This window comes from Bubalus kerabau, chromosome 17 (genome assembly GCF_029407905.1).
Source record: "Bubalus kerabau isolate K-KA32 ecotype Philippines breed swamp buffalo chromosome 17, PCC_UOA_SB_1v2, whole genome shotgun sequence".
NCBI classification, from domain to species: domain Eukaryota; kingdom Metazoa; phylum Chordata; class Mammalia; order Artiodactyla; family Bovidae; genus Bubalus; species Bubalus kerabau.
The window spans coordinates 60,277,947-60,346,806 of NC_073640.1; the positions used below are offsets into that span (position 1 = coordinate 60,277,947).

At 51.1% G+C, this 68,860-nt stretch overlaps 5 protein-coding genes and 1 non-coding gene across 6 annotated transcripts in view; 1 reads left to right on the forward strand and 5 right to left on the reverse strand.

Annotated features, from left to right (window-relative positions):
- The first annotated feature begins 807 nt into the window (after positions 1-807).
- On the forward strand, positions 808-7,463 carry LOC129630695 (transmembrane protein 202-like). The gene is made up of 5 exons (XM_055551194.1): positions 808-870; positions 927-1,005; positions 6,540-6,686; positions 7,009-7,137; positions 7,294-7,463. The coding sequence occupies exons 1-5, from the start codon at positions 808-810 to the stop codon at positions 7,461-7,463; spliced, it is 588 nt and encodes a 195-aa protein (XP_055407169.1).
- An 840-nt stretch (positions 7,464-8,303) lies between these two features.
- LOC129631768 (kallikrein-1-like) lies at positions 8,304-13,293 on the reverse strand. The gene is made up of 5 exons (XM_055553016.1): positions 13,248-13,293; positions 11,300-11,459; positions 9,309-9,595; positions 9,050-9,186; positions 8,304-8,471 (listed from the first exon to the last, which is right to left on the reverse strand). Exons 1-5 carry the CDS (start codon positions 13,291-13,293, stop codon positions 8,316-8,318), a joined length of 786 nt encoding a protein of 261 aa, XP_055408991.1. The 3' UTR covers positions 8,304-8,315.
- Positions 13,294-14,774: 1,481 nt separating this feature from the next.
- On the reverse strand, positions 14,775-19,794 carry KLK15 (kallikrein related peptidase 15). The gene is made up of 5 exons (XM_055553017.1): positions 19,747-19,794; positions 16,553-16,701; positions 15,964-16,247; positions 15,702-15,838; positions 14,775-15,071 (listed from the first exon to the last, which is right to left on the reverse strand). Exons 1-5 carry the CDS (start codon positions 19,792-19,794, stop codon positions 14,919-14,921), a joined length of 771 nt encoding a protein of 256 aa, XP_055408992.1. The 3' UTR covers positions 14,775-14,918.
- Positions 19,795-29,608: 9,814 nt separating this feature from the next.
- On the reverse strand, positions 29,609-32,600 carry KLK4 (kallikrein related peptidase 4). Its single transcript, XM_055551195.1, has 5 exons — positions 32,560-32,600; positions 32,141-32,291; positions 31,857-32,071; positions 31,147-31,400; positions 29,609-31,060 (listed from the first exon to the last, which is right to left on the reverse strand). The coding sequence occupies exons 1-5, from the start codon at positions 32,598-32,600 to the stop codon at positions 30,849-30,851; spliced, it is 873 nt and encodes a 290-aa protein (XP_055407170.1). The 3' UTR covers positions 29,609-30,848.
- A 7,932-nt stretch (positions 32,601-40,532) lies between these two features.
- Positions 40,533-40,604, reverse strand: TRNAQ-UUG (transfer RNA glutamine (anticodon UUG)). The gene has a single exon. It is a non-coding gene; the product is annotated as a tRNA-Gln (tRNA).
- A 19,354-nt stretch (positions 40,605-59,958) lies between these two features.
- The window catches only part of LOC129631754 (kallikrein-5-like), a 9,907-nt gene continuing 1,005 nt past the window's right edge, over positions 59,959-68,860 (reverse strand). The window contains exons 3-6 of the mRNA XM_055552988.1: positions 66,543-66,804; positions 64,858-65,114; positions 64,548-64,681; positions 59,959-60,456 (exon numbers count right to left, since the gene is read on the reverse strand). Coding sequence (XP_055408963.1) covers positions 60,301-60,456; positions 64,548-64,681; positions 64,858-65,114; positions 66,543-66,804 — 809 coding nt within the window. The 3' untranslated portion in view covers positions 59,959-60,300. The remainder of the gene's footprint in view (positions 60,457-64,547; positions 64,682-64,857; positions 65,115-66,542; positions 66,805-68,860) is intronic.

Sequence of the window (68,860 nt, forward strand, 5' to 3'; positions counted from 1 at the left end):
GTAGGGTGTAAGATGTTAAAGTTGTGAGAACTGTGAGCATGGGTATCACGTAGGTGAGAATGAGCAAGGGACAGTGAGGATGGTTCTGAGGCAGTGAGGACCCTCCTGGAAAAAGGGAGGACCCGCCATGGGGAGGAGGAGGACCAACCCGGGGCAGGGAGGACCAACCCCGGGGAGGCAGGAAGGCGGGGGGTGTCCCCGAAACAAAGAGGAAAGAGGAGCCCCAGGAGTAGTGAGTATAGGGCAGGCCTTACAAGCATTCTGGTCATACTCGTGCAGGCAGGCCATATCCGAGCAGCGGACGATGAAGACAGTGTCGATGGGGATGGTCCGGAAGCCAGGGTCCCCCAAGGGTGCCAGGGGCACCTGGAAGTGGATCCAGGGCTGGCCCAGAGAGATGAGACCGATGATGACTATGCTGGCCAGGCTCAGCAGTAGGTTCAGCTGGCGGCTGATCCTCTTGGCCTCGTGCAGCAGCCACCAGCCCATGGGCAGCTGAGAGTGGCTGAGCCTACACTTTCCCAGATACCTGCAGTGGGCAGCGCACCACCAGGGTCAGCATCGGGTCCAGCCGGCCAGCCCAGCCGACCACCCCTGCTTCTAGGTCCATGTGTCAGAATCCCAGGCAATCTGACGTGCAGACTCTCTTCTCCGTGTCCATTCTCCATGCCCTGTATCCCCCAGGTCCCCCCTCTAGGACCTGCTCACCCCGGAACAGCCTTGAGGCTCCCTGGCCTCCAGATCCTAGCTTCCAGGAGCTGCCACTGCCCCTTCCAATTACTGGGTGGAATCACGGGTCCGGGCTCTATGCCGTTCCCCACCCAGGGCCAGCCCTCATCCCTGCCCACCCCTAAGTCCGACCTCTACCTTGTATACTGACCATGCCTCCCTGGTCCCTGACTTTTGCCTGATACCCCACCTCCTAGAACTCTGGACCCCAAAGCCGCCCTACTCCCTGCACCCCTGCCTCTCACCTGCCAGCATTGTTCTCGAAGGAAGCCGATGGTAAGTTCTGAGCGTTGTTTTCCAGGATGGACTGGCTGATTTGGGAGCTGCTCAAAGAGTCTCTGATGGTCTCCTGGGAGGTCCAGACACTTGACTCGACGCTTTTGATACTGGCCTCGGGACTGTGAGTAATTGAAAGGGGGACGTCGACCCTGGCCCGGACTGGTGACGTGGAGCTTTGAAGACTTAACTTGGGACCCTGGACACTTAGTTGGCTGTCGTAGGTCACTGATTTTATGTTGGTCAGGGGGGTGCGAGTAGTTAGCAGGGGGTTTTGGTTGCTGAAGAGGCGACTTTGGAAAACTGGGGGAGCATCTCGGGTGTGGAACTGGCGGCTGTAGGTGACGGATAGTGGGTCTTGGATGCTGGCCCGGTGAGAGCCGATGACGGGTGTCGTGTCCTCGCTACTGAGTCGGTGACTGATGATAGATAGAGGGTCTTGGATACTGACCCGACGGTTGTGGATGATGGGCAGCGGCTCTTGGATACTGACCCGGCGAGTTGGGGTGCTGGGCTGAGGGTCTTGGATACTGACCCGGCGAGTCAGGGTGCTGGGCTGAGGGTCTTGGATACTGACCCGGCGAGTTGGGGTGCTGGGCTGAGGGTCTTGGATACTGACCCGGCGAGTCGGGGTGCTGGGCTGAGGGTCTTGGATACTGACCCAGCGAGACGGGGTGCTGGGCTGAGAGTCTTGGATACTGACCCGGCGACTGTGGATGATAGGCAGGGGCTCTTGGATACTGACCCGGCGAGTCTGGGGGAAGGACTGAGAGTCTTGGTTACTGACCCGGGACCTGAAGGTGCTGGATGAAAGGTTTTGGGTCTCACCTTGGGAGTTGCTGGGAGCGGCCTGGAGGGAATCCGGCTGAGTGCTCTGTTGACCAGAATGGGACCTCTGGGCCATGTGAAGATATGGGACAAGGCCGGTGCCCGGATGCACTCAACACCCTGCCAACCTCCTCATCCCCCTTTGCCAACCATCACTGTGTCCTGGAAGCCCATTGGTCTCTCCTGGGCCTCCTGCTCCGTCCCTCAGGGTCTGAATCTCTCTGTCCCCTCTGCTGTCAGTCGTGGTCTCTCTCACTGTCCACAGGCAGGCCTCGGAGCTTTAGTCTGGCCTGGCGCTGAGGCTGGGGGAAGGTTCCATGACAGTTGGAGGGGTTCCAGGAGGTTGGGACGTTGGCCATGGACTCATGTTCTACTCTAGCTGCTCGTGAGAGACATGGGGGCTTGGGCTGGGTCAGGGTGGGCTCAGGATTGGGTCAGGAATGGGGTCACGGCTGGGTCAGAGAGCTGTCAGGACAGGGCAGGGTTAGGGGAAGAGGATCAGGAATGGTCAGGGTGAAGGCAGAGCAGGATTGGAGAGGGGCCCAGGGTGGGGTCAGGGCTAGACACAGTGGTGGCAGCGTTGGGTCACGGGCCACATCTGAGGTCAATTCTTGCAGTTTCTGGAGGGCCTGAGATCTAAATCTCTAATTCCTTCCCCCTGCCTGTTCCCACCCTTCCCCCTACCCCAGGGCCTTCTACAAATCAATGTCATCCCTTTATTCTCAATTTCTACGTGTCTTCTTGCTCTCTTTACTTCTCCTCTGCCTCTGTGTCTCCTAACCTTTCCCTGAATCTTGCCAAAGACTGGGTCTCTTCCCATAGCCCTTGGTGACTGTTGGGTGCACCACCCGTGTCCACTCTTTTATTTTTGCCTTTGCTGGGTCTTCATTGCTGCACGAGGGCTTTCTCTAGTTACAGAAAGTGGGAGCTACTCTCTAGTTGCAGCATGCAGGCTTCTCATTGCAGTGGCGTCTCTTGTTGTGGAGCTCGGGCTCTCGAGGCACGGGCTTCAGTAACTGCAGCACAGGGACTCCACAGTTGCGGCTCCTGCTCTAGAGCACAGGCCTAGTGGTTGCGGCGCACGGGCTTAGCTGCTCCGAGGCATGTGGGATCTTCCCGGATCATGGATCGAATGGGTGTCCCCTGCATCGCAAGGCAGATTCTTCACCACTGGACCAGCAGGGAAGCCCTGGTGGGGACTCTTTTGACATCATGGGTCTTGGCCTCGTGAGCACCCTTGGGAGCCCGTGTCACTGTTGATTTGGGTTGGGATCTGAGACAGGGATGAAAATAAGGGGATGGTGTTGGGAGCAGAGATTGAGCTGAGATTTGGGGAATGAGGGAACAGAAGATGAGGCTGGAGACAAAACAAGTAGATTTGGGTTTAGGATGGGTTGTAGGTGGGAGGTGACCTGCGCCGTCAGGGTCAGAGATGGGAATGGAGTTGTGTTCGGGGTTTAGGACAGGGAGCATCCTGGAGATGGCATGGGGTTGTGGATGGTGCTGGGGTGGGACAGGAAACAGAGATGGGGGTGTAGCTGGGATTGGGGTTTGGGTGGGGTTGGGAAGATGGCTGTGGGTGGAAGGGAACTGCATACAGGGTAACAGGCAAGGTGAGGGTGGTGGGCGGGGGGATGTGGTTGTGTTCGAAGGTGGAAACCAGGATGTATCAGTGGTGCAGGCTGAGCCAGGCCCCGGGAACTCCGTTCTTCCCCAGTGGAACCAATCTCTTCATGGGAGGAGGACCGCAAGTTCGTCCTGCGAGCCTGGTGTCTTGTCTTCATCATCCTGGCAACTGCGATGCTGCTCAGTGTGCTGGACGGGCGTATGGCCTACCTGCACGGCGCCTACACCGGCTACGTGGGCTTCTGGACCAACTGCAAGAAGCACACGTGTGCCAACCTGCGCCAAGTCACGGGTCAGTGGGGGACGGGGAGGGCTTTGGGGCGCTCTATGGGGTGGTGGTCTTTAGAGATGATCAGTGGAAAGAACCTCTGGAGGAACCTCTTTGGGTGTTCTTGGTTGCCAGGGAAATCTTTAGGATTCTTGAGGGGCTCTCTGGAAATTCTCTGAAGGTCTTGGGAGGGAGCTTCCTGGAGTTGTGTGCAGCTTATGAGGCAACGGGAGTGGCACTGTGCTTGGGAAGAAGAGTGCTACACTTGGCCAAACCCCAATCTGCTTCATGATTAGATGACTAAAGACACCATCATTCTCTCTCCCACTCTTTTTATTTTTATTTTTTAAAAAGAAAACAAGATGGCTTCTAGCTCCTTCAGGAATTTTTTTTTAAATAACAATTTGTTTTTGGCTGTGCTGGGTCTTCACTGCTGTATGGGCTTTTCTCTAGTTGCGGTACACGGGCTTCTTACTGTGGTGGCCTCTCTCGCTGTGGAGCACAGGCTCTAGGGCGTGTGGGCTTCCGTAGTTGCAGCTCCTGGGCTCTAGAGCACAGGCTCAGTAGTTGTGGTACACCGGCTCAGTTGCCCCGAGGCATGTGGAAGTCTTCCCGGACCAGGGATCGAACCTGTGTCTCTTGCATTTGGCAGGCAGATTCTTTACTGCTGAGCCACCAGGGAAGCCCAGAAATATTTTGCTTCCTTATAGGTCTCTGCTTTTCCAGTGCTTTTGAGCATTACCTAGAGTCAGCCCAGACCCTGAAGCCAGAACACCTGAGTTTGAACCCTGGCTCAGCTACTTGGTAGCTGAGTGATCTTGGGCATATTTCTTTACCCTTGTGTGGCTTGGCTTCTTCATGTCTATAATGCCAGTGATATTGGTACCTATTTGTGGGCTGTTTGAGGAATACATGAGTTAAAACACACAAAAGAATTAGAATAGCACCTGGCACATATTACAGTAAGTGTTTCATCCAGGTTTCTTATTATCTTAAGGATTTCCACCCCTGCCCCAAGTCAATGCACCTACATTTCAGATCGCAAATAAGTTCTCATAAAACTTTCAGAACATTATGTAGTATTAATCTTACTTACTTGGGATGTTTCTTTCTCTTATACCTCTCAAACTCAAGCTCGTTTCAAGTTACAGAAAAGTCCATAGGCATAAATTGTTCAGGTTCAGGTTCTGCTGGATCCAGGTGCTCAAAAGGTGTCTGTCTCTTGCCATCTCTCCTTGAAGGCTTCCTGTGTGTTGGACCCTCAGGCAAGCTGTGCTGTACAGCGGCAGTGGGGCTGTCAGCAGTTTCTGGGGTCCCATTTTGTTTTTCCTGTACACAACCATGGAGAAAAGAGAGTAAGTTGTCTTCTGAGGGTCTCAGGATTGGCTCCGATGGGACCAGATTTATTACCCTGAGATTTCTCACTTCTCCCTGAACCATTTTATTGTGGTTAGGACAATGTCATTCTGTGGTTGGCTGGATTCCATGAGGCTGGATGTAAGTCTGAGGCAGTTCCCAGCTCATAATCTTCTTGATTAGAGAAGAAAGAGCTGGTACCTGACAGTTTCAGTTAGAAAAAGTCCCAGGGAAGAGTTTGATGGGTTGGCCTTGGTCCATGTGCCCATGTTTGAGCCAGTCACCACTGCCTAAGTCACTGGGGCACTGTGATTGACTCAGCCTGAGTTACATGACTACTTCTGTGATCCCAGACTGCAGAGTATGTTGTGAAGAACACTCAACCAGGATTATGTGATTGATCCTGAGAGCACAATTTCTATTTTGTATATACATGCGGTTTGCCAGTAACAAAGCAGATGGAGTTTTAGCTCATTTGGATGAAACAGTCTTGCACTGTTCAAAAGTAGGTAAAGTAGGAAAGGGCTAAAAGGAAGATATGTAATTCTCAGAAGGGGCTGAAACTCTTGTCATGCTGAAATGAAAACTGGATGTCCGTTTCAAACTGAGTGTGATTATGTCTTTTAGGTACTTTGATTTTAGAGTATATGGAAGTTTTCTTGTGTGTATATCTGTGTGTGCGCTCTGGGGGACATCTGGGGGGTTATTTGGAGAATGTCTGTGAGGGGCTCTAGGGGTGACCTTGGTATATCTGGGGAGGCCTAGGGGTGTGAATAGGGTCATTAGGGAACCCTGGGGTATGAGTGGGAGAGAAGTAGGGTGACTTTACAGATGGTGAACGTGACTGAGTTGTCCTGGGTAACTTCGAGGGTGCTATTGGGAGTGGAGGGTTGGTATTGAGGGTATAAATGTGATCTGCTGTGGGAAATCTTTTGGGAGTATGAGCAGAGTAACTTTGGGGGTGTCTGTGGGGATAATTCTAGAAATGCTAGAGATGATTCCGTGGGCTGAACTTGAGGATGTGGGTGGGGGTGACTCAGGGATCATCTGTGGGGTGATCTTAGAGGTAAGTGTGGAGTTGATTATGAGAATGACTGGGGTTGACTTTGGGGGAAGGGGGTGATTTGGGACAACTTTGAGGGTGCAAGTGGGAATGACTTGTTTTAAAACTGAGGTATAGTTTACTTACAACATTATATGTTTCAGGTGTACAACATAGCAATTCACACTTTTTAAAGAAAGTGGGGATGATTTGGGGTTGACTTTATGGGTACATGGGGTTGACTTTGTGAGGGTGGGAATCATGGAGTTTCTAGGAGGTGACTTTGGCGATGGCATTGGGGGCGATACTGAGGATGTCTGTGGCTAAACTTCAGGGGTGTCTGTTGGGGATGACTTTGGAGGGTAACCTTGGAGAGTAGAGGTGAGTCTGGGGCATTACCTACTTTCCCCCCAGTTCTCATCCACATGAGCATGGGCTTCATGATCCTGGCCGTGATCCTGGCTCTAGTCCTCCTCCTGGCCATGGGCTTCTCCTTCCGGCCAGCACTCCGCCGTCTTAACAAGACTGACCTCGTCTTCAGTACCCTCAGCTCCTTCACTGGTAAGTGTCGCCCTGGGAAAAGGCTTCCGGGAGGCGTGTCCCAGAATGGCTGTCCTGCTGGGTCTCTTTGAATGTCTCTTGAGCTCTGCGTCCCCCCGCCCCCGCCCCTTGCTGTAGGCTTCTCAGTTCTAACTACTATATCCCTCACTCTCTTCCTGTTTCCCCGCTCCTGGTATCTTTCTGTAGTGTATGTGTGTGTCCCCGCGCGCGGGCACACTAGTCATGCAGGGTGGGAGAGGATGTCTCTGGCTCGCTTCTCTTTCTGGAAGTCTCTGAGTCCCTGTCCAGCCTCATGTCCATCTCTGGCCCCATCTCAGTGCAGGGCTCCTGATTCTCCTCAGCCTGACGCTCTTTATAGCCAACTGCGAGATGCTCCAACCGAGGCCACAGGTATCCTACCTGGTGACCACCTACCTGAGCTGGGGTGCCAGCGCCTTGATGCTGTGGGCCGGTGAGGGCGGGGTCTCGGCAGGGCAGGGGGTGGGGCCCCGGGCGAGCGTACCAGGCAGGGCCTCGGACCAGATTGGGGTGGACCCCACGGGAGGTCAGCCTACAGGGACAGGCCGGGGCCTAGGGGGCCATCTAGCAGCTCCACTCCCGCCCCCAGGAATCCTGAGCTACTTAAACTACATGGGCATGTGGGGCAAAGGGACGTCCTCCATGGAACGGCGGATGAGCTACCGCCGGTGGGCCTCGCTGCAGAACACCCGGAAGTCCATATCCGAACAGCCGTCGTCGGACGCAGGCTCCAAGCACGTCGAGGACCTGTCCGTTTAAGAGCCTGCCCCCCCCGCCCCCGCCCCCACCCCCCCTCCCCCGCCCCCACCCCCCCCTCCCCTCCACCCCCCACCTCCAGCCTCGTCCAAGCCTCTTGAAGCCGGCTGCACCCGAGCTTCTCAGGACACTGATAGTAACCGCCGCCAGGTGCCGGGCCACCCCTTTCACCTTGGCCTTCCCGCCCAGCATGTCTCTCCCTGTCCCCACCCCGGAAGTCCGACGCTGCCCACTCGCGTTCGGCGCGGTCCGAGCGGTGTGGCCCCGCCCCCGAGCCTGGCGAGGCCCCGCCCCCGGGTGTCCAGCTCTCACTGGCGGTGGCCCGAAGCCTCACTCCATTATAGGCATTTCTACCCCTCCGAGGGCCAGCACCGCCCCAGAACGTCCAGTCTGGCCCCCCGGGCCGACATGACACTGCCCAGCCTTGAATGTCGCCCCGCTCATCAGTGAAACAGGCCCTACCCCGGGGGGGGGCGTGGCTTGCAATTACATTTCCACCCTCCTTCACGTTCCTGGCTTTCCCAGCCATTAATAAAACGTGGGTTCCTTCTCTCAGAGTCCGAGCCTCCGTTTCCTGCTCTCCCTCCAAGGAAGAGTGGGGCTTAGAGTCCTTGCCTTGCCCTTTGGGGCCTGAGCCTTTCTGTCTACACCTGCCTCTGACCCTTCCTTTCCCCGCTGCTCATAACTGCAAATCTCCCGCCAAGAGTCCGGGAGGGCTGGGGAGGCCCTAGTCCGGGCCGGATGGGTCCCGAGTTCCCAGGTGTCCAGCGTCTGGAAGCCCAAACGACACCAAGACTTGATGTGAATTTGATGCATATTCGATTTTACTAGGGGTAAGGGACAGGGCGGGGGCATTCAGGGGTTGTCAGTCATGGTCTTATTGATCCAATCCACATACAAAATCACTTTGGTGTAGACGGAGGGCTTATTGGGAGTGCCACACGGGATGTGGCCCCATGACGTGATTCCTTGCAACATACCCTCGCAAATCAGCGGGCCCCCTGAGTCACCCTACAGCACAAAGGGGGAGGGGAGAGTGTGAGAGAGGTTAGCAAAGACTTGAGTGTTTTGCCTGGTGAGCTCTAGCACTTAGACGCGAGTGCACAGATCCAGACAGTAACTCCCCATGTCTGGAGAAAGAGATAGTTGTCTCCAGAGCCCACTCCCTTAAGAACATCAGCGCGGATTCCAAAAGAGGGGACAGTGGCTGGAGTCCTGCCGATGGGGAGGGAGTCTCAGGGTCCAGTGCCTGCCCAGGATGAGCAGGATTCAGGAGCAAGATGGTCCCGGCAGGCAGGTCAGTGTGGAGGAGGAGAAGGACCCTACAGAACCCTCCCACCCTCAAGCTCATCTCTCCCCGAGGCTTTCTCTGACTGGACCGGAAATATGTGTCAGAGGGAGGAACGCGTGAACTCTGATGTGTGTGGAGGTTGGGGATACAGGAAGGAAAGGGGGCAGCGAGCTACAGCTGCGAAGCGATGCAGGATGCAGACAGATGCCTGCTTAGCTCTGAACCCCAGCGCAGAATCTGAGCCCCCTCCCCCAGCACTTCAGGGCCCCGGGGTGGGGGGGGGTGCAGGTTGGCTCACCACACAGGTGTCCTTGCCGCCCTCCAGGTGTCCAGCACACAGCATCCACTCTGTCACCTCCTGGGGGTGGGCTGTGGCACACTTCTCATTGGGCAGGAGGGTGAGGTCCACACACTGGAGATCGTCTGGATAAGAGACTGCGGGCCAGGGAGAGACGCGGCTGCGGCCAGACCCCACACCTCCCTCAGACTCTGGAGTTCAGGTCCCCAGCCCCTCCTCCCGTCCACCCCTGTGCCCGGGCTCTGCGGTGCCAGCATACACTCATCTGGCTTGACGCTGCCCCAGCCGGAGGCGTAGCAGGTGGTCCCCAGTTGGGGTTCCTTGGTGGGCAGACCCAGGACCTGCACGTTCTGTGTGAGTTGGACGGGCTCCTGCAGACGGAGCAGCATGAGGTCGTGGCTGTAGTCCTCTCCTGGCTGGCGGGTGTGGTTTTCCAGGAGGCTCAGGTTGAATCCCGGGTTTGGGAAGTCCTCACTGACACCGGCGAACTGGGCCGTGTCTTCGTCCTCAAACAGGTTGTGGCGACCCAGCCAGACCTGGTAATTGCTGGGGGAAGGAGAGGATGGAGACCTTGAGAGTGGGGGTGGGGAGGCGGGGGCGGAGGAAGGGCTTCCCTCGTGGCTGAGACGGTAAAAGAACCTGCCTGCAATACGGGAGACCCGGGTTCAATCCCTAGATAGGGAAGATCCCCTGGAGAAGGGAATGGCCACCCATTCTAGTATTCTTGCCTGGATAATTCAACGGACAGAGCAGCCTGGCGGCTACAGTCCATGGGGTCCCAAAGAGTCAGACAGGACTGACAAGCAAGCAATGGGGGAGGAAAGGGAGACGGAGCAGGAGACCATGAGGAGGGGTCCAAAGAGAAACAGGAAAGGAGGGGCGAAGGAGAGAGACAGGAAAGATAGAGTCACAGAGAACAGTGAGCGCAAAAATAAGAGAATGTGACAATGTCATAGACAGAGACAAAGAAACGGAGTGAAAAAGAGCTTGGAACAGTAGAGGGGATGGGAAAGAGGTGGGAGAGACAGAGAGACAGAGCACATCGAAGATAAGGAAGAGACGGAGACGGTGAGAAATAGATCAAAAAAAAAGAGGAAGGGAGGGCAAATACGGAAGGAGCAAGGAGAGAGAAAACGGGGCCACAGGAGGAGGGAGGAAGAGAGAATGAGGAACAGAGGCAGAGGAGGCGAGTGGGTCAGAGTTTGACAGAGAAAAGGGGGGAGGGGGCGAGGCGGGGCGGGGCGGAAGGGGGCGGGGCCTGGGACCAGCTCAGCTGCCGCGGTGGGGCTGGTTCCCTAGCGGGCAGGTGGCCTGGCCCCCGGCCCAAGGTCGGCGTCCCCTTCCTGTCCCAACTCCCTCCCTCCCTCTTCTTCCTCCTTCCCTCCACTGCCCCCGCCTCCCCAGCTCCAGCTGACACCAGCCCTTCTCTGTGTCCCCTTAGAGCCAACCTTCTGTACACGGATGGGGACAGTCTCTTCCGTTTCTCTGGGGAGGAGGCGTGCTCAGTAGTGATGGAAGAGGGACCGAGAGAGAGAGAGAGAGAGACAGACAGACAGACAGACACAGAGACAGAGAGAGACAGAGACAGGGAGAGACAGAGACAGACAGAGACAGAGAGAGAGAGACAGAGACAGGGAGAGACAGAGAGACGGGGGGCAAGGCAGAGAGATGGAGGGTGACACATGGGTGATAAAGATGGTAGGAAAGACCTTGAGATGGACAGAGACAGGGAGAGAGACAGAGATATGGAGACAGAAGAGAGAGAGAGATAGACATAAATCGTCGTTACAGACACAGAGAACCAGTTAGTGAGAGACTGACAGGACAGAGGGAGACGTAGAAAGACAGAGGGACACTTAGGAGGACTGACTCAAGAGACCCAGACAACCGTGGAGCGGGCTTCCCTGGGGTCATCCAGTCCCAGCCCTGCCTCTCTCGCCTTGTGACCCTGGACCACAACCCCCTCCATCCCCCGTCTCTGCCTGAGGCCCCCAACCTCCCCTGAGGTTATCCGAGGGGACAGTGCCTGTGTGTGTGTGTGTGTGTGTGTGTGTGTGTTAGTTGCTCAGTCGTGTGCGACCCTCCCTTCTCCAGGGGATCTTCCCGACCCAGGGATGGAACCCAGGCCTCCGGCATTGTGGGCAGACTCTTTCCCATCTGAGCCACCAGGGGAGCCCACCTGAGGGTCAGTGCTGGCCGCTTAATCCTGTGTGCACGGGGGCCCCCTTCAGACCCCCTGCCCCTACTCACTCGCTCTTGCAGTGAGCGGCTGTGAGCACCCACTGGGGGGCCACCAGGACGCCCCCACACTGGAAGGTGCTGAAGTGGTATATAGCCACCTGCCAGGGCTGGGAATGCTTCTCACACTCCTGGCCTCCAACGATCCGGGACTGAATGGGGAGCACAGCGCCTGCGGAGGGGGTGCGCCGGGTCAGGTGGGGAGGGTGGGCAATGCAGTGGGGCAAAGGGCCCCAGTTGTGGGATTGCAGGGCCGTGGGAGTGCCTGACCAGAGCTGGGGGTGGGCCTGAGGACATGGGCCAGGGGCCGTGCAAAGGGCCTGGAATTCTGGGGGCCATCCCTGGCCCCAGGGGTGGTGGGGTGGTGTTGGAGGCTGATCCTGGGTGTGGAGACTCTGCAGAGCACAGAGCTGACCCCGGGGATTAGGGAGGGAATGACAAGACAGCGTGTACAGCAGGCATCTGGTGTGGGGGTTGGATGGCCTGGCTTCTTGGTTTGGAGGAAGGGAGGCTCTGGGTTCTGGGAGGGGAAACCGAGGATTAAAGGTCCCAGGAGGCTTAGTCTGAGGCTGTGGGAGGAAGGGTTCGGAGGATGAAAGGGCTCCCAGGCTGATGAAATGGTTAGGGCAGGGGCTGACTGTCTAGGGCTCTGGAAAGAATGCAGATTTGCGGATTCAGGTTAGAGGGGCCAAGAAGAGCATTGGGGGGATCTGGGGACTCCTGGATTGGGGCTGGGAGATTTGGGAGAATCTGGGGTTCTGGATCAAAGAGTGAATGAAAGGATTAGGCTGGAAAAGAAGTCCCGTGAGGGTCAGAGTCCTGCAATCCAGGAATGACAATCTAAGAAGAGTTAGAGCTCTGGAAGCGGGTTGGGGTCAGATTGGGAAGGAGCTCGGGAGGAGGGAAGGTGGAATGGTGGTCATTCTGGATTCAGGTGATTCTCGTGGGGATGGGGCTCATGGTCTGGGGACCTGGCATTCTCCTGGGGGCAGGCCCAGAACAGAAACGAAGGGGAAGACCTGCCAGGGGCCAAGCAGCTGTGGGGACACAGAACTCATTTGATGGGGGAGGTTTTAGAATCGGATGTTGAGGTATCTTGGGACAGGACAGCTGGGCTGAGAAGGTGTGTGTTGGGATCTTGAAGAGGTGGCAGGGGGTCCCAGAAAACCAGAGCTGGGTGGGAGGAGTTCAGCTGGAGAAGAGCTGGCTTGTGGGGGAGGACGGAAATCCCACATGGAAAGGGGCACGTGGTTGTGCGTTCCGGATATTTTTCCTGGTGGGGAGAAGGCTGGGGGTGTGGGATGGAGGTTCTGGAACAGAGAGGGGAGGAAGAGACACTTTCAAAACCCCCCACACCAGATGGGAGGCCCACCTGGTCACAGACCAGAAAGTCTGTTTTCGAAGAAGCATCGGTATCTAGTTGGAATTCGGGGATCTTGAGGAGCTTAGGGGGCATCAGATGGCAAGACTGGAGGGGCCAGTTGAGAGCTGACAGCTGGATTGGGAGAATCGCCAAGGTGTGGTAGGACTTGGGGATTCAAAAGCCAGACCATCTGGCCATAGAGAACTAGGGAGAGCAGCGGGGGCTTGGGGTCCCAGCGTCCGATGGGGTTGGGGGTGCTCCTTGGAAGAGACAGACAGACATGGATGGGGATCCACCCTATAAAGTGGACGGGGGCGGGGATCTGAGTGGGGAAGAGGAGGAAACCCTGCTTGTTTCCCAGGAGGGAGGAAGGACCTGATGGGAGCAAGGTGACAGTGAGGAGTAACAGGCTGGATTTTAGGGTGTGGCTGGGAGAGATAAGAAAGAGCCTGGTATCCTGGTCTGGGCTGGACAGGGTTGGAGGGGTGAAGGCTGAGGTGCCAGGTGGGAGGGGAAGGAGTTACGGAGTGGGGATGGGGGGACAGCTGGAGAATCAGGGCCCAACCTCACCCTCCCCCATCTTCCCCACTGTCTCACCGGTCCCTGCCAGGGACAGGGCAAGGCACAGAACCGGGAACCACATGGTGTCCAGGGACAGGCAGGCGGTGAGCTTGGAGCTGGAGAGCCTCCCTGAAGGAGGCTTTTAAAGCTCTCCTCCCCTTCCCCAGGGCTCCACCCCTGCCCTGCTGGCAACCAGATGCTGGCTCAAGCCCTGCCCCTGCTTCCTGGGGGCTGGACAACCTTCTCCCACCCCGAGAGCTGTGGAACAGACGGGACACTGAGCACCTGTTCTTCTGCAGGCCCTCAATCACGCTGGAAGCATTCCTGCGGCCAGAAGCCAGCCGGGGCAGGGCCTGGAGCTTGCTCGCGGGGCCAGAGCCGGTGAGCAGAGGGGGAGAGGGGTGAGTGGGGGCAGGAACAGGATGGTGGAGGAACCACTGAGTTCCACTACCAAGCCCCAGATACCTTAACCCCACATAAGGCTATGTACCCCCAAGACCCAATGCACCCTCAAATACCAGCAGTGGGGTTCTGATTCCTTTCTCCCTGAACCTCTTGGAGCCAAAGATGCCAATTTCTCAGCTTCCAGCAACCTTCTAAAATGTAAGTCTGGGCTTTCAGAAGGCCCTGACTCTTGCATTCCCAGGTTTGGAATCCAGGTCCCTAAATCTACTGTTCCTTTCATAATAACGTCTTAGGTACCCCTCATCAAATCCTGGCATCTCCAGATGCAGAACTATGACATTTCAATGGTTTCCAGAGTGAATTTCCCAACATCTCAAAATCTAATGTCCCCCCCACCCTCAGACAATGGGAGTGTTCCATTATCCACCTCCTCCTGGTTTCCCAAGTCTGGATGCTCAAAGTCATGTCCTCCAAAATCCCAGAGATCCTGGAATACCTGCCTTCCAGGGTGAAGAGATCTTCTCCACAAATTCCAACCCACCCTCCCCTCCATAAAATATTTAGGTATCAGAAGGCAGGTTCATGGGCTCCAACATTCGGTGACCTTGGGAAAAAAAATCCCATTTTTGGGGTCAGGAACTAGATTCAAAGCAGCTCACGGGGGCCCAACCTCTGCTGCATGTCAGGAACCTGCCTACAGAAAGGAGAGTCTTTGCCGTTTTGCCATGGCTACCAGGAAGCCCAGAGCTCAATCTTGAAGAAAAGGAAGTCATTCTCGACTATCCTGTGTATACTGCGTCCTTTCACTGGGGTCCGGAAATACAGTCTTTTCTCAGTGCCAGGGACTATTCAAATAAGTCCCTATGAATCACATCATTTAATCCTAAGGACAGCAACATGAGATGGGGAAAGCCAGGCTGACTGAGGTGGGATCTTTGGCTCAAGATCAAAAGATGCTGAATGAACAGAGAGGGCCCTGCTTCATGTTGTTTCTTCTCGCCTAAAGATCAGGGCAGCAGATGAAAAGGACCAGGATCTGGTGGCTCTGGTTTCCCCTCCCAGTCTCTGACCCCTTTTCCCCTTCACCCCCAGAAGTAAGTTGCAGAAACTTCCACAGAGAAGCTTGCATCAGTGTTTTCTGTTATTTTGGTATCAAACAGGTGACCATGAGCACCAGCTCTGGTCTCAGACAGGCAAGTCCATGGCTAACCTCTGGGCTTTGGATCGGGTCTTGGGGGGATGGCCCAGTTCCGTTCCAGGCCAGGATGGGGCTGCTGGGACATAGGTGGTAGGCCCAAACGGTCAGCTCCTCTTCATGGTTTCCTTGATCCACTCCAAGTAGCTGCAGACTTTGGTATAGACACCGGGCTTGGTGGTCGTGTCGCAGGGGACATCACCCCAGGACACAATGCCCTGCAGGACACCCCCACAGACCAAAGGTCCCCCAGAGTCGCCCTGTGGGAAGAAGGGGAAGCTTGCATGGGAACCCATTCCCATCTTCACCACCATTCAGAATCTCAAACAAAACCCAATCCACCTCCACCCCCATGCAAACCCATCCCAGCTCAACTCACGAGGACTCAATTTAATCCAAAATTCGAACCCAACCTCAACCCAACACAGCTCGATACAACCCATGTCCAACTGCACCGCCCCGCCCCCACCCAGCAACCCAACCCGACCCCCGACCTTTGCCATTCAAAATCTAATCTAACCCACGTCCATCCTCACTTGCAACACAACCCAGCCCCAATCTTCCCATCTTTTGGATCCCAAACAAAATTCATCTCCATCCTCCACTTAACCTCGATATATTTCCCATCTGAAAACAAGCCAAACTCATACCCATCCTCAACGGCCAGCCCAAACCACATCATCCACCCCAAACACAACCCAAACCCATCACCTCTCTAAGCCCATCTCCCACCTCACCTCCATCCTAAAGGCCCTTCATTCTCCTTTCCTCAAACCTATCCTCAGCCTCTTCCCTGGCCCACAGCAAGCAAAACCCGGCCCCCTGTTCCAACTCCCAAACCCGTTTCCCCGCCCTTTCCCTTCCTTCCATGGCTCCCTGTCAGCTCTGACCTCACAGGAGTCGGTGCCTCCGCCCTCCATGCCCGCACACACCATGGTGTCCATCAGTCGCCCTGCATAGTCCTTGTTACAAGACGCGGTGGAGATAATGCTGATGTTGGCACAGTGCAACGTATCCGGGAGTCTCACTGCAGAGGACGGTAGAGTTGGAGCGAATCTGTAAAATTTCAGGCCCTTGTCCCCTCCGCCTGAGAGCCCTGGAGAATAAGGTCCTCGAGGGAGGCCAGACAACCAGTTCCACCCTTTTACGCACCTTGTGACTCGGGGCTCCCTGTGGCCCCAGGCTCCTTGTTAGCCACCAGGCCCCAGCCGGACAACACGCAGGCCTCGTCGGCCTGGGGGCAGCGCGCAGGCAGCGGGATCGGGCGCACTTCAGCGGTGACACGCACGGGTCGGGTTAGACGCAGTAACATCAAGTCGTGGCGGTGGTTCCGCGCTTCGTATCGCGGATGTGGGATGATGCGAGAAACAGTCCGCAGTTGCTCCGGGCCATCGCGCTTGCGCAGATTGTGCTCGCCCAAGCGCACTCTCAGGAAGCTGTGCGGGCGGGCGAGTGGTTACCAGCAAGCCCAGTGAGGAGAGGACAGAAATATCAAGGGGCGGTTAACTCGGGGTTCCCAGGCCCTTTGGGAATCTGGAGATCCTGTTACGCTTTCCCTAAGGCCCTGGAGCCAATAGTTCCAGCCCCTGCCTCTCAGAGACCAAGGTGCCAAAGTCATGCACACACCTGGAACTCAATCTCCCGGTTTCAGCTCTTTTTTTTTTTTTCTCCCTCAGAATCCACGATTCTCAGATTCCTAGACCCTCCCACCACGCCACCTCAGGACCCTAAGCTTTCATACCGAGTTTGGCAGTGGGCTGCAGACAGCACCCATTGCGGTGAGATGAGGGAAGCACCGCAGTTGAAGCGTCCATGCTCGAAGAGGGCCACCTGCCATGGCTGGGAGTGGGGCACACACTCCTCACCCCTCCGTACCTTGTCACTGTCGTCCTGGGCCACTTAGAAAGGAGAGAGAGGCGATCCCTAAGGGAAGAGTCCTTTCCCTTGCACCCTACACCTTCCTTGCACCCTGCCCTCACCACACATTCCCCCACCTTCTTAAGATGTCCCTGTTGTTGTCTTTGTTGTTGTTTCGGCCAGTGGCATGCAGAACCTCCCCAACCAGGGACCAATCCGTGGTCCCTGTAGCGGAAGCCCCGGATCTTAACCACTGAACTGCTAAGGAAGTTCACTGCTGTTGATTTTTTTTTTTTTTTGCCCCTGCTATTGATTTTTTAGCACAACTTTCTCTCTAGCTTTTACAACAGCTACTTTAAACAAAAAAAGGGTGTTTTTTTTTTTTGGCCATGTCACGTGGTATGTGGGATCTTAGTTTCCCCACCAGGGCTTGAACCAGGGTCCCCTGCGGTGGAAGCACAGAGTCTTAACCACTGGACAGCCAGGGAAGTCTCCAACTGCTGCTTGTTCCCTCCAGAACCGTGTCCCTGCCCTTAGTCCCCACCCATTTGATACAGGACTCTGGGAGTGAGGACAGGGAAAGGACAAGAGGGCAGGAAGCCGTCTGTGAGAGGAAGTGGAGACAAGGACGATAGGTTCAGGTCCAGACAGATGGTCACTTGGAACCAGCCATTCAAGGTCACCGATTGAGCTGTCACAACCATCAAAAAGATGTGGCCTCTCAATATGTATGACACAAGTCTTGGCTCCAGAGTCTGGACATCTCAGCCAAACGCAGTGTCTTACAAGGACACAGATGTGGCCACACAAGGTCATGGACAAACATAGGGGCAGTCTTCTAAATGTAGGAACTGATATTGCCAACACTTTAAGCTGAAATTCATTTGCACGTACGTGGGTTGCAGCTTTAAGAATCACAGCACAGAACTCCGTGTGTGTATGTGAATAGGGATAGTTAGGACGCCAGCATGTGTATGTACGTGTGTGCATACACACACATTTACAGACACAGATTTGGACATAGAAGCTCAGATCAAGTCTCCTGTGTGGGTCTGCATATACAGGGTCACAGGTTTGCATACTTGCACATGGGGTCTGAACAACAAAGTGAAATCTTTAATAAGGGTACACAGGAAGAGACACCAATACACACTCAGGTCCCCAAAGACTGGTCACCAACATGAGTCTATAGTGTAGTGGTTCAATCTGAGGTGATAGAGTAAAAACTCCTGTATTCAAACGTATTATCTGTAAGACTTTGAGCAAATTGACCTCTCTGTGCCTCTATTTCCTCATCTGTATAATGGGATCGTTCTAAGAATTAAGTGGGAGAGAGCAAGAGAGAGAAAGAGGTAGGGTGTGTATGATGCCTGGCACATTGTAACTGCTTAATAAATATTAGTTATCTTAAATAAAGGACATACAGATTTACTTATGTAGGCACACATGTGGATGTTCAAGTCATCGACACAAATTTAGCCAAAGGAAGCCAGACATATGTGCCGATTCACATAAAGATAGTCAAGGTCAAAACTGTGATTCCTTCCCAAGCCACTTTGTGGAGATTCAGAGTTATAGAACCGACCCAGAGGGCCAGAATTCAGATATGAACCCAGTAGATCAGACCCAGGGAGACATGGAACACAGAGGCGGCATTCAAGGTCAATGACACATTGCTGGAGACACAGGCAGCCAGGACAGGACACATTTATCTATCTCCAGATCAGCCTTCAAGTCACTGCCTTGGTGTTCAAGGTCACTAACTGCATTTCACAGCTGGGGACTGGGTTCACATGTATGGTCAGGATGTAGACACATAAGGTAATCTTTGCACACACACACACTCCCCCCACCCACACTGCACTGTGCACAATACATGAACAGGGAAGGGTCAAGATCATGACCCCCTGCACCGGGCAATGTGGATATGTCCCCTCAAGGTGACAGCTCCCTAGGCACACAGAGACGCACACCGGGGCAGGCTTCACACAGCCATACCAAATGGCCACACGCTACCTGGCTCCGGGGTCAGGAACTGGGCCAAGGGTCCTGGCCAGGCTGGGGGAGGGGGGAGAACGCGGATGTGGTGGACAAGGGGCTTAACACGGGAAGGGTGGGGTTGTCCTACGGAGAAGGTCGGAGAGTGCGGGCTGAACAGCTGGGCACCGAGGCTGCACCTGGGCAGTCGAAGCTGGAGGAGGGTGGAGGCCCCAGTCGGGTGCAGCGGGCAGGTGGGGGGACGGGGTGGGGGCAGAGAGGAGGAAGCATGGAGAGCGCCAGAGGGGAGGCTGGCAGCGGGGTTGGGGGGAGGTCTCAGGGGCCCCCAGGAGTAAGGATCATGTGGGGAGAGGTTAATTACAGTCCACCTTCTGCTTGTCCAGAGTACAGGCATCAGGTTACATTTAATTTCTCCATGGGGGGTGGCTGAACCTGGTCTGGAGTTCTCCTGTCACCTGGGGTCACCTTGACCTAGAGGCTACCCCTCTCTGAGTCACAGCCCCCTCCCCTGTCAAATGAGGGCAGTAGAACCCACCCATGGGGCTTCCCCAGGGGCTCAGCAGTAAAGAATCCATCTGCAATGCAGGAGATGCAGGAAGACGCGGGTTCGATCCCTGGGTCGGGAAGATCCCCCAGAGGAGGGCATGGCAACCCCCTCCAGTATTCTTGCCTGGAGAACCCCATGGACAGAGGAGCCTGGTGGGCTGTGGTCCATGGGGTTGCAGAGTTGGACCCAATTCAGCATGCATGCATGCCTAAGCTTTACCTACATCGTACTATGGAAACGTTGCCATTATTGTTACAGGGAGGTCGTCTTCTAGAGAAGGTGCGCGAGGACCACAAAGGGAAGCAATTTTCTCAAGGTCACACAGCGAGAAAGGGACAGCCTCAGAACCCGAACTCAGGTCTGGGTCCTCCAAGGGCCATGTTCATCATCATGGGGACTCCGGAGCAGCCCTGGGCCCCCGACAGAGCTTGGGGTAGGGTGGGGACCCCGGGGCGGGGGCGTTGGTGGGTGGCTGAGGTGGGGGTGGGGACAGGGAGCCTCAGATGGTCCCCTTGGACCCGACCTGGGCCCACCTCACCTGCAGATGCCAGCAGGAAGGAGAAGGTGAGGAGAAGACACATCGTGATGGAGGGACCAGGGCTCTGCTGAAGTCTGGGGAAGGGAGAGTGTAAGCTGGTGTGAGGCTGGCCCCTCACACCCCCGCCTCGACCCCTCCAGGCACAAACTCATCCCACTTTTTCTTAAGACAAGACACCTCTTCTCAGCATCCTTGTACTCCACCCCAACTTGCTCTTCCTCCCGGGTTCCCCATCTCTCAGGAGTCTGCTGTTCCTCCAGGCACCGAGTCAGACTCCCCGGGGTCCCCATGGCCTGGCAGACGCCAACACCATCCACTTGCCCGAGGGCTCTGGCTCAAGATTCATTCTTTCTGCAAACCCTATACCAGTCCCATACCCCCCACCAGCCTGTCCTCCCACATGGCCCCCACAGAATGCCCCTACGCTTGGAGTTGACCAGTTCCCTTTTCCACTCACAGCCCTTGCAGACCCCCAGTTCCCCCGGGATAAAGTCCCAGTCCCCCTAGTCTCACTTGTGAGGACCTGAGTGTTTTCTCCCCTTCCAGCTTCACTGGCTGGGTCTCTCATGACCTGGTCCTAGAGGCAGTTGATTCTTCCATTTTTTCCCTTCTTGCAATGTCATGCCTCTGCACTTCTGTTCAGGCTGTTCCTCCTCCTAGGTATGCCATTCCCTCCAAGGTCCACTTCTGACCTCTGCCAAGTCAGTGGTGTCTGCCTCCCTTTCCAGACCCAGAACTCCCTAAGGGCAGTTCCAGCCTGACTGGACTCTGGAATCCCAGCACTGCACGGTGCTGGGCAAGCTTGGGGCTTAAAGTCCGTCTTCCCTTCAGCTTCCGAATTCATATTTGCCTGCTGAGGCTCAGCTCTCAGCTGAGCTGGGAGACCATGATATTGAGCAGGTATCTCTTATGGGTCCTAGAGTGTCTGCTCTGATTTCATCCCCAGGAACACTCAGGTCAGCACCTCTCTGCATCCCCAGCACTGCCCAGCCAGGCGCCTGGCACATGGGAGGCCTTGGGGAGATTGTGCTGAGCTGACCTGCTCCGGTGATAACTCATGACCTTGGTTCCTGGCTCTGGTACAAATGCTTTCGAAGATGTCCTTCTGATTCGGTTCCCTCCCCTCCCCCACCTCCCCACTGCAGCTCCCTCTTACATCTACAGGACATTTTCTTGGTTCAGGTCCAGCTTGGTGTCTTGGTAAAGAACACATGGACCTCCCCAGGTGCCCTTGACACGAAAATCCCTCCAGGCAGTCCATATCTGCTCCCGGGAACCCGGGCATCTCCTGTTTCCCCTAGACCAGTGCAGACCTGTGTCCCTCCTCACTCCAAGCCCTCTCCCCCATCTCAAGGATCTCACCCCCTCCAGATCCTCCAGCAGCATCTGGGGCAGCTTGGATGCCAGAAGAAAGGGAGCTGGCACCCCAACGCCTGAATTTATAAGCTCCCAGCTCCACCTGGGTCCTGGGGGAGCGGGGAGGGTGGGGTGGGAAATGGCTGGGAGTCAGTTTACAGGCGGGGACGCCTAGGTGGCTGGTGGGGTGCGGGACAAGGCCTAATGAGCATTTATGAGGCTGAAGTTTTTGTCTGAGTCTATTAAGGAGGAATTTCCCTCCCAGGGGCAGTTTGTCTGGGGGATGGGGGTAGAGGAGGCAGTAGGGCAAGAGCAGAAAATTGGAGGAGACCAAAATACAGAGCCAGGAATCCGGAGCATGTAAACCAGGAATTTGGGGTCTGGAGTGTAGAAACTGGATTCTAGAGCCCAGCTTCCTGTGCCTGGATGAGAGTTCTGGATCTTGGACTCTGGAGCTGGACAGGGATCCCCCAAGTTCTGGACCCCTGATTCTGGATTCTGAACTCTCTGCTCTGGATCGTGGATCTCTGATTGTGGATTTTGAACAGTGGATTCTGGATCTGGATATTCAGTTCTGGATCTTGGATTCTGGACCTAGACACCCAGTTCTGGATCTTGCAGTCTGAACATCCCAATTCTGGATTCTGGATCTTTGATTCTGGATCTCCAATTCTAAATTCTGAGTTTGGGGCCTAGAATCAAGCACTCATGACCTGGAGTCAGGGGTGGATTTGGGAGTCTGACTTCTGGAATCTGCATCCTGGACCCTGGCGTTTGAGTGCCAGGTCTCAGGCTTAGATTCTAGATCTGGTGTCTCTGAATACTCGAGTCCAGATTAAGAGACTGAAGTCTGGTGTTTGGTATATAGGACTTGAGGCCCTGGGGCCTGGAATATAAATGATAAATTTTGGATTTTCAGTTTTGGGGGTCTGGAGTTCTAGAGTGTGGGTCTAGACTCTGAGGTTACATGGATAGACTCTGAAATGTGAAGTCTCGAGTTTCAAATCTGTATTGTGTATTTAAAAGACTGGACTGGGAGACAGGGGCCTGGCTTCCCATGAATCTGAGATTCCTAGAATCCTGACTCTAGAGCATGACTTCAGAGACTGGGACGCTGGAGTCTATTCTGGATCCTATGGTCTTTATTGTGCTTGAAATCTGGATTCTGGTTTTCTGGAGAATGGAGAGCATCACTAAGATAACACAAAGCTTTGGAAATTTAGATTTGTTTTCTAGTGTCTCAGGACCATAGAGGATCCTGGGAAATTGTCTCGAGACTATCATGGCTAGTTTAATGAGGAGGCACAAGGAGAAGGAGGTACTGACCTCAGATCACCCAGCAAAAGATGGGAACTGTTATAGGCATAGTTCTTCCATGTTTCTGGAAATCCATCACGTGTACAGGAAGGGGCTGCATGATTGGGGCTGACTGTTAAGGACGTTAGTGCCAATGCCTAGCCCTTGACTTCCGCACAGATAATATGGGAGAATGATGGTATCTAAGCCCTCCAGATGTCTTTCAGACATTCCAGAACCACATGCTCTTAGTTACTCCAGAATCCTAAGGTCTCAGTCATTCTAGATCCATAGACCTTCAAAATCTCTAGAATGTCAGACCTTCTGATTCTAGATTAGAAAGGTTTGTTGTCATTGTTTCGTTGCTAAGTTGTGTCTGACTCTTTGTGACCCCCATGGACTGCAGCATGCCAGGCTTCCCTGTCCTTCACCATCTCTTGGAGTTTGCTCAAACTCATGTCCATTGAGTCAGTGATGCCATCCAACCATCATCCTCTGTTGATCCTTTCTCCTCCTGCCCTCAAACCCAAGATAGTAAAATAATCTAGAACTGCACATCTCTAGGCATTCTAGAACCCTGTCATATTCAGATGTTCTGGGACCCTGTCTATAGTTTGACTTCCCAGGCTGGAATCTACTCTAGAACTATTTTGTCTCCTTTTCTTGCCACAAATTTGTGCTCAAAGCCATTGGACTCACAGTGGGTCACTGCTTTGGCAGTTGAGCGACTGCTGTTTATGGAGTGTTGGCCTCGCATGATCTCATTTATCGTTCTGACAGCCCCCTGAGGTGGATATTATTACGGCTTCCTCCTTAATATTGGGGCTTCTCTGGTGGCTCAGACAGTAAAGAATTTGCCTGCAATGCAGGAGACCCAGGTTCGATCCCTGGGTTGGAAAGCTCCCCTGGAGGAGGAAATGGCCGCTGCAGTATTTTTGCCTGGAGAATTCCATGGACAGAGTAGCCTGGCGGGCTACAGTCCATGGGGTCGCAAAGAGTTGGACACGACCGAGTGACTCACACACATATACCATACAGTGGAGACTGAGACACAGAGAGGGGCATCACAGCAAAGGTCACCAAGGAGGGTGAGATGAACCCTGCCTTCTGCCACCTAGTTTGTCTGTTCAACTCCACCCCTGGAGCCACCTCCCTCTGCTTTAGCCGGGTGGTGGCGAGGGGTAATCATAGCAAGGGCATCCCAGGTGCCAGGCTAAGCGCTTTGCATCACCACCACACGTGTACCTGTCCCTCCCACTAGCTCTCACAGGCACGTATTCTGAGCGTCTCCCTGACACAGATGGAACTCTGAGCTCACACCAGCGCGCCGCCCAGGTTCCTGCCTGACCTGAGCTCAAGCTCCTGGGGAGGGCGCCCCTCCTCACCCCGCCCCCGACGCCGTGGTGTCCACGCCCCACCCCTAGCCCCGCCCACTCGGCCGAGTCAGACGTGGGGAATCAATGTCCCCCTGGGCATCTCCCCAGACATTCTTCACCTCCACTGAGGCCCTCGTCCCGCCCTAGTCTTTTAACTGCGCACACTCCCTGGAGTCTTTCTTTCATCAGCTCCATGGTTCACTCCAAGGAGTTCTCCATCTGACCCTAATACTGCAGCCTCTGGCAGCCACGCTCCTGGGAGGCACCCCCAACCCACCCCGGGGAGGCCCCAGGTCTGTCTCACTCAGTGTGTCAGAACTCATTTCTCTCTTTCCCCAAACTCTCCTCCTCCCTTCTCCCACGTTTCCCGTCTCAGGGAGAGCCCCCAGTGTCCACCCAGTCATGTGGCCAGACGACTCCATCCCTCCCCTCACTCCCTACGGCCCAGTGGCATCCACCCCTGTCCTTCCCCTCCGTCCTCTTGGTCTGGCTCAGGTGCCCCGCTCTACTCCTGGACCTCGCCCCCACCTCCACCCTGGCCTCCCATCCTCTACTCTGTCCCCTCCTGTCCCTCAGCTGTTGGCCTCAGAGGGTCTCTCCAGACACTCAGAGCCGACCCCGCCCCCTCCTTGCTCATGGCACTTCCAGGGGCGACTCCCCATCACCCCTGAACAAACGTCTCTTGAACCCCCTCTACCAGGGAGACAGGCACTGCATCCTGTCCCCCTCCCCAAGGGGCACTGGACTCTTGATGCCCCAGGGAACTCCCCATGTGGTGTTGGGTCTCCTCTAATTTCATCTCTCCACAACCCCCTCCCCTTCATTATGGAACCAGTCAAAAGTAGTGTTTAAGGGTCCTGGCCCTGGAGTCAGACAGCCTGGGCTCAGGCCCCTGCCCCACGGCTTACTATTTTGGAAATTCTGGTAAGTGCTTTCAGTCTCTCATCCTTAAAACCAGGTAATTTTATTTAATAATAATCAGATAAAATCACAGAGTTTTACAAGGAGTATCTAAGACAGATACATGTAAGGAGCTAAGAGTAAACAATCCCACACAGGAGCAGATATATGGGGGGGAGGGTAGCACCCCAGAAGTTCAAGGTCACCCAGGCTGCAGAAGTTGGAGAGTGGGACAAGAGAATGGTCCAGAAGTCCTTGGCTCTTTGAGTGTGAAGCATCACCTCTCTCTAGTTATCATTGCTCATCTGTGATGGGGCCTTAGGGTGGGGGAGGGACTGGAGAATGGATGGGATTGGACAAGTTGATATGCATAGAGCAGGTGTGTAAATCAGAATTAGGCTGGTGTGTGAAAGACAGGTTAACAGAGGACGTGATTCAGACGTTGACTCTGACTCCAGGCAGCCTAGAGTCAAATCCTACCTCCAACACATAATGCTGTGTGTCTTTAGGCAAGTCACTTGGCTTCTCTGTGCCTCAGTTGTCCATCTGTAAGATGAGACTAATAATTGCTTCTGCCTGTTCGGAGTGTTTTGAGGTGTTAGTGTGTGAAATCTGTGCCTGGCACTTAACGAGTAATCCAGGCTATCATCAGTCCTGTTTTCCGAGAATCTTGGGGAGGGGTGGTTTTGGGGTCTTTCTCAGAGCAGATTAGGACCTGAAGAAGCAAGGGCTCTCCCGTCTCTCAATTTTGGCCTCTTTTTCTGAACCCCCCCTTTTCCCAGATTACAAATGGGGAAACTGAGGCCCAGGGAGTTAAAACATGTGTGCGGCCCCAGCTTGCAAGTGTGACTCTGAGGAGGGGGGGACGCCCCACGTACGGCTAGGTTTTTCCCTGAGACTTTTTATATTTCTTGAGCTGCGCGGGGCGGAACCGGAAAGAACCTCTTTTTCTCCTGTCCTGGGAGGGTTCCACAGCTAGGCGGTGCCAACACGCGGCTCTGAGGGACGGCGCGGGCTGGGGGCGGGCTGGAGGGCGGGGACTCCTGGGTCAGACGGAGCGGGGTGTGGGGGACCAACTCCGAATTCTGGAGTTCGGGTTATGGTATTTTGTCAATTCCTATGGCACCCCACTCCAGTACTCTTGCCTGGAAAATCCCATGGATGGAGGAGCCTGGTAGGCTTCAGTCCATGGGGTCGCTAAGAGTCGGACACGACTGAGCGACTTCCCTCTCACTTTTCACTTTCATGCATTGGAGAAGGAAATGGCAACCCACTCCAGTGTTCTTGCCTGGAGAATCCCAGGGACGGGGGAGCCTGGTGGGCTGCCGTCTATGGGGTCGCACAGAGTCGGACACGGCTGAAGTGACTTAGCAGCAGCAGCAGCTTAATGACATTGTGGCCAGACAATAACCTCGGTATTTTAACATTTTGAAATGTGGTGAGACTTGCTTCATAGCTCAGTATCAGTACAATTTTTGTAAATGCTGTGCAAATGTGTGTGTGTGTGTATATATATTCTACCCCCCCCCAACCCCATTCATGGCTAGGTTTTTAAACCCACTTTTATTCATTGATTGTAAGTAATATAAATATTCCAAAAATAGAAACAGACACTTAATGGCGTCCTACATTTCAAGTTTTCGAATACAACAAATTAATCAAGTCATGAACCTGTAAGCAGCAAGGTAGTCAGAACTCCACAGCCCAGTCACAGTGGAAGGCAGGTCTCCCCTGCCCTCCAGAGGCATCTTGAAGGGGGTTGAGCGGCACGACATGGACAGGTAGAATCTGAGATAACTACAAGCAAAGAAGCTCCCAGAACCCAAAGAGGAGGGTCTGCTCCAGGGGTAGGCCCCACAGCATCAAAGGAGCAGAGCAGGGGGCCAGACCTCTGCCTCCCCTTCCCGGCTTGAATGCAAGTATTTACCGGTGTTAAAAAAAAAGACAAAACTGAAACCCCATTCTACAAAAAGGTGACTGAGAGACAACAGTGACAAATAACCAACTGAAGCGCTGAAGGGGAAAACAAGGCTTAAGTTCTGTAGACACTTGACCTGGGTGGGACGTGGGGTGCAAGACGATCTTGGAGGGGGCGAGGGGGTTGCCTTACTGGATGAGGCCTTGAGGTATATTTTTAAAATCACGGTGTACACAGTTCAAGGTATAGATTTCGTGTTCAATGAGTTTTGATAAATGCATCCGCCCAGGTAACTCTCAATCCCATCAAATTATAAAACACTGCAGTCTACTGTATAGCACAGGAAACTCTACTCAGTACTCTGTAATGATGTATATGGGAAAATAATCTAAAAATAGTGGATATGTATATCCATACAGAGGGTGACAGGATGAGATGGCAGGATGGCATCAGCGATTCAATGGACATGAACTTGGGCAAACTCCAGGAGATAGTGAAGGACAGGGAAGCCTCAGGTGCTGCAGTCCATGGGGTCACAGAGAGTCAGACATGACTTAGCAACTCAACAACAACAACAAGCCTTTCTATTCTAGAATCTGAAGGTCTGATAATCTAGAGATTTTGAAGGTCTATGGTTCTAGAATGACTGAGACCCTAGGATTCTGGACTAACTAAGAGTCTGTGGTTCTGGACTTTCTTAACCACTGGACCACACGGAAGTCCCTACTCAGCATCCTGATTTTGAGGTGCACTTATACTGTTGTATGTATCAAGACCTCAGCTTTTTATTACTGAGTAGCATTTTGCATTGAGTGAATAGTTCACAGTTTGTTTGCTCATTCACTCCTTCATGGACATTTGGGTTGCTTCTACTTTGGCTGCTATGAATAAAGCTCCTATGAACATTCATGGGAGGTGGTTTTTTTTCCATTGGTCTTACATGAATACCTAAGAGTGGACTTGCTGGTTATGGGGTAGACAACGTATGTTTATGTTCTAAGAAACTGCCAAACTGTCTTCCAAGGCAGTTGTACCATTTTATACTCCCCCGCCCCCAGAAATATGTGAGAATTACCGCTGCTCTACATACAACCAATACACCATGCTGTCCTTCTTTTTAGTCTTAGCCATTCTGGTAGATATGTGCAATTTGAAAAGGTTGTATATTCTTCAGATACTGGGTGCAATGTTCTATATATGATGACTAAATAAAGTTTGTTAATCACATTGTTCAAATCATATATGTCCTTATCCACTTTTATCTTGTTTGTTCTATTATTTTTTAAGAGGCTCCTTAAAGTCCTCTTTACGTTTTTTAAAATCTTTTTTTTTTACTTTTGGTCGCAGCGAGTGGCTTGTGGGATCTTAGTTCCTCGACCAAGGATTGAATTTGTACCTGAGCCATCAGCAGTGAAAACAGAGTCCTAGCCACTGGACCACCAGGGATTTCCCCAAGTCCTCTATCATGAGTGGGGATTTGTCTCTCTTAGTTATCTCATCACTTACTTTATATATTTGAGGATACTGAAGAGATACAGAGAAATTTTAATATCTCCTTAAGAACAGGTTCACAATATGTTTATGAAGATATTCCTGGATAAAAATTCTTATCAGTATATTCTATTTAGTTGTTGTTGGTTAGTCAATAAGTCGTGTCTGACTTTTTGCCACCCCATGGACTGTAACTGGACTGCCACTGGGCTCCTCTGTTCATGGGATTCTCCAGGCAAGGATACTAAGTGAGTTGCCATTTCCTTCCCCAGGAGATCTTCCTGACCCAGGGACTGAACCTGCATCTCCTACATTGTCAGACAGATTCTTTACCATTGAGCCACCAGGGAAGCCCCACTGTATTTAGTATAATAACAATTTTTTATGTTCTTGGGGCTTCAGTCTTCTCTCTCTCTCTGTCCTAACTCACCCCTCTCTCCATCCTCAGACTCCCCGACCCCTGCCCCCCAGATTCTTGCCACCAGTCTCCAGCTACAGCAGGTGGGTCCTGAGGCAACCACAAGTGAAAAATTCTTAAAATGCACCGAAGAAGTCAAAACCAAAATAAGTCAAGCAGTTTGGGAATTCACTGTTTTACTTTCTCAAGGGGAAAATGGAATTTGGCCGTGGAACTTTTAGCTACTGACGGAGCTGGTGGACCATGATGTTTATAGGCCAATTCAGAAGTCATAAAACGGGTTGTCACCTTTGTTCTCCAATCGACCAAACAAGCAAAAATCACAGCAAATCTCAAAGTTTCCTTTTTAGTTACTCTGAAATATAAAGGGCTGTGTTCTGAAAGAGATTAAAAGCTCTGGCAGTATTATTTTATTTCACAGCAATGAAAAACATCACCATGCTCTTTGTCATTTATCATTAATAATGTCAGAATGTCATGAAGATATTTTGGCATTTCAACTTTGCTTTTTTTCTATTTTTTTTCAAGTAATTATGCAGAACCAGAGTTAGCATTTTTACAAAAGTATATTACTGATTTCAGGAGAAGGCAATGGCACCCCACTCCGGTACTCTTGCCTGGAAAATCCCATGGATGGAGGAGCCTGGAAGGCTGCAATCCATGGGGTCGCTAAGAGTCGGACACGACTGAGCGACTTCACTTTCACTTTTCACTTTCATGCATTGGAGAAGGAAATGGCAACCCACTCCAGTGTTCTTGCCTGGAGAATCCCAGGGACGGCGGAGCCTGGTGGGCTGCTGTCTATGGGATCACAGAGTCGGACACAACTGAAGTGACTTAGCAGCAGCAGTAGCAAAGTTGATTAAACAAAATAAGGAAATCCCATTAATTTGCCGTTTGCTGATTCAACTTTTCAGAAACTAGACAACATCCACAGAATCAGTTTCTCTTAACCTTCTCTCAGGTATGTCTTCTTCCAAGGGGATCCTGTGACTCTCCTGGTCACGGTCCCATTTCCCAGATGAAAAAACTGAGGCACAAAGAAGGCAAACTATCTGCTGGAATCCCTTGGATGGGAAAGGAAGCAAGGAGGACAGTATGAACAGAGCTGGTGCTCTCTTAGACTTTATTTCAGGGCTTAGGTGAAGGGACAAAAACGGTGAAAAATCAGCTTTGTCTACCAATGGTAAGGTGGTGTCAACATCGTGCTGCTAGGGAGCATCATGTACAGGAAAAGATTCTTGATGGGACAGGACTCCTGGGGTTGAGGGAGGGAGCTGGGGGTGGGGGTCTAGACTCCCGGGTCTGAGGGTGGAAGGCACTGGGAACCCAGATTCCTGAATTCCTTCAGCAGCTTATATTTTGGGGTTCAATTTCATGAATCCCAGTCGCAGGAGTTAACTGGCCTGGATGGTTTTCTGTATCCAGTCCGTGAACTTGCAGAGATTGGTGTAGACGCTTGGCATGTAGGGTTGGCCACACTGGGCTTGTCCAAAGGATACCAGGCCCTGCAGGGACCCGTTGCAGACCAGGGGGCCCCCAGAGTCACCCTGTTGTGGAGAGACAGAGAATAAAGAATCCAAAACCCGGAGAGGTGGGGACGCGGCTGGCGGCCCAGTGGTTCAGAATCCCCTTTCCAAGGCAGGCAACACAAATTCGACCCCTAGTCGGGGAACTAAGCTCCCACATGCGGTGGGGCAACTAACTAGAGTGGGGCAACGGACTACCGTGCCACAGCTAGAGAGACGCCTGAGCGCCACAAGTAGAGAAGCCAGCGTGTTGCAACGAAGATCCTGCGTGATGCAACTAAGACCTGGGTCAGGCCAATAGACAGACAAATGAATATTAAAAACAAACAAAACACAGAGAAGTGGACATAGATGTGAGATCAGAAAGGAGCCAAATGAAGAGAGGCAAAGACAGGAGAGTGAGAGGACAAAAGATAGCAACATATTCCTTAAAGGTTCTACTACAGAGCCCCGATCACACCCAATTCGGCTCCCTACGTCCTAACAGCTGGCCGATTCTCTTGCATTTGCTGCTGTTCCATCTCTGTGTCTCTCCTTCTTTTTCTCCCACTATAGCTTACTTCTCCGTCTCAATGACTCTCTGAGTCTCTGTGCAACTCTTCACCTCCTTGTATGTTGATTTTTTATCCTATTTCACTTTAAATTTCATCTCTGTGTGTCAATGTATCTGTTTCTCTCTGGGTGTGCATGTGTGTATGTCTGTTTCTGCCTTACTGCATCTGTCTTTATTTCTATTTCTCACTTTCCTTGCTTCTCTTTATTTCTGTGTCTATTTCTCTTTCAGTCTCTCTCCCATATCTCTGTTTCTTCTCACTATGGGGTTCCTGTCCCCTCCCTTTTCCATCTCTCCCTGGATCTTCTCCCCTCTTCCCTTCCCCCATCTCTCACATGGCAGGAGTCCTTCTGGTCCTGGCCTCCGCCAGCGCAGAACATGCTGGGGTGGTACACGTGGGCATAGAGTTCACTGCAGATCTTCTCCGACACAACTGAGATATTCACACATTGGAGCACTTTGGGCAGTCTGCCTGGGACGCAGAGCATCAGATCAGCCTCTACTGGCTGGGTGGAGAACCCCTCAGAGAGACCAGACACATCCATCTCCCTAGCTCACCATTCACCAGCCGACCCCAGCCAGAAACCAGACAGGAATCCCCCTCTGCGGCCGGGCACTGGGAGGCGATGCTGATGTCCTGGATGGTATCAGATGGGGGTACCGATTCTTCCAACTTGATGAGCATGAGGTCGTTGGCGAATGATGGTTTGTTGTACTCTGGGTGCTGGATGGAGAGGTGGGCTTCTATCATCTGACTGCCTGGTTCTTGGTCGGCCTCAAGACTGTGCAGGCCCAGCCCAATGGTATAGGACCTAAGGGCCACGGGGTCGAGGGTGCGGGGGTAGCGTGGGGACAGGTTAGTTCTGTGGCAGCCACGCCATTATCTCCATTCCTGTCTTCAACCACAACCCCATCTCCGGTCCATTGCCCCACCCCATCTTCCTTGCTAAGTTCTGCACTACCCAGTCATGATTTCAAATCCTAATGCACAAGCAATAATCCAGAGGCAAGAACTTGACTTAATTTACTGGATACTCAGCAGTGGAACTGAGATTTCAACCCAGGATTCTGAGTCTTTCCAAAGCAAGAGCTCCCGCTTCCGTCACAGAGCCTTCCTTGAGAGCGGCTTTCACTTTTAGTACCCGGAGGCTGAACCTATGAAGCCCCTCTCCTCAGCTAACAGTGCATCCAGACCCTCCCTAGAACCCAAGCCCCGCCCCTGTCCCTCCTCCCCGCGCCGCCCCCCCTGCCCCGCGCCCTGCACTCACTTCTGGAAGCAATGCGCAGCGGACAGCACCCACTGCGGATGCACCAGGACTCCCCCGCAGAAAAATTCATTTTCCAAGAACAGGGCCGCCTGCCAGGGCTGCGAGTGCGGGCGGCAGTCCTCGCCGTTGATGATGCGGCTGCTGCCGCCCCAGGCGAGGGATCCTGAAGGCGGAGGCAGGACTGGGGGACCCGGCTCTGAGCCGAAACTGGACTTCTGGGGGCGGGGCTCGGTGTGGGGGCGTGGTCAGGACTGAGCCAGAGGCCCAGAATGTAGGACACTAACTCCTGAGGCCTTGGCTCTAGGGGCGTGGCCACTGATGACGGGCGTGGTCGGGGCTTCTGCCGCGGTGAGGGGGCGTAGCTCAGGGTGGAAGCCGGACTTGCGGGAGAGGGGTTGGGGGCGGGGCTCTCGGTGCACGGGGGCGCGGTCAGAGCTGGGAGACAAACAGGAGGCGGGACCCTGCCTCTTGGGGCGGGGTCACAGTGCCCTGCGGTGAATGGCGGTCAGATGGGACTAGACCTCTCGGTGGGCGGGTGTGGTCAGAACCGCAGGGATGGAGTCAGGGATCCTGCGGGCAGTAAGAGTCCTGGGGCGGGGTCAAGGATTAGTGAGGAAACGGGGGAGGGGTCACAGTCCGGGGCTTTAATTCCACGCATCAGGTTCCTTGGCGGGGGGGTTCGGGTTCACAGAGGTAGGGTCACTTGTCGGGGAAGAGTTTCAGCTTCGAGTTCGTCACAGCCATCTCCCAGATCCACACTCCATCGCTCTCTCTCTCACACACACAAGCACCACAGCAGGCCTGTGCAATGCTGGGGCGTCAATCTCCCAACACGAGCAGACCCCTCCACACAAAGTGGCAGAGGCAAGGGCGACAGAGGAAGACGCTCAGGGAGGCAGTGCCAGTATCTGTAGCCCTGGTGTCTTGCCCAACTCGGCTCAGTCCCGTCCCCCCAGGGCAGCAGACAGCCAGCTCACACAGAAACCCCATCACACTGTCATAATGTGGGTCCCTGGGGCCTCTCAGGATTGGAGACCCAAGAAGCAGGCGCAGATTGCCAGCAGTGGGTGACTCTCCTAGAAGCGTAATCTCCCTTTCAGGGGTACCCCAAGCAAGGTCTGGTGGCTCAGACGGTAAAGAATCTGCCTGCAGTGCAGGAGATCCAGGGTTCCATCCCTGGTTCGGGAAGATCCCCTGGAGAAGCGCATGGCTACCCACTCCAGTATTCTTGCCTGGAGAATCCCATGGACAGAGAAGCCTGGGGGGCAACAACAGTCCATGGGGTTGCAAAGAATGAGACACGACTGAAGCGACTGACACTTTCACACTTTCCGGCTCCACAGATCCTTGCAGCTTCATCACTCAGGTCCTCTCAGCATTGTCACTCCACAGGGTATCCAGAGGCATAGACTGTCAGAGCCGTTCCCCCAATCATGCACCGACTCTCATGGGTATGACTACACGGAGGTGTGCAAAGCCACACACACGCCAGTACACAGGTGGCACCCATGCAAACACCCTGTGATACAGGGAATCACATGTGTGCATCCAGAGAGCAACCGTCACACCGTACTGTCACCCACGCAGCTTCAGTCGGGTCCTGGAGGACCCTGAGTCGTGCCCACCCAGTAACAAGCCTCAGATACAATCTCACACACACACACACCTCACTCAGATACCTGTGACACCGAGGAGGAGATGCCCCAGGAACCAGCCCCAGGGGTTTCCTGCTGTGGTCATCCTTCAGCACCTGTATGAGGGTCAGTCTCTAGGGAACCAAGTCTTTCCATCAGTCTCTCTCTCCACTCCTGCCCCCCCCCCACCCCCAGGATATTATTGGATATACCACCCCCTCTCCAACACACACACACATCGCAGTGTCTGAGCTCATGGCCCAGAGACCCACAGCCTGGAGAGACTGAGAGGCTGAGAGAGAAGTGGAAAAGAGAGAGAGTAGTGGGTGGAGAGGAAGAGATGGAGAACGTGCCTCTCCATCTGTAGACTGGAAGATGTAGGAGGATGGAGACAGGGCCCTCAAGGATGCAGAGAAGAGGGAACATCAGAGGCTGGCTGAGAGTCAGAGTCCGGGAGAGAGAGATTCAGGGAAATAGACCAGGGGAGACACAGGGAGGACTGGAGAGACCCTCCTAACTAGAGACCTATTTGGAAGAAACAGACCTGAAGACCCAAGGTCCAGAGGCTGAGAACCACAGGGACACGGAGCTGTAGGGAGAGTAGATCATGAAGACTGCTCTTAGGGGAGTAGTGGGTGGGACGCTCACCTGGTTGCCTCTGGGCTCTGGGATCCTACACTGGGCTGGGCTTCTGCCTGCTGCCTCCAGCAGGGGCCCCCTGGGGAGCTTATAAGCATCCCCAGCTGGGCTGGCCTGCCCCCTAGGGACACACTCCTGGGGCGAGGTGCTGCCAGCTTCCAGCTCAGAGCTCTCAGGCTGCCTGGTGCCAGGCTGAGCTCAGTGAGCCAGACGGGCCAGGAGACCCCAGTCTCACTGCCCCCTTCTTGCTTGGTGGCTTGTCAGCTTTCTCCTCTCTCTCTCTGGTTCTCCCTCCCTCTCTCTCTCACACACGTACACACACTCTCTGTTTTTTTTTTTCTCTTATTCTCCCTCTCATTAAATCTCTCTCATCCTCCCTTCCTTCCTCTCCCGGCTGTGTTGCCCCAGCAGAACCTCCCCGATTCAAATTCCCTGCAGCACATTCTGCCTTTGGAACCTTGCACACGTGACTGCACCCCTGTGAGCCTCCGGTTTCCCATCCATAAAGTCAGGGTGATCATTGTTCCTCTGTCTCAAAATTCTTCCAAAAGACTCTGCGGGGGAAAAATGCCTGGACACCAAGCCAGATGTGCCATGGGAACCCAGAGAGTGGGGGATAGGATGAAGCCTTTGCTAGTCAAAGAGCAATTGCGCCCCTCCGAGGCTCCAAGCTGCGGGAAGGGACAAGCACATTCTGATGCTTCAGGGGCACATGTCCCAGTGGGGGAGACCGACCAACAGAAAAAAACGCAGGGACAAGGGATATCTGGTAGTCATGTGTGTGCAGAGAACATGGCTGATATTAGAGAGGGACTGGGACCAGGTGGGCTAACTGCAAATGAGGAGGTGTCGGGGCGTCTCAGAGGAGGGGACTTTTAGGCTGAGAGGCAGTGAACTTGGCAGGAAAAAGAGAGAGAAGTTGGGGGAATTCCCTCGTTGTCCAGTGGTTAAGACTTGGCATTCACGCTGCAATGGCCTGGGTTCAATCCCTGAGAGATTTGCATGCAAGGGGAAAGAGTTTGGGTTTATTTTCAAATGCAATGGATTTAAAATTATTATTTTTTTGCTGTGGACCATTTTAAAAGTCTTAACTGAATGTATTACAATACTGCTTCAGTTTTATGTTTTGGTTTTTATTTTTATTTATTTTCTTGGCTGCAAAGCATGTGGGGTCTTGGCTCCCTGACCAGGGATTGAACTTGCACCCTTGGTATTAAAAAGGTGACATCTTAACCCCTGGACCACCAGGGAAGTCCCTCAGTGCGGTGGATTTTTAAGCATGAGATAGGAGTGGTGTGATCTGATTTCTTTTTAAAAAGCATTCTGGGTGGAGAATGATGGGAGTAGGGGTGAGATGGAAGTGGAGAAACCAGCGAGGACGTGGGAGGTGGCAACAGCCCCCCAGATGAGAGAGGCTGTGGCCCCTGGGTGAAGAGAAAGGGGAGGGGCAAGGAGTCAAGTACCCGATGGGTGGACGGTGTGGGGGGAGGAGAAAGGAGGCGTGGAGGGTGTCTCCGCCTTGGTCTGCTGGTGGTCACATCTGTGGCGCCATCTGTGTGGAGGTGCGAGGGGGTGTGGGGGAGAAGGGCTGAGCTGAGGGCGCCCATCGGGAGCCAAGCGGTTGGACGTGTGAGCCCCAGGAGGCAGACAGAGGTCGGGGTGGGTGAGGAACCGTGAGGAGTCACCTGAGGAGACGTGTGTTTAGAGCCATGGGGTTGGATGAAATCATCCAAGAAGCAGGTGTGGACCGCTCTGATGAGGGGTTGCAGGGACAGTTGAGATGATGCTGAGGGATGACTGGGCCTCCCTCCGTCTCTCTCGGGCCCCGGTTCCCTCTGCTTTTTCTGTCTCTGGCCCCTCCCTAGCGTCTGGTTCTCCAACCCTGTCTCCATCTACCTGCCTGCGGTGTTTGGTCACCTGGGGGCACAGAAACCCCAGACCCCTCTGATCCAGGGACCTGCAGCTTTGACCATGAACATGGAGGAGGTCAGCAGGAGGGGTGTGTGTGTGGGGCGGGTGGGTGGTGCAGGGTGGGCTCAGACCTCACAGCTGCCCAGACGTGACTTAGGTCTGGGCAGTGGGAGGAGTGGGGTTGGAGCCAGAGGGAGGGACAGGGCTGGGGCGGCTGGAATGAGGGAGAAGGGGGTGGATGCGGCATCCCTCTGCCCTGCTCTGCAGCCTCACTTCTGTCCTGTCCTGCTTGAGGTTAGGCAGAAGTGACCCAGTTATTTGAAGATGAATCCAAGAGTGAGTGTGTCTGTGTTTGGGGGGGTTAGGTCATGTCATGGAGATGCCTCCAGCCTGGCAAGTGGGAAGGGTTTGGAACAGGGACTCCATGGGTGAAAACCCAGGCTGGGGTTGGGGGTGGAGAGAGGCAGAGACCACGAGATGCAGAGATAGGCAAGGAGACTGGGACCAGAGGCAGAGAAATAAAGGTATAGGGAGAGACAGAGAGCAAGATGGGCTTCCCTGGTGGCTCAGCAGGTAAAGAATCCTCCTGTAATGCAGGAGACCTGGGTTCGATCCCTGGGTGGGGAAGATGCCCTGGGGAAGGGAACAGCTACCCAGTCTGGTATTCTTGCCTGGAGAATCCCATGGACAGAGGAGCCTGGTGGGCTACAGTCCGTAAGGTCACAAACAGTCGGATATGACTGAAGTGACTTAGCTGCAGCAGCAAGGTCACAGAGTCTGGGAAAGGTGGAGATGGACAAATGGGCTGAGATGGACAGACACAGAGCAGGAGAGAGCTGGAAACACAGCGAAAGGTAGATGCTGAAAGACACACATCTCAGGATAATGATGATTAAAAACAAAAAGATCTAACAGTTATATATCACTTTTTACTATGTGCCTTCATAACAGTTTTACACATACCAACTAGTTTTAATCATCACGATAATCCCACGAGGTACCCATTATTATGCTTAATTTTATGAAGGTGGAAAGGGAGGCACAGAGAGGTCAATCGGCTAACCCAAAGTCACACAGCAAAGTGGCAGTGAATCCAGGCATCTGAATCCAGAGCCCGCATCTTGAGCTCTCTGCCATGCAGCCTTCTTCATGCACATTAAGAAACAGAAAAGAAGCTGAGGAATGGGTGTGCTGTCTCGGGACACAGGTCATGGGGGTTTAGAATACACCTGGGTCCACGGCCCCTCACCTGAGCCATCTGCCCTCATCCCCACCTGCAGGTGAGGGGCAGCCTCGGCCAGAGAAGACATAGAGCATCACTGGGGAGGGGATGAGATGCGGCCGTGCCAGCCCCAAGTACCCTTCTCACTGCATAACTGGAAGAGCGAGCCCCTTCCCCTCCCATAGATGGAGCTAAGAAGAGAATCTTAAATCTCCTGGACACAGTGGAGGCTGGCCACCTGCTTACAGATGTCATCTGCTCTAAGGCCCAAAGCAGCCCTCACCACATTTTCAGGGGCGTCTGTCCCAGCCCTTAGGGTAACACTCCCCCATTCTTTTGGGGACCAGGGACCAGTTTAACAGACGACAATTTTTCCACAGACCAGGCGTGGGGGGCAGGGAGGGTGGTTTCAGGATAACTCAAGTGCGTTACATTTATTGTGCATTTTATTTCTATTATTATCACATCAGCTCCACCTGAGATCATCAAGCATTAGATTCTGGAGGTTGGGGACCCTTGCCTTAGGGAACTCACCCCCAAGTTCTACCCGGTAAACTCAGGAAACGCCTTCAGGCTGGCTCTGAACCAACTTGAGGGTGGTGGGCGGAGGGGTTGCCCCTGTTTCAGTCAATAACTAAAACCACGTTGGCATAGATTGTATTCCCTGAAGAGAAGTGGTTTTTCTCCGCTTACCACGGGTGATGGGGGATTCGGTAGGAAAACTGCCTGCTGAAAGCATCTCCCCTTCCTGCTTCTCTCCCGGGGGAGAGAGAGGCCAACACCTCGGGTGGGCGTCCACCCCGAAGCAGGGACAACGGAGACAGGGATTTGGGGAGGGGTGAGAGAGTTGGAGCATGGAGAACTACAGAGGCCACAGCCTGCCCACTTGTGAACTGGGGAGATGGCTGTGGGTTATGGGGACCACTACTGGGGTGTCTCCTGAACACAGAGACAGGGGCTGGGGCTGGAGGGGGTCTCAGTGAATGTCAAAGGAGCAGAAGTTAAGACAGTAGCCCTCATGGGGCTTCCCTAGTGGTCCAGCAGCTAAGACTCCATGCTCCCAATGCTGGGGACCTGGGTTCAGCCTCTGGGCAGGGAACTAGATACCCCATGCTGGAACGAAGAGCTCAAATGCCACAACCATAGATCCTGAGTGTGGCGACTAGGACCCGGCACAGCCAAAAAAAAAGGCAGTAAGTAGCCTCCATGGACCAGCAGCTTGGACATTTCTCTTTTTCCCGCTATTTTCAAGCCAAGTTATGTCATCCCCCTGTAGAAGAAAATGGGACCCTGCAAGTGACAGACATTTCTGGCCAGACTGGTGGGATATGGGGTTGGGGGAGGACCAGTGGGCTTGAAGCAGGTTAAAATCCATTTCTATCTTCACTGCCCAAACAGCAGCAACCATCGGCGTCTATTGGGCACTTAAAACGTGGCCAGTGTGTGGTTAAAGAACTGGCTTTCACCGTTTAGATAATTTCAGCGAGTTTCAGTGGAAATGCCAAAACTTGGTTCAATTATTGGGAAAGTTTTAAGTTCCTTTGGAACCAGCCGGGTACCTGAATCCACCTTTTCAACTCTTTAAGTTTTACAGGCTCTAAAATAAAGACCTAGAATTCCAAATGAAAATTTAGCATTCTAGTGGAGATGCTGCTGTAAGGTGTGAAATAGTCACTGGATTTTTAGTTTTCTAAAATTTACTTTATTTATTTTTGTCTGTGCTTGAGAGATTGTTCTAGCAGCAGTGAGTGGGGACTACCCTCTAGTAGCTGTGCCCGGGCCTCTCATTGGGGGTGGTTTCTCTTGTTGCGTAGCAACAGTAGCTACTAGAAAATTTTAAAGGACTTAGGGAGTTGCTGCTATATTTTGATTGGACAGTGCCAGTGTGGAGGGAATAGGAATCAAAAATTAGCAACACAAAAAAGCTTAAGTACTATGTAAACTGGTGTGATTGGAGACATGAGATGGATGTGAGAGTTGGATCATAAAGAAGGTTGAGTGCTTTCAATTTGTGGTGCTGGAGAAGACTCTTGAGGGTCCCTTGGACTGCGAGGAGATCAAACCAGTCAATCTGAAAGGAAATCAACCCTTGAATGTTCATTGGAAGGACTGATGCTGAAGCTGAAGCTTCAATACTTTGGCTATCTGATTCAAAGAGCCGACACACTGGAAAAGACCCTGATGCTGGGAAAGATTGAAGGCAGGAGGAGAAGGGGGTGACAGAGGGTAAGATGGTTGGATGGCATCACCGACTCAATAGACTTGAGTTTCAGCAAACTCTGGGGGATAGTGAAGGACAGGGAATCCTGGCAAGCTACAGTCCATGGGTTTGCGGAGGCGGAAATGACTGAGTGACTGAACGACAACGTGACGGGAGACCAGTGAGTTTCTTTTTTTTCCGGGCTGTTCTTGGCACCTATGAGTTTCACTGATCTAAAAAAAAAAAAAAAAAAAAGCTCTGGAAATGGCAGATCTTTTGTCTGGGCTGATCCACAAATAGCCTTCAACTGTAGGAGAGACCTCTCTAAGGCATATACCTGATCCAAAGACTTTTGATCACACTCAGAATAGAAATTAGAAAACTTACCAGGACCCAAAGGCCCAACCACACTCTGTGCACCTTTGTTCTAGGTTTTCCACAAACGTTAATTCAATGTCCTCAGTATCCTATGAAATAGTGCTATCACCCCCACTTTACAGATGAAAAAAAATTATGCACAGAGAAGGAAAGAGTCATATGCAGTTGATCAAGCTGAGAAGATGCCCAACGACTGTGCAACACTGCCCCCTTGTGGATCCGGAGACACACACGGAGAGAGTTCCGAGGTTGGGAGGGGGTCAGGGACAAAGGCGGGACCCCAGGGTCTCTTGCGTCGGTCGCCCTGGGCCCCGGCACCCAGCTCTGGACCCAGACGTCGGAGCAGAGGAGGCAGGTGCAACCCCGACTGGTGCAAGAGCAGGGACCACCACCTGAGCTTTACCTCTGGTGAGCTCGGAGCCTTGCGCTCTGTGAGCTTGGGTCTTGATCCTGACCTTGGGTGTGTCAGGAACTAAAAAGAAGGGCTCAGAAATCTGACCTCTGGAGTCAGATTTGCTCCAGCAAGAGCTTGGGTGAGCAGCTGAGTGTTTCTGGTCTTAGAGGTCAGCCACTGTTTTCTCCAATTATTGCTACTAATACAATGAGTCAAAGAGGACTGTTTATTTATTTACTTTATCTCTGTTTATTTATTTATTTTTTTTGGCCACACCGTGTAGCTTGTGGGAGCTTAGTCCCCGGACCAGGGATCGAACCCAGGCCCTCAGCAGTCAAAGTGCTGAGTCCTAACCACTGGACCTCCAGGGAATTCCCATCTCTGTTTATTCTTGAATCATGGTGACCCTGGGTGTCTTCCAGAACCATGTCCTCTGTGCACCCAGATACCCAGAAAGGATCATGCTAAAATAATGAGGATAATGAAATTAATGAGGATAATAAATCCCTCCCATGCATTGAGTGGGCTTCCCTCATAGCTCAGTCAGTAAAGAATCTGGTTGCAATGCAGGAGACCTGGGTTTGATTCTTGGGTTGGGAAGATCCCCTGGAGAAGGAAATGGCAACCCACTCCAGTATTCTTGCCTGCAAAATCCCATGGACAGAGGAGCATGGCGGGCTACAGTCCATGGGGTCACAAGAGTCGCACGTGACTTAGCGATTAAACCAGCATGCATTGAGTGGTTCTAGTCATGGTTTCACTTGTGTTATTGTTCTTAATCTCAGGAGATAAAATTATGAGCGTGTCTTTTTACAAAAGGAGAGATAGGTTCAGAAATGTGACTTCCCCCATTACAAAAGGAAATCAGGTTTTCTCAGAAAACTCCTCGCTGGCTATATTTGTTAGGGTGGCGGGGGAGGTGGAAACAGTCCTTCTTTGTTTTTACATACTTGGGGGAACATGTTAACACTAATGGTTACCATATGCTGAGTGCATGCTCTGTGAAATTGTTTCAGCAGCTTCACTCAGATTAACTTGCTAATGTGCCCATTAACCTTAAGAAGTCGCTACTATTGTCTGTCTCCACTCTAAGCGGGGAGAAACCCAGGCAAAGAGAGACTAGAGTCACTTTCCGAGGCTATCACAGAAACAAATAGCTGGATTTGAATCCAGGGAGAGTTGCATGAGAATCTGTGTGTGTGTGTGTGTGTGTGTGTGTGTGTGTGTGTGTGTGTGTAATGTCATTCCCACTTCACTTTTCAAAAGTAGAAACAAGTAGATTTATTTAAATAAAAATAGATTTATTTATCTATGTGGCTGGATCAAGTCTTAGCTGCTGCACGTGGGATCTTCACTGTGTCCTGCGGGATTTTTCTTGGGGAGCAGGGACTCTCTAGCTGCGGCTCCAGGGCTTTACAGCACCCAGGCTTAGCTGCCCCGCAGCACGTGGGATCTTGGTTCCCTGACCACGGATCAAACCGGAGTCCCCTGCGTTGCAAGGCGGATTCTTTTTTTTTTTTTAATGTTGGGTTTTTTCATTTTTAAAATCTTTTAATTTATTTATTTATATTTATTTTTGACTGCTCTGGGTCTTCATTGCTTTCTACAGGCTTTCTCTAGTTGCGGCCAGCGGAGGTGACTCTGGAGTTGAGAGGCGCGGGTTTCTCTTTGCGGTGTCTTCTCTTGTTGTGGGAGCACGGGGGTTTGGGTGTGCGGGCTTCAGTAGTCGTGGTGCACGGGCTTAGCTGCTCCATGGCATGTGGGATCTTCGCAGGCCAGGGATCGAGCCCGTGTCCCCTGCGCTGGTAGGTGGATTCCTATCCACTTGTCACCAGGGAAATCTTCCAGGCGGGTTCTTAACCAGTGGATCACCAGGGACGTCTCTCCAACTTCATTTTTGAATAGGTATTGCTTCCACATGGCACAGAAACAAAGTATGTTTATTAAAAACGTACAGAGCGATGAACCTCCATCGTGACCTTGCCCGCCTTTGATCCTGTCCTCGCCCCTTCTTCCAAGCATAACGACTAGAATGTCTTTCTTGGGTCATCTTCAAGGGTTTCACTGCACGTGAACCATTAAACGCAGATATGTCGTCTCATTTTTGCCTTGGTTTTAGCCACCAGGCTGGGCTTCTTGTAAAGTAAGTTGTCTCCTGGTGTTCAAAACATGTGATGAAATGAACAATTTAGAAGCTGAGAAAACAAATTGAATTTGAGAAAGTCTAACTCTTGGGCCTGCATAAATGAACTGGGTCTTTGCTACATCTCCAGGGGAGATGATGAATGTAAATAAAGAATAGCTCCTTATCTCATGTGACTGCTGTCAAAATGGATTATAAACAGAAAAGTTTTTGGAAATGGCAGTACACAGTTTATGAGAATTACAATAGATCTGCATTTGTTTCTACTGTATCTTTCAGTTCAGTTCAGTCGCTCAGTCGTGTCCGACTCTTTGCAACCCTATGAATCGCAGCACACCAGGCCTCCCTGTCCATCACCAACTCCCGGACTTCACTCAAACTCCCATCCATCGAGTCGGTGATGCCATCCAGCCATCTCATCCTCTGTCGTCCCCTTCTCCTTCTGCCCCCAATCCTTCCCAGCATCAGAGTCTTTTCTAATGAATCAACTCTTCACATCAGGTGGCCAAAGTATTGGAGTTTCAGCTTTAGCATCATTCCTTCCAATGAACACCCAGGACTGATCTCCTTCAGAGTGGACTGGTTGGATCTCCTTGCAGTCCAAGGGACTCTCAAGAGTCTTTTCCAACACCACAGTTCAAAAGCATCAATTCTTCAGCGCTCAGCTTTCTTCACAGTCCAACTCTCACATCCATACATGACCACTGGAAAAACCATAGGCTTGACTACAAGGACCTTTGTTGGCAAAGTAATGTCTCTGCTTTTCAATATGCTATCTAGGTTGGTCATAACTTTTCTTCCAAGGAGTAAGCGTCTTTTAATTTCATGGCTGCAATCACCATCTGCAGTGATTTTGGAGCCCCCCAAAAATAAAGTCTGACACTGTTTCCACTGTTTCCCCATCTATTTCCCATGAAGTGATGGGACCAGATGCCATGATCTTCGTTTTCTGAATGTTGAGCTTTAAGCCAACTTTTTCACTCTCCTCTTTCACTTTCATCAAGAGGCTCTTTAGTTCCTCTTCACTTTCTGCCATAAGGGTGGTGTCATCTGCATATCTGAGGTTATTGATATTTCTTCCAGTAATCTTGATTCCAGCTTGTGCTTCTTTTAGCCCAGTGTTTCTCATGATGTACTTTGCATATAAGTTAAATAATCAGGGTGACAATATACAGCCTTGACGTACTCCTTTTCCTATTTGGAACCAGTCTGTTGTTCCATGTCCAGTTCTAACTGTTGCTTCCTGAGCTGCATACAAATTTCTCAAGAGGCAGGTCAGGTGGTCTGGTATTCCCATCTCTTTCAGAATTTTCCACAGTTTATTGTGATCCACACAGTCAAAGGCTTTGGCATTGTCAATAAAGCAGAAATAGATGTTTTTCTGGAACTCTCTTGCTTCTTCCATGATCCAGCGGATGTTGGCAATTTGGTCTCTGGTTCCTCTGCCTTTTCTAAAACCAGCTTGAACATCTGGAAGTTCACGGTTCACGTATTGCTGAAGCCTGGCTTGGAGAATTTTGAGCGTTACTTTACTAGCGTGTGAGATGAGGAGCCAAGAGGAGCTACCCCTGAGGTCAGGGGCAGCGGCCGAGAGTGCCAGGCTGCGACGGTGCAGGAACGGCCGAGAGGAGCTACACCGCGTCCTAGGTCAGGGGCGGCCGGGAGGAGCTAGCCCAAGTTGGAGGTCAGGGGCGGCTGAGAGGAGCTACTCAGAGTCCAAGGTCAGGGGTGGCGGCCGGGAGGAGCTATCCCACGTCCAAGGAGCAGTGGCTGCGCGGGCGCAGGAGGGCCTAGAGGAGCTACTCCACATTGAGGGTCAGGAGGGGCGGCGGTGAGGAGATACCCCACGTCCAAGGTAAGAGAAACCCAAGTGAGACGGTAGGTGTTGCAAGAGGACATCAGAGGGCAGACACACTGAAACCATACTCACAGAAAACTAGTCAATCTAATCACATGGACCACAGCCTTGTCTAACTCAATGAAACTAAGCCATGCCCATGGGGGCAACCCAAGATGGGCAGGTCATGGTGGAGAGATCTGACAGAATGTGGCCCACTGGAGAAGGGAATGCAAACCACTTCAGTATTCTTGCCTTGAGAACCACATGAACAGTATGAAAAGGAAAAATGATAGGATACTGAAAGAGGAACTCCCCAGGTCAGTAAGTGCCCAATATGCTACTGGAGGTCAGTGGAGAAATAACTCCAGAAAAAAAGAAGGGATGGAGCCAAAGCAAAAACAATACCCAGTTGTGGATGTGACTGGTGATAGAAGCAAGGTCTGATGCTGTAAAGAGCAATATTGCATAGGAACCTGGAATGTTAGGTCCGTGAATCAAGGCAAATTGGAAGTGGTCAAACAAGAGATGCCAAGAGTGAACGTCGACATTCTAGGAATCAGCGAACTAAAATGGACTGGAATGGGTGAATTTAACTCAGATGACCATTATATCTACTACTGTGGGCAGGAATCCCTCAGAAGAAAAGGAGTAGCCATCATGGTCAACAAAAGAGTCCGAAATGCAGTACTTGGATGCAATCTCAAAAACAACAGAATGATCTCTGTTCATTTCCAAGGCAAACCATTCAATATCACAGTAATCCAAGTCTAAGCCCCGACCAGTAACGCTGAAGAAGCTGAAGTTGAACAGGTCTATGAAGACCTACAAGACCTTTTAGAACTAACACCCCAAAAAGATGTCCTTTTCATTACAGGGGACTGGAATGCAAAAGTAGGAAGTCAAGAAACACCTGGAGTAACAGGCAAATTTGACCCTGGAGTACGGAATGAAGCAGGGCAAAGGCTAATAGAGTTTTGCCAAGAGAATGCACTGGTCATTGCAAACATCCAACAACACAAGAGAAGACTCTACACATGGACATCACCAGATGGTCAACACCGAAATCAGATTGATTATATTCTTTGCAGCCAAAGATGGAGAAGCTCTATACAGTCAGCAAAAACAAGACCAGGATCTGACTGTGGCTCAGATCATGAGCTCCTTATTGCCAAATTGATACTTAAATTGAAGGAAGTAGGGAAAACCACTAGACCATTCAGGTATGACCTAAATCAAATCCCTTATGATTATACAGTGGAAGTGGGAAATAGATTTAAGAGACTAGATCTGATAGATAAGAGTACCTGATTAACTATCTTTAAGGCTGGTCTAAGGAGATCAGCCCTGGGATTTCTTTGGAAGGAATGATGCTAAAGCTGAAACTCCAGTACTTTGGGCACCTCATGCGAAGAGTTGACTCATTGGAAAAGACTCTGATTCTGGGAGGGATTGGGGGCAGGAGGAGAAGGGGACGACAGAGGATGAGATGGCTGGATGGCATCACTGACTCGATGGACATGAGTCTGAGTGAAGTTCGGGAGTTGGTGATGGACAGGGAGGCCTGGCATGCTGCGATTCATGGGGTCGCAAAGAGTCGGACACGACTGAGCGACTGAACTGAACTGAAATGTCTTATTAGATGAAAGGAAAAGTGAAAACCATATCAGATTTGTAGGAGCTTTGACATTATGTTTACGTTTTGATAATTTAGGACTCATGATTTGGGGAGGACAGTCTGAACACTGTCAGTGCTTTCCTCAGCAATGCAGGCAACAAATCACCTTCACTTAATACATGTAAAAAGAGAGCTCTACCCCAGGACTGGGCGGCCACTTTTCCAGGTGTTTTTTGCTCTCTGCAGCTTTTGCTCTACCTCATCCAACACAATACTTCTCTTAGGAGTGAGCCATGTCATTGCAGACTAGTCCAAGCCAGTTTTTTATTTCTCCCCCTCAATGTACTTTCCGCTCATTCCAGCACTGTTTCACATGTATATGGTGTGTTATTATAGGTGTGGTTTATGCTGACAGACAACATATACTGGTAAAGATCATCAAAGGATCCATGTCCCCAGCCTTGCATTTGCTCAGAAGATTGGTTGATGAATGTCAATGCATATGTTTTAAGTTAAAATGCTTAATGTATGTATCTTTTCAAAACTTGACCTCTTGCTTCAAATGACTTTTTTTTATTGATTTCTTTGGTCATCCTGTACAACATGTTGAATCTTAGTTCCCCAACTAGGGATTGAATCTGAATCCAGTCTTAACCACTGGACCACTAGGGAAGTCCCCAAATGATTTTTTTGTTAACTACAGAGGATGAGATGGCTGGATGGCATCACCGACTCGATGGACGTGAGTTTGAGTGAACTCCGGGAGTTGGTGATGGACAGGGAGGCCTGGCGTGCTGCGATTCATGGGGTCGCAAAGAGTCAGACACGACTGAGAGACTGAACTGAACTGAAGAGTCACAGGCAGCTAACAATAAGGGTACATGAGAAAAAAAATAAACATTTGGTGAATTCTTTTTTGTGATATAAGCATCAAAAAAACTTATGATGCTGAGTTAGTTTCAAGGTTTGTGCAACACTGTTTAGATAATTACGTAAGTTATAAAACAATGGCTGGTGTGAAAATTACAGATGATTCATAATTATATCTATGAACATAAAGCTCTCTACTGGGAAGGCTTCCAGTCTGGGAGAACTCAGTGGGAGGCATTCCTCCACCCATGCCCAAGGGAGCTTGCTACTCATTCTGTGGTGACTGTTGTTGTTCAGTCACTCAGTCCTGTCCGACTGTTTGTGACCCCATGAACTGCAGCATTCCAGGCTCCTCTGTCTTCCACTGTCTCCCAGAGCTTGCTCAATTTCATGTCCATCGAGTTGGTGAGGCTATCTAACCATCTCATCCTCTGTCGTCCCTTCTCTTCCTGCCTTCAATCTTTCCCAGCATCAGGGTCTTTTCCAATCAGTTGGCTCTTTGGATCAGGTGGCCAAAATATCAAAGCTTCAGCATCAGCATCAGTCCTTTCAACGAATATTCAAGACTGATTTCCTTTAGGATGGAGTGGTTGGATCTCCTGGCAGTCCAAGGGACTCTCAAGAGTCTTCTCTAGTACCACAGTTCAAAAGCATCAATTCTTCAGTGCTCAGCCTTCTTTATGGTCCAACTCTCCCATCGGTACATGACTAGTGGAAGAAACCATAGCTTTGACTATACAGACTTTTGCTGGCAAAATGATGTCTCTGCTTTTTAATACGCTTTCTAGTTTCATCATAGCTCTCCTTCCAAGGAGCAAGCATTTTTTTTTAATTTCATGGCTGCAGTCACTGTCCTGTGGGTGGAAAGAGAACACTGAAAATAGAACAAAGAAGACAGTGAAAGGTGCACATAGAGAGATCTAGAACAGTGATCACAATACACGTTCAATGCAGAAATATCTACATTGTTGGTTGCAGTATGTGGGAGCGTTAGTTGGGTCTAAAGCTCTAAAGTCATGTGAACTCATGAGTTGCAGCAAGTGGGATCTGGTTTCCTGATCAGGGATTGAACTTGCACCCCCTGCATTGGGAGCATGGAGTCTTAGCCACTGGAGCACCTGGGAAGTCCCCAAGTTTTAGTTTTGCAAGATGAAAACGTTCTGGAGATCGGTCATACGACAATGTGAATGTACTTAGCATACCGAACTGCACGCTTACAAGTGCCCAAGATGGTACGTAATTTCACATTATGTATTTTTACCACAAAATGTTAAAAAAGACCTCCTGATGCTGGAGTTGGTTACAAAGTTTGTGACACATCATTCAGTTAGTTAACATGAGTTACAAAACAATGACTAAGAGTGAAAATTAGAGATGACTCTCTTGTTATCACTGCAGGTAAATGATACAGCCCCAAAGCTTCCCTGGCATATTTCTTAAGGTACATTGTTTTTAAAAGCTATAAAGCTCTGGACAAACCCCTCACTGTGAAGGTGAACAGTTTCACTCTTCTTTGTCTAATGCCCTGCAGGGGTGTTTTGGTAGAGTCAGTTCTTGACAGTTTTTCTTGAGTGTGTATGTGTGTGTTAGTCGCTCAATCGTGTCTGACTTTTCACGACCCCGTGGACTGTAGCCCTCCAGGCTCCTCTGTCCATGGGATTCTCCAGGGAAGAATACTGGAGTGGGTGGGCATTCTCTTCTCCAGGGGATCTTCCTGACCCAGGGATGAAACCTGCGTCTCTCGAGTCTCCTGCATTGGCAGGAGTGCCAATTACTATTGGCATTACCACTACTACCACTCAATGCCTCAACAGCACATATAGGAAAATGTCCGCATCGGCTTTCTCTGGATGGTTGAATCACTATGTGGTTTTATTTTCTTCATTCACATACCTCCGTGTACTGTGTTCCTCCGTGTTCCACGTGTTCCTTACACATGTTCCTCTGTGTAACTAAATAGTTGATGAGATAATTTATAAATAGAAGAGTTCCAGATCATAAATATAGGGGAGTGATAAAGTTATAAAATCACCATTTTGCAACCCGTAACGAAACAGTGCCTCTGGGCTATGGTCACGGTTGACTGCTAAAGCCAGTAGGTGGAAAGCAGATGGGAACTTATAATATATGGGTCAGGCTGACGACACTGGAATCCTAACATCACAAACAGAGACAACTTGACAGCAAGTATCTCTTGATTTATTGTGACAGTAAAGACACGGCTGCAGCTTTGAAATATTTTGCTCCCAGCTTGGACCTGAAGGAGATCGTGCTTTTTGCTCCAACTACCAGAGGATGGAGAAACATGTTAAATAGGCCTACAGGGAGCCAATCAAGAGAATCTGTGATGTGCAAACTTCCAGGATGAACAACCTGTTTTCATCAACAATAAAATTGTTCAAGATTGGGAAAGGAGTATGTCAAGGCTGTATATGGTCATCCTGTTTATTTAACTTCTATGCAGAGTACATCATGTGAAATGCCTGACTGGATGAATCACATGCTGGAATCAAGATTGCTGGGAGAAATATCAACAACTTCAGATAAGCAGGTGATACTACTCTAATGGCAGAAAGTGAAGAACTAAAAAGCCTCTTGGTGGAGATGAAAGAGGACAGTGAAAAAGCTGGCTTAAAACTCAATATTCCTAAAACTAAGAGAAAAGTGGAAACAGTGACAGATTTTATTTTCTTGAGCTCCAGAATCACTGCGGATGGAGAATGCAGCCATGAAACTAAAAGAAGCTTACTCCTTGGAAGAAAAACTATGACAAACCTAGACAGCATATTAAAAAGCAGACACATCACTTTGCTGACAAAGGTGCATATACTCAAAGCTATGTTTTTTCCAGTAGTCATGTATGGATGTGAGAGCTGGACCCTAAAGAAGACTGAGAGACAAAGAATTGATGCTTTTAAATTGTGGTGCTGGAGAAGACTCTTGAGAGTCCCTTGAACTGCAAGGAGATCAAACCAGTTAATCTGAAAGAAAATCAACCTTGAATATTCATTGGAAGAACTGATGCTGAAGCTTCAATACTGTGGCCACCTGATGTGAAAAGCCGATTCATTGAGAAAGACCCTGATGCGGGAAAGATTGAAGGCAGGAGGAGAAGGGGATGACAGAGGTTGAGATGGTTGGATGGCATCACTGACTTGATGGACGTGAGTCTGAGCAAACTCCGGGAGACAGTGAAGGACGGGAAAGCCTGGCGTGCTATAGTCCATGGGGTTGCAAAGAGTGGGACACTACTTAGTGACTGAACAACAACAATAAAACCTTTATCAGTACGTAGAACATTTATTGTCACTTCATGCCAGTGCCCTATCAATCCCCACTCCTACCCAACAGGCAAGCAGTATTCTGATTTCTTTCCACTATAGGTTAGTTTTGCTTGCTGTTCATATAAATGGAGATATAAACACATCCCTTTAGTGTAAGGCGCTTTCATCTTGAGATTCACTCAGTGGTAATTTGTTCCTTTCAATGGCATATCCCATTGCTGGACTCTACCGCAGTTTCGTTTATACGTTCTCCCATCTATGGACGCCTGGGCTGCTTCCAGTCCTCTCCGAATAAAGCCGCTATGAACAACTCTCTGATGGTTTTCAGTTGCATTTCTCTCATGATTAAAGATGTTGCGATCTTTTCACTTGCTTTTTGCCCATTTGCCTATCTTCTGTTGTAAGTTTAATTCAGTCGCTCAGTCATGTCCGACTCTTTGGGACCCCGTGGACTGCAGCACGCCAGGCTTCCCTGCTGCTGCTGCTGCTAAGTCACTTCAATCGTGTCTGACTCTGTGTGACCCCATGGACGGCAGCCCACCAGGCTCCCCCGTCCCTGGGATTCTCCAGGCAAGAACACTGGAGTGGGTTGCCATTTCCTTCTCCAATACCCTGTCCAGCACCAACTCCCCAAGCTTGCTCAAACTTTCTGTTGTAAAGTAGACCTATCTTTGATTTTTTTTCTCTCAAAGAGAGGAATCTTGGACCTCCCTGGTGGTCCAGTGGTTAAGAATCCGCCTGCCAACACAGGGGGCACTGTTTAGATCGCCGGTCCTGGAAGAGCCCACCTGCTGCAGGGCACCTAAGCCTGCGTGACTGAGCCCGAGTGATGCAAATACCGAAGCCTGTGTGCCTAGAGCCCGTGCCCTGCAAACAAGAGAAGTCACAGCAAGGAGAAGCCCGCGCGCCTGGCAAGAGGAAGCCTTGCGCGGCCTAAATAAATAAATAAAAATTTAAAAGAAAGGGGTCTTGATACATTTTCTAATGCCCTTATTTAATTTCCCTGGTGGCTCAGACAGTAAAGAATCCGCCTGCAATGCAGGAGACCTGGGTTCGATCCTGGGGCCAGGAAATCCCCTAGAGAAGAAAACGGCAACCCGCTCCAGTATTCTTGCCTGGAGAATCCCATGCACAGAGGAGCCTGGTGGGCTACAGCCCATGGGGCCATAAGGAATCAGACACGACTGAGCGACTAACACTTAATCTAACTTACACAGATGATTAACCTTCCCGTGAATATTCTTTTTCCGGGACTGCTGTAATAAGGTGTCACAAGCTGGGTGTCTGAAAACAACAGAAATTCATTCTCTTACAGTTCTGAAGGCCAGAAGTCAAGGTGTCTGCAGGGCTGAGCTCCCTCGGAAACTCGGGGTGGAATCTTTCCTTGCCTCTTCCAGCTTCTGCTGGCGGCCGTCAGTGTTTGGCTTGCAGCTGCACCCCTCCATCTCTGCCTCTGTCTTCACATGGCGTTCTCCCCCGTGAGTCTGTCTTCACATCATCTTCCCTCTTCTCATAAAGACACCGGTTTTATTGGGTTCAGGTCCACCCTACTTCGGTATGAACTCAAGTAATTACATCTGCACTGACCCTATTTCCAAATACGGTCACATTCTGAAGTACTGGGGATTAGGACCTTGACATATCTTTCGGGGGAACACCACTTAACCCATAATATTATCGATACGGTGATCTGCACCCCCCCCCCCAATTATGTGTAGGCACTCGCTGCCTTCGAAATTGGGCTGCATTCTCAAAGTGGTGGCATATTTTTCTCTGCACCAACTCTGGGGCAGACGCTGGGCAGGAGGTGGCATTGTCATCGCGGTGTTCCCCGGAAGGAGTTTGATTCCATCCACCGCTCAGACGGGTCGAGGAACTTGCTCAAAGTTAGCGGAGGAATTGGTACTCAGAATCCTGACTCCAAAAAATGTCCGGCCACGTTCATGGCTTCCCCTAGGCGTTTCCTCAAGGGGCCTCGAGGTGGCGCCGTAGAGCAAACGGTGGATTCTAACACCGCGGCTTTTAAAACGCCTTCTTCCTGGGCGGACCTCAGACCTGAACATGAATCACCGGGGAATCTTGCAACTCTTGATTCAGTTGGTCCGAGGAGGGGGCCAGGAACTGATTCTTTTAACAGGCACCCAGAGGATGCCGATAGGCGAGGGCTGAAGGATCGATGCCTGTCTGAGCAATTGAACAGGGCAGCTTAGGGAACTCAGTAATGTTAATAATCGTTAGGGAAACAACTCTTTTCACACGGTCTTTCAGTGCCCAGCTCTCTGCGCTTACTTTTAAGGGTACGTTCTCTCCTTCAGTGCTCATAGTAGCTCTGTGAAATCGTCCCACGGGAACGAAACAGGAAGCGGATGCCAGTCTGCACATCCGTCCCCTCTTTACTACCAGACAGACCCGACCCACGGGGAGACTCAGCGCAGGAGCCGAGGGAAACGAGATGGGAGCTCTGGAGGCTGGTGGCAAGGCCACAGCGTTTGGGGGTGGCGGTGGGCGGAGAGACTTAGGCATCTAGAAGTGCAGGGAGAACCAGATCAGGGTCAGCCAAGGAAATCTGGGGTCAACGACTGCCCCTCTCCCAACTAAAGCTCACTGCAGGAATCCTTCCTACTTTACTGTCTCTTCCTGTGCCTCTCTTTCCTCTATCTAACCATCCTCTGCCTATCGATCTAGTATCTATCTTACCAAGTCTCTGTCTCCATCCCCCTCAGTCCTTCTCTGTAGTTCTGTTTTAGTCTTTCTCTGAGGTTTCCCAAAGGGCTGGCTCCTTCTTCCCCACTCTTGAAATCTGTGTCTGATTTTAAATTCTAACCTCTTTTATCTTCCCCCCTCCCCCCCCCTTTTTTTTTAAAGATTTCTCTTTCTCTCTTTTTTGATATGGACCATTTTGTTATTCAGTCATTCAGTTGCGTCCGACTCTTTGCCACCCCATGGACGGCAGCAGGCCAGGCTTCCCTGTCCTTCACCATCTCCAGGGGCTTCCTCAGACTCATGTCCATTGAGTCGGTGATGCCATCCAACCATCTCATCCTCTTTAAAAGTCTTTGTTGAATTCGTTACACTATTACTTCTGTTTTATGTTTTAGATTTTTTGGCCCTGAGGCATGTGGGATCTTAAGCTCCCTGACCAGGGATGGAACCCACACCCCTGCATTGGAAGGTGAAGTTTTAGCCACTGGACCACCAGGGAAGGCTCAGCCTCTCTTTCTTTAAAGATCTCAGTCTCTCCCGCCTCCTCTCTTTCTCCCCTCATCCCTCCGCACCCCTCCCGTCATCACTCATTGTCATCTCTTGTTTGGCTCTATGTCCCTCTGTTTGCTTTTGTTGGCCCAAGTGCGTTGTGGTTTCGGGCACAAGCTCAGGACTCCCACTCCTTGGGTCACATCCTAGCTCTGCCACGTACCAGCTGCAGAAATGGAGCTGGATTTACCCAATCTCATTGCCCCTCAGCCTCCTGATTTGTTGAGAGCCTCCCTCCAGAGAGGCTGCTGTCAGAACCGGAGAGACGAGGCTCGCCGCGCATGCGGCGTGGTGTCTGGCACTCAGTAAATGCGAGCTGTCATCATCAGCGTCATTATTATTATTACTAATACAAGGTAACCCACTGCCAGCCTCTCTGGGGCCAACAATTAGGTGCTTATCTGGTGTGTGGAATGCATGAGGAAGATCCTCCCACCACCAAAATTGGGGCCACTCCCTGACCTGGGTTTCTAGCCTGGATCAGGCACCCCCAAGAGCGAGGGCACCAGGCGGAGGACACACCAGCTTTCTGTGGACACACCCGATGACACTTTTCGCCCTTCGTCTCGGCTTCTCTGATGTCCTGAGCCAACCCTGTGCCCTTGGTGTGTGTGCTGGGAGGGATGGGCTGCCATGTCAGGTTAGATTGAGAGACTTAAGTAACAAGTGAGGGATATAGAGCGGTATCAGAAGGTGGCCATGGAGTAGAAACAGCACACACAGCTTCCACAGTCTTGCAGGAGAGGCTCAGCGCCTCCCTGGGCAAGATGCTGCTCGATCATTTGACGAGTTCATTTCTTTCTTTCTTTTACTGCCTTTAGACCTTAGGTCAGAGGTTGAATATCATACACACATGATTATTAACATTATCATCGCTGGTTTACATGGAATCCCTCTTTTATCTGTCTCCTCTCCCTCCCTCCTTCCATCCTTCTTTCTCTGTCTTCTCTCCTTCCCTCTTCCTTCCTTCCTCCTTCAGCCTCACAACCATGTCATGTAGCTCTTATATGTATTTTTAACTGATGTCACTGATGTTGGATTACACCTCTCCCTCGCTTCCTAGTTGCTTTTCAAACAAGCGCTGTGGTTCTAAGACTCGACCACGCTTTTTGTGTTCCTGCATCTGCCTCATCGCAGGAACTCCACGGAGGCTGTCCCCACGTTCACCCAAGAGTCTCCCTGGAAGCGGACACGCCATGGCTGCCAACTCCGAGACACCACAAAGAAGACTGTGAGGCACATCCTCGTACGTGTCCCCTTGTGGGTGTGTAAGAATTTCTTTGGGATGGATACCCATGATAGAAATGGCTGAATCATGGGGTGTGGGTATGCTTAATTTGATGAAATAGTGCCAGAATCCTTCCTCAGAGAATTGAAACCACCACACGTACCCAAGCGGCGCCTGACTATTCTAATGTCTATACATCCCTAGCAATACTTCACGCTACGCATCCTCCTAATTTCCTCCACCCTCATGGGCGTAAAGTAGTATCTTGTTGTTTCAGTTTACATTTCTATGATACCTAATGAGTTTGAACATCCCCTCATTTGCATAGCTTTTTTGCAAATTGCCTATTCAAGTCCTTTACCTATTTTCCCTTAAGGGTGTCCATCTTATTGCTTATCAGTTCACAGGCTGTTCTCCTTGTTGTTCAGTCGACAAGTCAAGTCGTGTCCAACTCTGCAACCTCATGGACTGCAGCATGCCAGGCTTCTCTGTCCCTCACTGTCTCCCCGACTTTCCTCAAACTCATGTCCATTGATTCAATGACGCCATCCAACCATCTCGTCCTCTGTCACCCCCTTCTCCTCCCGTCTTCAATTTTTCCCAGCATCAGGGTCTTTTCCAATGAGTCGGCTCTTCGCATCAGGTGGCCAAAGTACTGGAGCTTCAGCTTCAGCGTCAGTCCTTCCAATGAATATTCAGGACTGATTTCCTTTAGGATGGACTGGTTGGATTTCCTGGCAATCCAAGGGATGCTCAAGAGTCTTCCCCAGCACCACAATTTGAAAGCATCGTTTCTTCAGTGTTCAGCCTATTATAGGCATTGGTCTCTTTTCCATCTTTTCCCCTGGTTCATGTTTGATTTTACAAATAATTTCTCCCATTCTGACAAATGCCCATCAAAGGTCTGTTTTACCCTCCTTTAAACCCAAATTCTTAATTTTGTCATAATCAACCTAACCAATGTTTTGTTCTAATATCTTTGCTTTTAAAGTCTTAAGAAGTTATTCCTTGTCCCAGAGATTCAAAGGTATTCTCCTTGATTTTTTCCTACTGACTTTATAATGATATCTTTTCCATATTGGTCCCTAATACTTCTAGACTTCACTTTCTTGTGTGGTGTCAGATAGAAATCTGGGTTTATTTTCCTCCTCATAGTGAGCCAGTTTTCTTAATACCAATAGTTAAGTGTACCGTATTTCCCCTATTAATAAATAGGGTTAAATAAAACTATTAAATTCCCCATTAAAATTTCCCCTATTAATTTGAGTTGCTACTTTACCGTATTTTATATATAGTATATAATATTACATCGAGTTCCCATGAGTTCTTTCTGAGCTCCTTCTCTGTGTCACTGACCCATTTATCTGTTCTTTCACTAATGCCTCACTTAAAAAATACATTCCTTTTGTTTTGCAGTATGTCTAGTAGGGCAAGAAGCTTATTTCTTGCACCACCATAACTCTATTCTCACCGCTTACATCACCGTGCAGGAAACACACTGATCCTCTCCACCCTTCATGGGAACTGTTTACTGACGCCTGCCCCATCCTGGCCTCCCTGTCCGAAAAGATACATCCTCACTCAGGAAGAGAAAGTCGAACCTGCCAAGGAAAATCTGCGAAATGTCTTTGCTGGCTTTTAGTTCCTGGAAACGTTTCCCTCCACCATCTCCTCCATATCAGCATACTAAAAACCAACTCCAGTAGCTCAGACACTTGAGGTTTATTAAAAAATACATTTATTTACTTGTTTCATTTTTGGCTGCGCTCGGTCTTCGTTGCTGCTCCTGGGGTTTCTCTAGGTGCGGCAAGTGCTGGCTACTGTGTAGCTGTGGCGCACAGGCTTCTCCCCGCTGTGCCTTCTCGTTGCAGAGCACGGGGCTCTAGGCGGGCAGGCTCGGTAGTTGCAGTGCTCCGGCTCAGTAGCCCCGCGGCACATGGGATCTTCCCAGACCAGCGATCGAACCGGTGGCCCTTGCATTCCAAGGAGGATTGTTAACCACTGGACCCTCAGGGAAGCCCCGACACTTAAGGTTTTATTCTCTCTGTTTCAAGCCCAGATGTTGGAAGTCCATGCCTGAAGCAGATACTTAAGCAGTTCACCAAGAATGCAGGATTCCTCTTGCTTCTTGCGACCCAATCTTTATCCTGTGATTTTTATCCTCATAGTGGCAGGTCTGCCTCCGGGCACATACATGCCAGGTGGGAAGAGGGGGAAAGTCCAAACATGATGCTCTCCATTTTATCAGCAGAACAAAAACTTCCCGGGAAAATCCAGCTGCTAGTTTTCAGCTGCTGTCTTACTGCTTAAAACTGGATCACGTGGCCACCCAGAGGTAGGGTGAAAGTCTACTTAGGTCACATGCCATGCCATGGAAACAGAGGGTCTCAGGTGGTGATGCGGTGCAGAGAATGACAGCCACCTCTTCGACTTTTGTCTTCTGGCCCACACACTTCCCCTCTGATCTCCTGCTGACCCTGGAGTCTAAATCCATCCAGGACGTCTCTGGGTTCCACCATCAGCAGAAAGAAGAATGCGGATGGGGTGGGTGGAGAATCAAAGCACATGGCTTCTCCTAAACTCTTTTCACCATAGATTTTTTTTTGCAATTTTAGGGGCGTAATATTTATTTATTTGGCTGCACCGGGTCTTAGTTGCCGCACGTGGATTTATTTCCCTGACCAGGGATGTGGGGAGGGCAGTGGTCTTAGCCACTGGACCAATAGATGTTACATCAGGAAAAAGGTAAGCTGTTTAAAACTGTTGAAGAACCTAGAAACTACTCCAGTACTTATCCAAAGTAAAAATGAGTAAGTAAGTTGAAGCACGTTTACACAATAACATACAGGGCAACGGTGAGAAGGAAACGTTCACATCTATAGACAAAAATCTGGGTGAACTGAGAGCAAATACAATATTGAAGTCTGGATTCTGAAGACCAAAACTCCTGTCCCCAGATGGGTCTGTTTCCTCCACCGCCACACCCTGCAGCCTTCTCAAGGGCACTGCCCCTCGGGTTGCTGCTGAAGGTGGGGTGATGGACTGCTTGGCCCGTATTAGGTGGCCCCACCTCCTTAACCATAGCTGATTGGATCCAGAGTCAGCACCTGACCCACGAGCAGCCAATCAGATTTTTTCCTCTCTGTTGACTGTGAACTAAGACAACCCAATCACTGGAGCCAGTTGTCCCAGAAGTGATGAGAAAACAGAGGCCCCTTGCAGAAAATGAGAAGAGACCATGAAAGCAAGATTGCATGGGGAAAGAGTGAGCCGTCCTAGAGGCAACTATCTGTCCCATCGTTTTCCAACTGCAAGTCATGGACAGTCTGTTGATAACGCACCTCCCTTTTTAACTTTGGCCCATAAGCAGCTCCGTTTTGTTTTCCACCAATATCTGGAATGATCTGCTCAGCATTGTCACCAGCCGGCTTTAAAACCTCTGGTGACTTCCCGACCTTTTAGGGAAACAAACAAACCAGCTTCCAGATATACTGGCCTTCTTTGCGTTCTCAGAAATACCCATTCTATCACCATCTTGCAGCCCAAGCATTTATCCTTTTATCTGGAATTCCAGGTCCCAGACATTCTTGGGGCTGGTCCCTTTTCATCTCACACGCTGTTGTTAAGTCGCTAAGTTGTGTCTGACTCTTTGGGACCCCATGGACTGTAGCCCACCAGCCTCTTTGGTCCATGGGATTTTCCAGGTAAGAATACTGGAGTGGGCTGCCATTTCCTTCTCCAGGGGATCTTCCCAACACAGGGATAGAACCTGCGTCTCCTGCGTTAGCAGACGGATTCTTTACCATTGAGCCACCAGAGAAACCCTTCATCTCGCAGGTCTCAGCTCAAATACCTCCTTCTCTGAGAGGCTCTTTACATTAGTTTCCTATTGCTGATGTAACAAATGATCACAAACTTAGTAGCACACAACAGAAATTACTGTCTTACGGTTCTGGAGGTCAGATGTTCAGTGTTGTCTCACTGGGCTAAAATCAAGGCACTGGCAGACAGGACTGAATTCCTTTTGGGAGCTCTCAGGGAGAATCCGTTTCTGAGCCTTTTTCATTATCTGCATTCCTAGGCTCATGACCCCTTCCTTCACCTTCAAAGCCATCAGCAGCCATGAAATTAAAAAATGCTTACTCCTTGGAAGGAAAAAGTTATGACCAACCTAGACAGCATATTAAAAAGCAGAGAGATTACTTGGCCAACAAAGGTCCGTCTAGTCAAGGCTATGGTTTTTCCAGTGGTCATGTATGGATTTGAGAGTTGGACTATAAAGAAAGCTGAGCACAGAAGAATTGATGCTGTTGAACTGTGGTGTTGGAGAAGACTCTTGAGAGTCCCTTGGACTGCAAGGAGATCCAACCAGTCCATCCTAAAAGAGATCAGTCCTGGGTGTTTATTGGAAGGACTGATGTTGAAGCTGAAGCTCCAATACTTTGGCCACCTGATGCAAAGAGCTGACTCATTTGAAAAGACCCTGATGCTGGGAAAGATTGAGGGCAGGAGGAGAAGGGGATGACAGAGGATGAGATGGTTGGATGGCATCACCGACGCGATGGACATGGGTTTGGGTGAACTCCGGGAGTTGGTGATGGACATGGAGGCCTGGTGTGCTGAGGTTCATGGGGTCGCAAACAGTCGGACACAACTGAGTGACTGAACTGAACTGATTCCTAGGCTCATGGCCCCTTCCTTCATCTTCAAAGCCATCAGCATGGCATCGTCCAGTCTCTCTCTCATTTTGATGCCCTACCCTGCTTCCTTCTTATAAGGGCCCTTTGGATTGTATTGGCCTCTCCCTCTCAAAATCCTTAATTTAGTCACAGCTGCAACATCCTTTGCCATGTAAAGTCATGGGACTCCCCTGGTGGCTCAGACAGTAAAGAACCTGCCCCCAATGCGGGAGACCCGGGTTCCATTTCTGGGTCAGGAAGAACCCCTGAAGAAGGAAATGGCAACACACTCCAGTATCCTTGCCTGGACAATCTCATGGACAGAGGAGCCTGGTATGCTGCAGTCCATGGGGTTGCAAAGAGTTGAACACGACTGAGCAACTAACACACACACGAAGTCACATATGCACAGATTCCCAGGATTAGGATGTGGACACCTTGGGACGAGGGTGGGGGTGGCTACTGCTCCCCCACACCCTTCGGACCATCCGGTATAAACACGCCCCTCCCCCAACATTCCTTTTCTTCCCCCATGCCCTGTTCTCCTTTTATTCATATCACTTACACACTTATTAGAGTATAAAATGTGTCTATCTTTTCTGTTCTGCCTGCTGTAGTATCCCCAGCATGTGGACCCATTCCTAGCAGGAAATCGTCAGTCGATCAGCATTTGTGAATAAACTGAAAAGCTGATCAAAAGAATCTGTTTCCTGCAGTCGCAAAGATGACCCAACAGAGCAAACAGCAGTGCAGAAGGGCCAGTGACTTGTTCCTGGCCACCCGGCCTTTCAAGGAAGACTGTACACATGGAGCCCGCTTCTCAGGTGCTTTATTTCTGGGATCAAATCTGGGTCACAGCTGCAGAGAAGGTGGACTCTGGACCTGAGGAAGGAAGCACTGGGGAGACTGAGGTGCAGCCTTCGCCCTGGGTGTTATGGGGACTGTCTTCAGGATCTGACCAGAAGGACTGGTCTCTCCACTGGGGAGAGGGGATCTTGACTCCAGGTGGAGGGCGGTGCTGGAGAGATGAGCAACCTCAACATTTTAAGGAAAGAACTGGGGTCTGGAAGGAGTGTCAGGGTCCCTGCACAGGCGGGGACTTGTGGGGGGATCAGGGGGACGAGGGGAGTCCAGAATGCTGGATCCAGGAATGAATCACGAATTGCACTTGATAGTTTCCTGGATCCACTTGGTGAAGCGACAGAGGTTGGTGTAGACGCCGGGTCTGTTGGGCTTGGCGCAGGGGAAGTCTCCCCAGGACACGAGGCCCTGCAGGGAGCCATTGCAGACCACGGGGCCCCCAGAATCACCCTGTGGAGGAGAGAGGGAGGCACAGAGAGGCAGCGATGCGGGGAGGTAGAGGGAGGGGGCCACACAGATGAGGAAGACACCAGAGGGCGAGACACAGGTAAAGAGACACATGGAGAGCATATTACTCTTTCACCCCAAGTCCACCCTTCAGAAACCCCCTTTGTCCCTCTCTGGGCTTCCCAGGTGGCTCAGATGGTATAGAATCTGCCTGCAATGCAGGAGACCTGGGTTTGATTACCTGGATCAGGAAGACCCCCTGGAGAAGGGAATGGCTACCCACTCCAGTATTCTTGCCTGGAGAACCCCATGGACAGAGGAGCCTGGTAGGCTACAGTCCATGGGGTCGCAAAGAGTCGGACATGACTGAGTGACTAACATGCGCTGACCCTTTGTCCCTCTCTACCCAAAGCCTCTCTTTTCTGTCTGTCTCCCTCACGGCCTGTCTTTCCTTCTATTTCTTTCTCCCTCTTCCCTCCAACTGAGTTTCTCCTCCTGGACACGCCTTCCTTTCCCTTCCTCACTCTTTACCCATCCTTGACATCAATCCGCCTTGTACCTATACCTCACTTTTGCAGAGGAGCAGTCATCAACCCCTGGGTGAAGCTTTTTCAGCCTGGCACTGCTAACATTCTGCAGGCTCGCTCAGTCATGTAGTCGTGTCTGACTCTTTGCAATCCCATGGACTGTGGCCCGCCAGGCTCCTCTGTCCATGAGATTCTCCCGGCAAGAATACTGGAGTGGGTTGTTATTTCCTCCTCCAAGGGAGCTTCCTGACTCAGGGATGGAACCTGTGTCCCCCGTGGCTTTTGCACTGGCAGGTGGATTCTTTACCACTGAGCCACCTGGGAAACCCACTGGGACCAGACAGTTCTTCACTGTGGGCGGCTATCCTGTGCATTGTTAGACCTTTAGCAGCAGCCCTCCAGCCACTACACACCAGGCGCTCCCTCCCTCCCCAGACACATTGAGACAACCAAAAACATCTTCAGTCATTGTCACATGTCCCGCGGGGGTTCAGAATTGAGGATCGCTCTCGAGGACTAATTTGGGTTGCCTGTGCTTAATTCCCTTAGCTCCCTGTAATTACCCTTCCTATAATAATACTCTGCATTTTTCCTGTCACTTCTTGTTTATGTTTATGCAAAATCCCTCCAACCTGGCTTCTTCTCATATTATAATGCAGATGCTGTTTTCCAGGCAAAAAAAGCTCTGCTGCCCCAATTGCTAAATTTCCACTTTATTGTGGTTTAATTTCTCTCCTTTTTTGTTCGCTGTTGTTTAATATCCCTGCAGAGTTCCTTTCGCTCGGCAGTGAGTTAACTGCTCTGACCCTTGGCTCCTTGTCTGTAAAACAGAGTTAATAATAATGGTTAAATGGGTTAATTGAGCTGATGCTTCTGAACCACTTAAAAAGAGTGTCTGGCAATTAATTAGCTCCTATTATTATTATAGTATTAGTATGATTGTTATTACTTCTTGCTTTTAGTGGCCACACCCAGACAGCATTCGGGTATGAAAAAGCCACTTGAGGTTTAGGAAAAAAAAAAACCAAGGTACTACCCTTGGCTACAGAAAGGCTACGTATTTTACGATGTTGACATCCGGACACTAAGTGAAGTAAGACAGACAGAGAAGGAGAAACATCTCTTTTATGTGGAGTCTAAAAAGAAATGATACACATGATCTTATTTACAAAGCAGAAAGAGACTCACAGGCTTAGAGAACAATTTACGCGTGCCAAGGGGAACGGATAGTTAGGGAGTTCGGGATGGACATGTACATGCTGCTCTAGTGCAAACGGATAACCAATAAGGACCTACTGTAGAGAATGCAGAACTCAGCGTCATGTGGAATCCTGGATGGGAGGGGAGTGTGGGGGGAGAATGGATACATGTATGTGTGTGACTGGGTCCCTTTGCTGTTCGCCTGAAACTGTCACAACATTGTTAATTGGCTCCACCCCAATACAAAATTTAAAGCTTTTTTTTTTTTTAAGATTTTGGTATCTGAATCAGATTGCTTTCTTCTCATAAAAATCCCTCCATCCAGATGTGTGTGCTTCCAGTGTTAACTGGGAACAGAGATTAAGCGGGTGGACCTGGGAAGGTTTTGCATTTGTTACATTTGTAAGATTTCTGGGGTAGGGGAGCTTTCCCAAGACATCAGAATGGGTCTGGAGTGCTGTCTGAGCCCACAGCTTACTAAACACCAGTATTACTGAACATACATCCTACCAGCAGAGAGCTTGCTAATTTACATTCCTTTAGAGGGAGAAGGGTTCCTTTGGAGGGAGGGGGGTTTCCCAGGTAGCGCTAGTGGTAAAGAACCCACCTGCCAAATGCAGGAGACAAAAGAGATCCAGGTTTGATCCCTGGGTTTGGAAGATACCCTAGAGAAGGAAATGGCAAGCCACTCCATTATTCTTGGCCTGGAGAGTCCCATGGATAGAGAAGCCTGGCAGGCTACAATCCATGTGATCACAAAGAGTCAGACTAGACTGAAGCAACTTAGCACGCATCCAGACCTGACTACAGGGAAGGGTCCTGAGCTATAACATTAATTTCTGTCATCCTCAACAAATAAAGAGGCCATGAGAACATAAAGAAGCTGTGTCTTGGGAATCAAGAAGTATTTGCTGAACACTGGGTTCCACTCATCCTTCCACTCTCAACCTCTGTCCCCTAAACATGCTGGCTCTTTTTTTTTATTCTTTGAATCAGTGGAACTCCTTCCTGCCTCAGGGCCTTTGCACATGCTTTTCTTGCTCTTAACTTCTGCAAGGCTGGCTCCTGTGTGTCATTCAATCTCTGCTCAGATGTCACCTCTTCAAGGTCCTTCCAACCACCCTTCTGTATGTTGCTCCCCCATCACTTGCTATTATAAAACTACATTTTATTTTCTTCATGGTCCTTACCACTTTCTGAAACTGTTTATGCAGTTTCTTGACCATAGGATTTTTTTTTAATTTATTTACTACACCAATAACTTTGTGATCAATCTTGTCTATTAAATACTGCCTTTTAAAAAGTACCCCTAGTTCCTGTTTTCCTTTTTTGAGATGTTTTACAAGCATTTGTCAGAAAACATTCCTACTACAGATTTTGTGGGGATAAGATTCTTAAGACTACACTTGCCTGAAAAGTGCCAAAATAAATAAGACAAACCTGTGATGTTTATCGGGGCTTCCCTGGTGGCTCAGATGGTAAAGAATCTGCCTGCCATGCAGGTAACCCGGGTTTGATCCCTGGGTGGGGAAGATCCCCTGGAGGAAGGCGTGGCAACCCACTCTAGGATTCTTGTCTGGGAAATCCCATGGACAGAGGAGCCTGGTGGGCTACAGTCCATGGGGTCACGAAGAGTCAGACATGACTGAGCAACTGAACACATGTGATGTACGTGGTACGAAGGGTGGCCCCTTAGATGTGGGATCTTTTTTCAGGGCACACCCTGCCTGTCCATATAACACAGGCTTGATCTCTCCCTTGAGATGAGTGCTGTCTGACGCAGTGGCTACTAGCTACACGGTGTTCTTGAGCACTTGAGACACGGCTAGCCCCATCTGAGATATACTGTCAATGGAAAAGGACACACTAGCACAAACAAAAAAACAAACAAGAAAAAAAAAACAGGAAAAAGAAAAACCATTGAAAAACATCCACACTAGCTTTCAAAGACTTACTATGAGACTCAAAGGATGTAAAACACCTCATTCCTAATTCTTACATATTAATTACATTTGAAATGGTGGTACTAATGGTGGGATTAAATAGGGTATATTATTACTGCACGTGGCCCACCAGGCTCCTCTGTCCATGGGATTCTCCAGGCAGGAATACTGGAGTGGGTTGCCATTTCCTTCTCCAGGGGATCTTCCCCACCCAGGGATCAAACTTTTGTCTCCTCACTGACAGGCGCATTCTTTACCACTGAGCCACCATTATTATTATTATCATCATTATCATTGTTATTATTTGCTGGGTCTTCATTGCAGCAAGTGGGCTTAGTTGTCCCTCGGCATGTGAGAGTTTATTTCCTGAATCAGGGATCAAACCCATGTCCCCTGGAATGAATGGAGAAGTCTCCAGCCTTACCTGGCAAGAGTCTCTGCCCGCCTGGTCCCCAGCGCAGAACATGGTGTTATCTATTTGATTTGGATAGGCCTTCTTGCACTGGTCGTCACTCAGCACCATGATGTTCAGGCACTGGAGGGCTTTGGGGAAGGTAACTGTCGAACAGAGAGACCGCAGAGCGGGGTAGGCAGTGAGTGATGGAGGAAGAGCGGCCGGAGGGCGGGTGGAGGGCGGGGGCGGGGCGGAGAGACGGGGGAAAGGCAGAGTGCTCAGAGACGAAGGAGAGAAGGCAGACATAGGTGGGCATCGAGAGAGAGACCCGAACACTCACCCTGGGGACTGCTGGTTGTTCCCCAGCCAGACACCAGGCAGCTGGTCCCAGCAGAGGGACAACGGGAGGCGATGTTGATGGGCCTGACATACGGAGTCTCGCGGATCCTTTTGTTCAGTTTGATGAGCATGAGGTCGTTGGAGTGGCCGGGGTGGGAGTAGCCAGGGTGGGGGATGGATTTGATGCCCTTGAACAGCTGCTGCCCGGACTCATACATGGGTGACAGCGAGTGGTGGCCAAGACGGACTCTGAAAAATCTGAGGAAGGTGGGTGCTGATCACCCCACCGACTCTGATCCCGACACCCATATGCAATGCCAACTCCCATGCCAAACCTACCCCTAACCCCAATTTCACCCCCATCCTCAAACCCATCCCCGACACCATCTTTGCCTCCAACCCTTTGCCTAACCCCACCCCAGTCACAATGGCAAACGCGTCTCTAGCCTGTCCCCAGTGCCAACTCTAATCCTTTCCCCACAGAAAGTGAAGTGAAAGTCGCTCAGTCATGTCCGACTCTTTGCGACCCCATGGACTGTAGCCCAACATGCTCCCCTGTCGATGAGATTCTCCAGGCCAGAATACGGGAATGGGTGGCCTTTCCCTTCTTCAGGGGGTCTTCCCAACACAGGGATCAAACCCAGGTCTCCCGCATTGCAGGCGGACTCTTTACCAGTTGAGCCACAATGGAAGCCCCCCACAAAAACCATGAACAAATTCATTCTCAACCCCAAATACAGCCATCCTCTATCTCACATCTAACCATGCATGCTAAGTCGCTTCAGTTGTGTCCAACTATTTGCAACCTCATGGACTGTAGCCCACCAGGCTCCTCTGTCCATGGGAGTCTTCAGACAAGAATACTGGAGTGGGTTGCCATGTCTTCCTCCAGGGGATCTTCCCCACCCAGGGATCAAACCCATGTCTCTTACGTCTCCTTCATTGGCAGGCAGGTTCTTTACCACTAGTGCCACCTGGGAAGCCCAATCTAACCATGTCCAACCTCAAATCTGAACATCTCCAACCCCACCCATAGCTCTAATCCCAACTCCATTTTCAGTCCTACATCTAGTCCCAAGCCCCACCATATCTGAATTCCATTTTTGTCTCCACTGCATCCCCATCTTCACCAGAGCCAAAATCCAGAGCTCTAATTCCAGAGCCAAACCTAATACTATCTCCATTCCAAAGCATCAGCATATGCATGCTCAAACCCAAACCCAACCCATTCTCGACCCCAAACCAGCCCTCACCCAGGCCTAATCCTTTAAAGAAGGCGTGTTCAGGCGTATCCCGCTCTTCGCGGCCCTTTGGACATGACCGTAGCCCTCCAGGCTCCTCTGTCCATGGGATTCTCCAGGCAAGAATACTGACAGTGGGTTGCCATTTCCTCCTCCAGGGGATTTTCCCTACCCGGGGATCGAACCCGCGTTTCCTGTGTCTCCTGCCTTGCATTCGTAACCATCCAGCGCTTGCATTTCCAGCCTCAAATCCAGCTCATCCCTAACTCCCATCCCCTACCACAACCCCCTCCCAGTCTAACGTCATCCCCGCCCCACTCTCCTCCCCAGCTCCATTCTAAATTCCGCCCCCAACTCTGCCACCTCCTGCTCCCTCGACCCCATCCCATCCTCACCAGACCTCCCATGCCCCTCCCCCAGCCCTCCTCTTGGAGCCCCCACTCACTGCTTGCGGCAGTGGGCAGCCGTGAGCAGCCACTGCGGGTCCACCAGCACGGCCCCACAGTAGAGCTTGTTGTATCTCACCAACAGCGCAGCCTGCCACGGCTGGCTGTTCCTCTCGCAGTCGGTCCCATTCACAATGCGGCTGCTGCTCTCATCCGCCCGGGTGTCCTCCGTCGCCCCAGGCCTGAGGTCCGGGGTGCTCCCAGAGGGCCCGAAGGCAGACGGGTCGTCGCAGGAAGCCACATCGTTTGCAAGAACTGGGTCTAGGGGCAGAAAGTGGGCGGGATGGCGCTCGGGGGCGGGGCTTGAACTCAGGGGGCGGGGCCAGTCGGTGGATGAGGGGCGGGGCTAGGGCCCTAAGGGGTGGGGCCTAGTTTCCAAAAGTGAGGAAATCAAGCCTTCTAAAGAGCCGGGTCTGGGCTTGTGTGGGCAGGGCCTGAGATATGGGTGGGGCTTGAAATCGATCTGGACGAGGCCAAGGCCAGGGTCACGGGGAGGAGTGATTCTATAAAGAGCCCTGAGTTGGAGGAAGAGGCCAGGGCTGGGTTCTAGGAACTGTGGCCGGGACCGGAGGTAGAACCTGGCTCAAGGAGGTAAACCCAAAGAAGCTGGGGCCTTTCGTGGTGGAGGGGCACAGCCCAAGGACCCCGGAGTGTAGAAAAGTCTGAACCAGGGGTATGGTTGAAGAAAAGAGACAGAGCTAGGAAAAGTGCTCAGACTAGGGCAGGGGGAAGGGGTTCATCGGAGTGGGGCGGTGGGGAGCAGAGTTGTTTTGTGAATTCAAAAACACAAATGTGCACCCTTCTTCCTCACACGAACCTGCACGAAGGGACCCAGATACCTTATTCCATCACCGGTTCTCCCATCGCCTGTTCATCGCCTGTCTGTGACGGCTGTCACAGACATGCACACACACAGCGACATGAATCATCCCCACACGCAGCTCTGCCTCGGGGTGCAGACGCTCCCCAAGTACACTCATTCGGGGGCGGCTGACATTTTCCCAGTGGTCATGTATGGATGTGAGAGTTGGACTATAAAGAAAGCTGGGTGCCGAAGAATCAATGCTTTTGAACTGAGGTGTTGGAGAAGACTCTTGAGAGGCCCTTGGACTGCAAGGAGATCCAACCAGTCCATCCTAAAGGAGATCAGTCCTGAATATTCACAGGAGCTGAATATTCATGCTGAAGCTGAAGCTCCAATACATTGGCCACCTGTTGCAAAGAACTGACTTATTGGAATAGATCCTGATGCTGGGAAAGATTGAAGGTGGGAGGAGAAGGGGACGACAGAGGATGAGATGGTTGGATGGTGTCACCGACTTGATGGACATGAGTTTGAGTAAGCTCCGGGAATTGGTGATGGACAGGGAGGCCAGGTGTGCTGCAGTCCATGGGATTGCAAAGAGTCGGACACAACTGAGTGACTGAACTGACACGATCTCACTCACCCACACACAGCATCTTAGTGACCTGTGTGTGTGTATATATATATATATATATATATATACCCTGTGCACAGACATGTAGAGACTGCCCCTCACTTCTGCACACAGCACGATAGCATAGTGACAAGGTTAGATAGACTCTGTGGACCAAGCATGACACAGGGCAAGTCACCTAGCCTCATTCACTGTCACACAGCCACTGTCTCATGGTGACAGCCTCTTCTGCACACTTGGTCTGTTACAGGAGGGATGGGAACTCCACACACACCACTGCGTGGTCACTTATACAACCCCTACAAACACGCAGTCATGGGACTTCCCTGGTGGTCCAGTAGTGGCTAAGACTCCAAGCTCCCAATGCAGGGGGCCCAGGTTCGATCCATGGTCAGGGAGCTAGATCCTACAAACACATGGCCATATACAGTCACTCATACATAGAGCCTTAATCAACCACACGAAGTTGTTGTTGTTCAGTCACTCAATTGTGTCTGACTCTTTGCAACCCTATGGGCTGCAGCATGCCAGGCCTCCCTGTCTCTCACCCTCTCCTGAAGTTTGCCCAAGTTCATGTCCATTGCATCAGTGATGCCATCTCGTCCTCTGTCATCCCCTTCTCCTCCTGCCCTCAATCTTTCCCAGCATCAGTGTCTTTTCCAATGAGTTGGCTCTTCACATCAGGTGACCAAAATACTGGAGCTTCAGTTTCAACATCAGTCCTTCCAATGAGTGTTTCAGGGTTGATTTCCCTTAAGATCGATTGGTTTGATCTCCATGCTGTCAAACCAGTGAGCAATACATGTAGCTGTCACAAAGAGAGCCACCCATAACCACCCATAACCTCTCACCCAGCCACAATCACACAATCACAGATT

Coding starts and splice junctions, on each gene's coding strand:
- LOC129630695 (XM_055551194.1), top strand. CDS start 808: ATGCCGTTCCCCACCCAGGGCCAGCCCTCATCCCTGCCCACCCCTAAG. Junction 871..926: donor CTAAGTCCGACCTCTACCTT/GTATACTGACCA, acceptor CCCACCTCCTAG/AACTCTGGACCCCAAAGCCG. Junction 6,687..7,008: donor TACCCTCAGCTCCTTCACTG/GTAAGTGTCGCC, acceptor ATCTCAGTGCAG/GGCTCCTGATTCTCCTCAGC.
- LOC129631768 (XM_055553016.1), bottom strand. CDS start 13,293: ATGTGGTTCCCGGTTCTGTGCCTTGCCCTGTCCCTGGCAGGGACCG. Junction 11,460..13,247: donor CCTGTCCCTGGCAGGGACCG/GTGAGACAGTGG, acceptor CCCCCTCCGCAG/GCGCTGTGCTCCCCATTCAG. Junction 9,187..9,308: donor CAGCGTCAAGCCAGATGAGT/GTATGCTGGCAC, acceptor CCTGGCCCGCAG/TCTCTTATCCAGACGATCTC.
- KLK15 (XM_055553017.1), bottom strand. CDS start 19,794: ATGTGTCTTCTCCTCACCTTCTCCTTCCTGCTGGCATCTGCAGGTGAG. Junction 16,248..16,552: donor GCAGCCCACTGCCAAACTCG/GTATGAAAGCTT, acceptor CCGCCCGCACAG/CTTCCTGAGAGTGCGCTTGG. Junction 15,072..15,701: donor GAGGCACCGACTCCTGTGAG/GTCAGAGCTGAC, acceptor TTCTTCCCACAG/GGCGACTCTGGGGGACCTTT.
- KLK4 (XM_055551195.1), bottom strand. CDS start 32,600: ATGGCTGTGACGAACTCGAAGCTGAAACTCTTCCCCGACAA. Junction 32,292..32,559: donor CTGAAACTCTTCCCCGACAA/GTGACCCTACCT, acceptor TTTGTCTCCCAG/CTCTGACCGCGCCCCCGTGC. Junction 31,401..31,856: donor GCTGCGCATTGCTTCCAGAA/GTGAGTGCAGGG, acceptor CGTGGCCCTTAG/GTCCTATACCATTGGGCTGG.